The following is a 72089-nucleotide window of genomic DNA, read 5'->3' on the forward strand; positions in this document are numbered from 1 at the left end:
TTTACTTCATAAACCTCTGTTAAGTATTTGCAGTTGGGTAGTATACAAACATGCATAATAAATATGTATGATATAATTACTTGCTGTGTTAATAATTCTCCTATCTGTCATTTCAAAGCAACTAATTGGTGGCCAGATTTTATTTTTTTCTCCACTAGAAGGGCAGATGTCACTGGCCATCCCTGTTTTAGAAGCTAGGTTTACTGCAGGACCAGAAAACCGCCTTCATCAATGATTCAAGCCTGTCTACTATTGCCTGTGTTTTGTATAGGCCCAGCATATGGCAAAAGAATGACTCAGTCAATCATATGTCTTGAACTGCGCAAAATTGAGCACATTAATAGAGTAACAGCACAACAATATGGAGGTCCAACCAGTCAGCAATACTTAGCAAAGTCAGGAATCATTGAATAAAGCTGAATTACTCTTCATTTTACTATTGATTGTTGTATGAGCCTGGCTGAAAGAAAAGGAAGATAAATAACTGCTGAAAAGAAAGCAAACAAACAAGAGTATACTGCAGGACCTGCACTACCTTAGGGAGACACCAGAATGTTGCAGAATGCAAAGAACAAAATAACTGAAATTACAAACAAAAATACAGATGTTAGCTGAAACAAGGCTAGCCCAAAAATAGAACATGCTGGTCATGAACAAAAGAAGGAAAAATAAAACACCATCTTTAGATAGCAATAGCCTTTCAGAAGACTTTCAACACTAATCAAGAAAAAAATAGACTATCATGGAAAGCAAATGTCTCTTTGGATCCATTTTGAGATTACGATGCTTGAAGAATTTGATTTTTGTGAATTACTTACGAAGAGCCTTTCATGTGACTATTTCTTTCCAGACTAATCTGCAGGACATAGTGATTCATAAATATTCACATTTCCTGAATTTTTTACTGGTTTAATATATAATAACAGCATATTATGGCAATCTCTTCACTTCTATTTTTATATTTTCAAATGCTTAATTTGTTGTTCAACCTCAAGCAAATGTACAGTATGTAAGAATTTGGTATTTGTGATACTGAACAACATTTAGGTTACTTCACCTCTTCCAGTACCACTGTTAGAAGGAGAGACCTTCTTTAAGATTCACTCACCCACCCGAATCAACTAAAAAAGAAACTGGCACTGTGAGTCCCAACATTTAAGAATCAGCTCACTGGCTAATGAAATAATCCTGATCCTATGCATGCTGGCAATGAAGCTGTATGATCTACTTCCAGTTAATCTTAAACAGAATTTCAGCCTTAGATGGTTAATGCACTGATGGATTTAATTTAATTTAATGCATGACCTCCATTCTCAGTTCTTTCCTAGGTTGCTACTCTCTTGCCACCTTTGAAATCAGAAGTTGGAATTGATAGTTCCATCTACCTTTCCCCATACTCACTTGGCATGGAGTTTTATAACAATTCAGTTCTAAGGATTTGGAACGCTTTGCTCTTGAAATTCCAATTTGCTATTGCACTTAATTTATTGCTAAATATGCTTCAATTAAACATGGCAGGAGAATATCTGTCCTTGAATGGCTAAAGTTGACAAAGGGACTATGAATACATAGTCTCATTTGAGATAGGAAGAAGTACAGATAATCAAGAAGACATCGAGCTGTATGATAGAAAGAGGTCCAGGAAAACTTCATCTGTTTATGTAAATACTTTCACAGAGAGATTGGCATCTTATCAAAGACCAGAGGATTAATGACATATTGGTATCCTTCATCAGCATGTAAGAGATTCTTATTGCTTCAGAGATCTGGGTGGGGTTCTCGCATAATTTAAAAGATAGAGCAAATAGGCCCAAAAAAGGCTTTCAAAATAAAAGTAGCCAAGCAACTTGCTGTCATGTTCACTGTTTCAATGTACAGTATACATCGTAACATTTCACATGCCATGGTGCTGACACGCATTTCTGTTTGGGAGGGAGCTGCTGTGAAACCTTGTACCAAGCTCTGTATCTGAATTCATTACAATGGAATGTGTTTGGGTTATGTTCTCTGTTCAAGGACTTTTCCCGCAGACCATCAGAAGCCATTAGGAGCACCTGGGATTGTGAACTTGGGAAGTTTCTATGGGGGGAGGGATTTCATTTGCACCGAGAGTTTTTAGTTTGCATTTGGTGTGCTTTTATCATTCTCAGCTTTCTCTGTGATCCTGCATACTATTCTTTAATAAATCAGATATCTTTGAATTCCTGCTCATGAGTCTGATAGTGTTTTAGAATAGGCAACCATTACACTTGCACTCTTTATTCCTCTACATGATTTAAAGGAAGAGTTTTATTTCCTTCTTTCAAACTGAATTGCCAGAAACTTCTCCTAAAATACAATCTGATGTGAGTCATAAGGTTCCTGTTCAGGTGAGCAATCACTCAAAGTTTCAAAGGAAAATAAAAGTGAACAATATTAAATAAAGTTTTCATTCACCAGCTCTCAGTGTCAAAAAATCCAGTCCTGGTTGCTCATTGCTGGAGCAAGGTTGTGCTTATTGGAGAGAAGGGAATAGATAGAGGTCATTTTCTGGGATGCACATGGCATGGCTATATTGACCAAAGTGGAGTCCTTGGTGCTCTTGAGCATGGTTGATGGTTTGCAGATGTTTCATTACCTCACTAGTAACATCATCAGTGAGGGTGGAGTATGCTCCCTGTTTATATACAACAGCTTGCCCTGCCAGTGTTGGTGGGGGTGTGGTTTTCTCCTGGCAGTTCCTTGATTACGGCATTGTTTTCTGCTTGATTGTTTGTCTGCTGTTAATCCCTGTTTATCTGGGGGCTGGTTGATGGAGAGGATGGGTTCTGGTCTTTTTGTTTCCTTCTTAGCTTTTTTTATTGTCTCTTTTGAATGGTGTGTAAATATAGCTTACCTCTATATGTCTATTGATGGCTGATTTGTCTGAATGCCAAGCTTCCAGGAATTCCCTAGCACTTTTCAGCTTTGGCTTGATCTAAAATGTTAACAGTTTCCCAGCTGAAACTGTGGGTGAGTCTGTCCATGTGGTGTGGGATGAAGGAGTTTCCATCGTGTCTTCTGACTGCTAGTTGGTGTCTGTGGATGTGCTCTGCTACTCTTCTGCCTGTCTGCCCTACATAGTGACTGTTGCAGTCATTACACTATATGTTGTGGATGACTCCTGTTTTTTTCTTCTTGGGCTACTGGGTCTTTTGGTTTGCTTAAGATGTTTTGGAGGACTTTGGTTGATTTGTGTGGTTGTAATAGTCTGTTGGTAATTTCTGAGATGTTTCTGATGTATAGCAGCGTTACCCTTTTCATAGCTTGTGTTGGCTGGGCTGTAGTGGGTTGAGTGGTCAGGAATTTTTTAGTAAGGTTGCATGGATATCCATTGTGTTGGAAGATGTTGTACAGATGGTCTGTTTCCTTTTTCTGGTATTCTGGGTTGCTGCAGTCCATTTTTACTCATCTGTATTTGTCTATCCATGTTAAAGGAATGTCAAAATATTGGCTTAGGAATGCACAATCCCATCAATTTAATTTTCCCCTGGCCTTACTAGCTATAAGTTCAGTATTGGCCCAGACATTTATGAATTCGGTAGGAAAAAAAAAATGTCTGTGTTAGTGTGCGTGGCATATTTTTATGGGTGCTTTTCTTAATTGTCGGATTTAGTTGCTCCAAATTTTTGTACACATCCACAGGACTTTTTCTATAGGAAAATATATCTTTCTGCAGGTTATTTTTTCATGTGCAGTTTTGGGACCTTGCTTAACACGACATTTGAAGTGATATTTGGGGGGGGGGGTTCAATCCATGTGCCTCAATATGAAAAGTGCCAATTCCAGTATGAATATGTGTCCCAACTTCCTCTATTCTTAAAATGTAGTATGGCCAAGATTGTCTAGGGATGTGGTAATTTGTCCTTTTTTTTTTTTTTGACTGATTGAAATTTTTAGCTATCTCTATTAAAGTGGGGCCATTTAAATAGTCCAATCACAAGAGTCAAGGAAAGTATATAGGATGACAGACTCAGTGGTAAGCATCCAGAGGTAGATTTAAGTGAAAGTGATTCTACACTACTCTTGTTCTTTGGCAGACAAGTTGGGGGTAGAAAATGAGCTACTGACACATCATTTTATGTGGGAAGGGGCTCCCTGATAAAAGATGAAATGGCACTTCCTGTCTATTAATTGAAAAAGTTTTATACTATTTTATATTGCAAGGTATTGCAACAACTAAAGCCTCCTTCAAGTTGATCTTCTGGTGCCTTTTGGATTTATCCATGGAGTTTTCTTGGCAATAATATGGGTGTGGTTTGCCATTGCTATCTTTTTAACATCCCAATTTTTCCTACAGCTTTGGTATTCCTACCCTAGGTATATCCCATCCAAGCAATAGCAAGGTTCTTGCCCTACTTAGCTTTTATCAGTTCAACCAGAGATCATGTACATGTTGCGCTCTAGAATAATAGGTATTTCAATATTTTGTCTGGCACTTGATTGGACTGTTTAAATATTGCATTATTTTAATTAGAAGATTGTAATTTTACGGCTTTGTATAATACTGTCGTGAAAGGCAGCTAAGACATAATAAACACTTTAAAAAAAGATATAATATAATACATTAAAAAAAAAAAGAACTAAATCCTGTTTATCAAAGTTGAACTTACCTCTGAACAGTTACAATGCTAGCAGTTCAGTCTGGAAATCTATAGGCAGAATATGTACTAAGCAGACCTACTTTTAATCTTGTACATACGTAAAATGTGAATTAGAATGCAATTATAATATTTAATTGGAATATAATTTATGGTTATGAAATTCTCCCCCCTCCCCTTACTGTACATGGAATGTCACACTCAGTTTATTGGGGCTTAAGGTAAAGGTAAAGGTTTCCCTTGACGTAAAGTCCAGTCGAATCCGACTCTAGGGGGCGGTGCTCATCTCCGTTTCTAAGCCTTAGAGCCGGCGTTGTCATAGACACTTCCGGGTCATGTGGCCAGCATGACGACTCGGAACGCCGTTACCTTCCCGCCGAAGCGGTACCTATTGATCTACTCACATTTGCATGTTTTCGAACTGCTAGGTGAGCAGGAGCTGGGATTAACAACGGGAGCTCACCCCACCGCGTGGTTTCGAACCGCCGACCTTCCGATCGACAGCTCAGCGGTTTAACCCGTAGCGCCACCACGTCCCTTATTTATTGGGGCTTACAAACTGAATAATAAGAGACACGTTACTATAATGCTTACTAAGCACCAGGAAAATATATTATATATTAATCAGATTTGTACTTGCTACCCTATTACAACAAAATTAACCATTACTAAGTCTGTATAAAATAATACTATTCTAATAGTTTCCAATCTTTGATAAAATGTTCATTTTTAAGAACTCCCTTCCCAAATGGATGTTGGAATTATCAGGGATCAACTCAGCATTGTCTCATAAGTATAAGGGGGTTGCTCTAGTAAACACATCTCTATTGTGCTTGTGGAATGTCACATGGGTCACCTGATTTCCACTTCCTCCTTCTTCTTGGGCTTGGGGATTAACAATCTCCATTATCCTTCTGGCAGACCTGCAAGCAGGAGGTGCTGCAGGAATGCTCCCCTCCCCCTACCATCTTGCCTGCACACAGACTTTCTGTTCCACATAGAAAGTGTCTACAAAGAACCAGTGATGATGAAGTGCTTTCTACTATGAACCTACCTGTATCCAGATCTACTGAATATAAGTAAGCTATCTCTATTTTCTTCATCTAACTACAATGTGAAGACTGAATTTATTTCCGAATGTAATTAAGCTTAATGTGCAAGTTCTCTTTTAGTTCACACTTCTACTGCTGTTAGCTGCTTGGAGTTATTTTACTAACCTTTAAAAACTCCATCAATGGAAACAAATTACCTTTAAAGGGGCCCCTGCCTCTTTGGAGCATGTTCTTTTCAGAAGGCATCAATGGGGCCATTTCCCTAGCCTCATGCATGGAGATACTCCAATTCTGATCATGTTCAAATATGGCTTAATATTTAAATGGAGCAGATGAATCAATGTTTCTCATTCAATAAAAGTAAAAGTAATAATCTCAGGAGTTATAACACCAGTATTTTGGGATTCTTCACACTGCCTTATTTTTTTAAACTAAGCCACTGACTTTAATACACAAACAGGAGTTCCTCTCATTTTTCACTAGGAGAACAAGGGTTTTGTTCTCATGATTCAGAACATGGTCATTTGAAACAAGCCAAGTGTTCTTCTCTCTTGCCCCATTGATGGCTAGAAGAAGATAGGATGACATATTGGAAAGTTATTCTTGGTATGGAAGATTATAACTGTCAAATTCATTTCATCCAGAAATCTTTGGAATAGCATTCCTCTGGACATCTGCATGGGCCTTCTCTTTGGCTCTTTGAAATTCTATAAAATCTAAAAAGTTTTTTTTTTTCTTCTGACAGGCCCTAGGGATTGGAATAATACAACTGGTCCCTCTAGCAATGGAAAATATTTTCATTTTGATTGGGTTGATTGTTGGATATCTCCATTCCTATATAAGTGATTTTTAGGATTTATCTGGATTTTGTACTGTATGGATCTGGGAATTGTATGACACTGAAGAATTGGTTCTGACTGAAATGGCTTAAAACAAATAAATGACACATTGTTATATATTGAGATTTCAGTATTGCTTCAATCCCCCGCTCTCACACAAACACATAATGTAGAAAGAAATATAACGTTGACTACTGTAAAAAAACAAAGCTAGTGCATGTGACTACCCAGTGTAACTCTGCCATCACTAAGAAAATCATTATATTATCACAGGAAAACAGAAGACCTCTGTTTTCTAAGGTCAGACCAGCCATCTGGTTATACACATTGCTGAAGTAACAGAGGAAGGTACCATACAATGAGAACAAATGCAATGCTTAGCAACAAAGTGAACGGCAATATGTAAAGATAATTTTCCATGATAATCACTGAAAATGACTCTCTGCAGCAGCTCCCACCCTTTGGAACATCCTTCCCCCGGAAGTGATGTTGGCCTCCTCTTCTTCTGGACTTCAGGAAATGGCTGAAGACCTGGTTTTGTCACCAAGCCTGCAGTGGGGAGAGGAAGAGCCACTCTTGGGGCTGGTTGGTTTCCTAGTCCTGCCGGGACTGGTTCTGGTCCCCTTTGGGTGGAAATAGATCTGCCATCACTTGGATTTTATTATATTTTATATGCATATTTATTGATTCAGTGAACTGAAATGGACTGGAATGGGCCACTTCACATCAAATGACCACCAGATCTACTACTGTGGATAAGAGGACCACAGAACAAATGGAGTAGCCTTCATAATTAATAGTAAAGTGGCTAAAGCAGTGCTTGGATACAATCCAAAAAACAATAGAATGATCTCAATTTGAATTCAGGGCAAGCCATCTAACATCACAGTGATCCAAATATACGCCCCAACCACAGATGCTGAAGAAGCTGAAGTAGAGCAGTTCTATGAGGATCTGCAGCACCTACTGGACAACACACCTAAAATAGATGTTATTTTCATCACAGGAGACTGGAATGCTAAGGTGGGCAGTCAAATGACACCTGGAATGACAGGTAAGCATGGCCTGGGTGAACAAAACGAAGCAGGACATAGGCTGATAGAATTTTGCCAGGACAACTCACTCTGCATAACAAACACTCTCTTCCAACAACCTAAGAGACAGCTTTATACATGGACGTCACCAGATGGACAACACCAAAATCAGATTGACTACATCATTTGCACCCAAAGGTGGCGGACATCTATACAGTCAGTAAAAACAAGACCTGGAGCTGACTGTAGTTCAGATCACAAACTTCTTATTGAACAATTTAGGATCAGACTGAAGAGATTAGGGAAGACCCACATATCAGCTAGATATGAGCTCACTAATATTCCTAAGGAATATGCAGTGGAGGTGAAGAATTGATTTAAGGGACTGGGCTTAGTAGATAGGGTCCCGGAAGAACTCTGGACAGAAGTTTGCAACATTGTTCAGGAGGCGGCAACAAAATACATCCCAAAGAAAGAGAAAACCAAGAAGGCAAAATGGCTGTCTGCTGAGACATTAGAAGTAGCCCAAGAAAGAAGGAAAGCAAAGGGCAACAGTGATAGGGGGAGATATGCCCAATTAAATGCAAAATTCCAGAGGTTAGCCAGAAGAGACAAGGAATTATTTTTAAACAAGCAATGTGCAGAAGTGGAAGAAGACAATAGAATAGGAAAGACAAGAGTCCTCTTCCAGAAAATTAGAAACATCGGAGGTAAATTCCAGGCAAAAATGGGTATGATCAAAAACAAAGATGGCAAGGACCTAATAGAAGAAGAAGAGATCAAGAAAAGGTGGCAAGAATATACGGAAGACCTGTATAGGAAGGATAACAATATCGGGGATAGCTTTCATGGTGCGGTCAGTGAGCTAGAGCCAGACATCCTGAAGAGTGAGGTTGAATGGGCCTTAAGAAGCATTGCAAACAACAAGGCAGGAGGAGACGATGGTATCCCAGCTGAACTGTTCAAAATCTTGCAAGACGATGCTGTCAAGGTAATGCATGCTATATGCCAGCAAATTTGGAAAACACAAGAATGGTCATCAGACTGGAAAAAACCAACTTATATCCCCATACCAAAAAAGGGAAACACTCAAGAATGTTCAAACTATTGAACAGTGGCACTCATTTCACATGCCAGTAAGGTAATGCTCAAGATCCTGCAAGGTAGACTTCAGCAATTCATGGAGCGAGAATTGCCAGATGTACAAGCTGGGTTTAGAAAAGGCAGAGGAACTAAGGACCAAATTGCCAATATCCGCTGGATAATGGAAAAAGCCAGGGAGTTTCAGAAAAACATCTATTTCTGTTTTATTGACTATTCTAAAGCCTTTGACTATGTGGACGTTAACAAAGTGTGGCAAGTTCTTAGCGGTATGGGGATACCAACTCATCTTGTCTGCCTGCTGAGGAATCTGTATAACGACCAAGTAGCAACAGTAAGAATAGACCACGGAACAATGGACTGGTTTAAGATTGGGAAAGGAGTACAGCAGGGCCATATACTCTCTCCCTACCTATTCAACTTGTATGCAGAACACATCATGCAACATGCTGGGCTTGAGGAATCCAAGGCTGGGGTTAAAATCACTGGAAGAAACATTAACAATCTCAGATACGGAGATGATACCACGGATGGCTGAAAGCAAAGAGGAACTGAGGAGCCTTATGATAAAGGTGAAAGAAGAAAGTGCAAAAGCTGGCTTGCAGCTAAACCTCAAAAAAAGCCAAGATCATGGCAACCAGCTTGATTGATAACTGGCAAATAGAGGGAGAAAACGTAGAGGCAGTGAAAGACTTTGTATTTCTAGGTGCAAAGATTACTGCAGATGCTGACTGCAGTCATGAAATCAGAAGATATTTGATCCTTGGAAGAAGAGCAATGACAAATCTTAATCAAATAGTTAAGAGCAGAGACATCACACTGACAACAAAGGTCCGCATAGTTAAAGCATGGTATTCCCTGTAGTAAGATATGGCTGCAAGAGCTGGACCGTAAGGAAGGCTGAGAGAAGGAAGATCGATGCTTTTGAATTGTGGTGTTGGAGGAAAATTCTGAGAGTGCCTTGGACTGCAAGAAGAGCAAACCAGTCCATCCTCCAGAAATAAAGCCAGACTGCTCACTTGAGGGAATGATATTAAAGGCAAAACCGAAATACTTTGGCCACATAATGAGAAGACAGGACACCCTGGAGAAGATGCTGATGCTCGGGAGAGTGGAAGGCAAATTGAAGAGGGGCCGACCAAGGGCAAGATGGATGGATGATATTCTAGAGGTGACGGACTCGTCCCTGGGGGAGCTGGGGGTGTTGACGACCGACAGGAAGCTCTGGCGTGGGCTGGTCCATGAAGTCACGAAGAGTGGGAAGTGACTGGACAAATAAACAACAACAAAATATTTATTGATATTATTCTGATTTTATTGTATTTTATACTGTTTTATTGTGAACCACCAGGGTCCCCCGAGTGGGGGAGATGGGCGGTAATAAAAATATGACAAATAAATAAATAAATAAAATCATTGAGGGGATCTGTTCCATTTTACTGGCATCACATAGCAATTAAGGCCAAAAGTCAGGATTACATAATATTTATATTTGAATTTATTTTTCATTAAACAGCATAGCTATGCTGAACTCACTGAATTTATATATTTGCTCTGCAGAAGAGTGAGTTAAGGAATGACAATAACAACAAATCAAACAATTGAGTTTGAGGAAGCAGATCTTGGAGCAATGTTGTGAGGTTTATGCATTCTTCCTCATCTGCTCCAAAAGTAGTAACATGATGATTTGATCTAAGTCAATCGATCTGATTTTTCTCTCCTGAGGCAATTTCTTGTGCATGAGAGATTTTCAGAAATAACTTGGGGCTGGTGGGCTGGAGATCTGATACACCATATTGAAATGGGCCTTATTTCCTATCTATCTCACTGCCAGGGTCATTTGTGGGGTGGGTCAAACAGGTCAAGATGGTGGCTGTGATGGCATGATCAAAGCCCCATTTATGACCATCACATATGTGACGTACTGTATATAAAAAAAGAGGATGGCTTTCAATCATGTAGATCACAGTCATCATCTTGACTTCTTGACCTCCCACCTCTTCAATTTTCTAAATATACTTTTGCTTTTTTTTTGTGGCAACATTTTCAGCAATATCTGAATATTTAAAAGTTTCACCAAAGAAATTCTATTACTTCAGTCATTGTTCAACCACCTCTGCCACGTCTTGTTATTCAAGCCTCCACTTACGTAAAGTGACAGATTCTTAAATATTAATATGAATCTCCATTTTGTAAATAAAACGATATGTTTTGTGTTACATGAAGAAGGGGAAAAAAAGACTGTTCAGCTTTAAACTCCTCTCCAAGCTACCATGATGTTCACAAAGCACAATAAGGAAGTTGTTATTATCCAACAAAATAAGGCAGGGAAGGAAATGTCTGCTTTTCTGTGTCAGTGAAAATCATCCATGCAGTATTGGCCTTCTGCATGATCAAATTAAACCTTGTAAAACATCCACTTTGTCCTAAAAGCATATGGCAGTATTTACTTTTCAGCCTTTCTTCTTTTTTCATGAGAAATATTGGCAAAATAGATTTTTAGCTTAGAGCTTTTTTGTTTGTTCGTTTGTTTTTAAGTAAACTATACTGGTGCTACATGGATTTTGAAGACATTAAAGATACGGCAGGTTCTTGAAGCTCATTAAAACCAATTATGAAGAAAAGAAAATCCTAAACATGCTTTATTTAGAGGTAAGCCCCACTGACTTCCATAGGATACATTCTCCTTTAATGGTATATTTAGGTTCATAGCTTTCACAATCTCAATTTCTTAAACCTAACTCTTCCCAGAGACCAAATACATTAGATTTCTACTTCTAAGGCCTTCTACGGTCAGACAGAGAAAGGACCCAGTTCTTTGAGAGAGAACTACAATATGAGTTTCCTGTTTCTAGCCCCTCTGTAAACATTCACAGCTGTTTCTTTCTTTCTTGATATGAGTGGAAATATCATTGGAAAATGTGGAAGAATTCAGGTCTTGAAATGCCTGGGAAACAGAAAAAGGAAGAGATCCAAGCCACCTACCATGCACCAGTCTGGTGGGCAATTTAGACCATTCCAGAAACTGCTTAAATCCAGCTTGCTCCCATTGCTTGCAGTAGAAAGTGATTTGTTTAAAGAAATCAAAACCCACCTTAGAAGGGACAGAGATACAGATACAGATCCGTTACTTCTGTCCTGGTCCTCTATTTTTGGCGAGGAACTGAGTTCCATAAAGCCCCCCATGTTAGCGTACTGCAAGGATGAGTAGAATCATGTAGAGGGGAAAACAGCTTTTTCATAACAGTTTTCGTTCAATTTGATGAAAACATCTGTTGGGGATTATTTCCAAGTAGTAGAAGAATTTTGGAGAAATGGACATCAATAGAGGTCAGTATTCTTGCAGATTTTGTTACAATGCTGTTGATGAATCTTCTGCCTTTCGTTACATAAGTCTCCCTCCAATCCGTCTGAGACTTCAAGACTTCCCACACTTCAGTACAGTGTCAAGGAAAGCCATCAAGAAAGATGCCCCTGCTGGGCATTTTCCATAGTGGTACAACTCTCACCACTAAGGATAAGTTCTGTCCTTCAAAAATCTTTCGAAAACTTTTCCTTCTCCTGGAAAATCAGCAAAAACAAACTTGCTGCCCCAAAATTGGTGGAGAAATTTAGAACATCTTTTGTGCCCAATTTCTGTCTGGATTTACTTCTGCCTCAGTTGTGTAATTGAAATCACAGTAAATATGGTTTTGTTCTGTTTTTTTTTTTTTTTTAATGCTGTAGCTCTATTCAGCTTATCTTTTTTCCCCTCCAATTATAAGAAGGAATTCTTGTCTTGCCACACCTCCCAGCTTCTGAGTTTTGGAGCCTTTGAGCTTAAAGGTGGGTCTTTTAAGGAGAAAGGTGTCTTGATGGCTTTACAACTTCCCTTCATGGAAACCACTCAGCTAAGAATGTGGGACTGCAGAGTGCAATGATTTATTTCCTTTTAGCAGCATTGAAGGCTCAAGGGATGGAATTTGAAAGCTCAGTAAGTAGAAATAGTTTCAGTATGGAACTGTCCCCCATGGCACTGGCAGGGGAGAGCAGACAAAAAAAGCCAAACTCTTGAGTGTTATCTCATCAAGAAATGACTCCCTGCTCCACTCCCCACCATGTCTCAAATAGCCAGCCTAATAAAGCTAGTTCTGTGCTTGCTGTTTAAGATGTGGATGCTGGAGAGCATATGTACTATAGCAGCAAAGAAGTGCCTTTGATTTTTCATCCTAATTGGTGACCCCACAAGAATTGTGGTCTCCTTCTTCAGAGAAAAAAGCAGAAGACCAGTACAATAAATATATTAAAACTAGCAAATGTGAATGCACCTTTTAATGATTCTCAACTTATCTTTCAGTTCAGGCAATTGAAAAGGTATCTTGGCATAACTAATAAGCCCCTCTCCTCAGGGCAAAATTCTCTTTTTTGTAGTTCTTTGTTGCTCTTCTGAATATTTTATTAAGCAAACTGGAATAGAGTGTCTTTTGTGCCTGCAGTTTGTGTGTGTGTGTGCGCATGTGTGTGTGAGAGAGAGAGAGGAGAAGAAAGATCACGTCCCAGCAATAGTATATGAGAGTACACTAGACTAAGGAAGCTGATTGCTTCAGTGGTATCCACAGCAGCAGGAGATACAACAGTGGCTGCATCAATGGCACAAAGCCGATTTTTCAATTTATAAGTGAAAGTGAGCATATGGCGAACTAATTAGGCTTATCCTCATTTGACCAGAATAGGCCCATCTACCTAACACCAACAGATGCATTGTACAGTGGAAGGAACAGTAAGGTCTCAGAAAGACATCATAAAAATAAACTAGAAAATACATTTCCTCTAAATCATGGACACATGATGTACACCCAACTGAGTTAAACAAAGGAAAGAAGACCAATCTACTAAAAGCTTGGTGATGTGAACTTCTCCCCGCTAAAGACTCCAAATCTGACCAATTGCCAAATAATCCTGCAAGGCCAAAATACATGATTTGCTGCTGATGTTCAGTGTGTTGGAAACGAAGGCATGCCTGCTTCTAGGGGTGTTGATTGGGGAGGGTAAAAAAAAAACCAGGATGGCAGCAGCAACTGCCATCTTTAAAAAGGGCTTTGATCATGTGGTTGGAATGAAAAAGGGATACTGTAGTGCAAGTTCTTCCTATACACGGTTACTTATTTGTGGAGTCCCTGGTGCTCTCTGAGCCTTGTTGTTTTCTTGCAGACATTTCATTGCCAGACTAGGCAACATCCTCAGTGCGAAGAGGGAGAGGGCCTTGCTCTCTGTTTATATGCTGTGGTTTGTCCAGCTTGTGCTGGTGGAGGTGTTGTTCTCTTCTTCGGAGTTCCTTGGTTGGGCTGTTGTTTGATGCTTGGTTGACTGCCTGAGTTAATAGTTCCTTGATTAGGGTGTATTGTGCTGTTTGATTGTTCATCTGGTGTTAATCCTAGTGTTGATCTTTGTGTATTTGGGTGTTGACTGCTGGCAAGGAGGAGTTCTGGTCTTTTGGCTTTTCCACTGTCTCTTTTGAATGGTATGTAAATGTTGTTTACTTCTATGTGTCTGTTGATGGCTGCTTTGTCTGAGTGCCAGGCTTCCAGGAATTCTCTGGCATTTTTGGATTTGGCTTGGTTTAGGATGCTCAGAGTTTCCCAGCTGAAAGCATGGTTGAGTCTGTCCATGCATTGTGAGATTAAGGAGTCTTCATCCTGTCTTCTGACTGCCAGTTGGTGTTCATGGATACACTCTGCTAGTCTTCTGCCTGCCTGTCCTACATAGCAGCTGATACAGTCTTTGCACTGTATGTTGTAAATAACTTCTGTTTTTAATTCTTGGGCTATTGGGTCTTTTGGGTTACTTAATATGTTTTGAAGAGTTTTAGTTGGTTCATGTGCTACGGTGATGCCATGTGGTTGTGACAGTCTGTTGGTGGATCTGAGGTGTTTCTGATGTATGGCAGTGTTATCCTTTTCATAGCTTCTATTGGTTGGGTTGTAGTGGGTTGTGTGGTGAGGTTACTTATTTTTCTCCGTATATATGCAGTTTGCGAAAGGAGACTGATATTCCCTGATTCTCATTCTGTGCCATCATCTTTCTTCATAAGCAATTGCTTCCTGCATCAATTTAAGATACAAAAATGTGCTGATGAATTTCATCTGCATATTTCTAAGCTCACAGAAGTAAGAACATGCAGTTCTGTCATTTTAGTTTCTCCCAAACTTTTCATTTTACTTTATTTTACATGGGTGGCTTTTAAAAAAATGGTTTGTACCCCTCTTCTTCATGTATCTCCCCAAGTGGGTATTCAGATGTGCTTTTCCCAGCTTGTGAAATTTCTATACAGACATTTTTATTAGTGAGTTGAATATCTGTGCCCCCCCTTTTTTCCCCTAGAATGTGTACTTTGAGTTACAAATAGGGCCACAGCATTCTGAAAAGCTAACGTTTGGAGTGTATGTCATGTAAGAATTATTCTGTGATAAATTTCTCATACATTCCTATTTCCAACCGAATGGGTATAAGGTTGCAATCATTCTTGAACGAATTCTTCCTCCTAATAACTAAAATAAGTTTACCCCACACATTAGAATTTTGCCAAAACATTCTCTTTCAGAAAACAGAAGAAGGCTAAATTTCTCTTCTTTCTAATTGAAGGTTAATATTTTTTGGAGGAAAAAATGTGGAAGAAATGCTCAGCACTGCTCTGATTTTACCTTTTTCAATCATCCCTCATGTCTGTTTCCTAAATCTGTGACAGCTTTCTGTTTATATACTGTATGTGATTTTCTGTAGTTCAAATGCTCACATGTACTTCCTTATTCTGAATTAAGCTTGTAAGAAGGCAAAAAGTTACATCTATTTGATAATTGCAAAAAAAGTATCTGAAACGAAGGTGTGGGGTTTTTTTTTCTATAACACTGAAGAAAATGACATAGGACTATCATGTTGTTAAATCAGCTTTGCATCAATTTCTCTTCAGTCTATCTTGTCACTTTTTATCCTGACAGCTTGCTGTTTCAGATCCCTTCTGGAACAGACTGAAATATGTTGTGATAAAAGGGAAAGTTTGAAAAGGATGTATAACTTGTATTAAGTTCTGCTTTGTGCTTTAATTGGGAATTCCACTAAAGCTTGGAATTTGAAAGGCCATTTATTATTCCACATTTGCATATGTTTATTTTGTATATAATGTTTCTAGTTCTTTATTGTGGCTTATTATTTATTATTATTATTTCATTTGAAGAAATATATAGCTGACCTTTAGAATAGGAAAGAAGTGAGCGGGCCATTAAGGGGAGACTTGCAGAAAGATCACACAGTCTCAAGAAAGAAGAAAATGTGAAAAAGAAACTCAAAATAACTCCACCTAGACTTTGTTCAGTATAAGATGGAACAAACTTTGACAGAGTTCCATGATTCTGTAAAGAGCATTCCTGTTTCATGATCTGGCCTTTCTCTCCTAGAAGACACTCAGAACTTTCCCCTGTTTAGTTTCTTTCATTCTTTCTTCTGTCTGTGCAAAGTGTTATCATGCCCACTGCCTTGTCTGTTCTACACTCTAGCTTATTTTACAGCACTATTTACATCAGAGAAAGATCCTGGAATCAGCTTCATGTTATTCAGTGGAGAACTTAGTTTAACAGAGACAGAATGTGTGTGTGTGTGTGTGTGCATGCATGCTCACACACACTCCTTCAGTCCATTTTGACTCCTGGCGACTGCCTGGATTGATTCCTGCAGTTTTCTTGGCAAGATTTCGGAAGTGGTTTGGAATTGCCTTCTTCCGAGGGCTGAGACGGAGTGACTGGCCCAAGGTCACCCAGCTGGCTTCGTGCCCAAGGCAGGACTAGATCTCACAGTCTCCTGGTTTATAGCCTGGTGCCTTAACCACTACACCAAACTGGCTGTCCAAAGACAAAATGTAGTTTCAGTAAAATGACTGATTTTGGTTACCAATCACAATAGGAATTCCATCTAACAAATCTATGCATTTTAATTTCTCATTCTTGCAAATCTAAATTTGGCTGATGCAATTGCCACTTCATTTTTCTCTTCTTTTTCTTTTTTCTTTGTTCTTTACACCTTCATCTGTAATAAAAATACTTTGGGAAAACAATTTTGCCTGGAATACACACTCTGCAGCAATGTTTCTAATACAATGCTTTGTTTACGGATTATTTTCATTATTTATACATATTTTTGAATTGAAAAACTTCAGAGTTTGAAAGATGAACCCCAATTTGGTTTCTGTTTTAGCTTACATTTCCAAAATTGGGGAAATATGTATTAAAATGGTAACTGAATAAATGATGCAGGACTTCATGAAGGTTACTTTTACATTATGATAATTTTTGTTTGTTTTGCATTGCCTTAATAGTTCCTGATAAGGAGATGCTTGTAAAATCTAGGCAGGAATACTGACATCAGACACATGCTTGTTGATTCGAGTTACCCTTCCTGGCTGCCTACCTCAAATAGCTTTGATTTCACTCAGTGATGTCATCACATAGTGATGTTTGATTGGCTATGCCATGTCATAACATTCACCCATTTATCAAAAAAACCAAACTGATTAGCTAGAAATGGCCATGATACAGGAAGCATTGTTCTTCCAAAACTTGTAGCCCTCACTAAAATCAGCTATTTGCATCTCACTGGCCAGTCTTTTCAATTGCAGTAGGATAGAAATGTTTTTAATCAATCGATCAATCAGTCAATCATTCAATAAGGCAATGATGTCACCAATGTCACAGTAGGATCCCTAGTTGCTTTGGATCACCCTGGTAACAAATCAAGAAAGTAGGAAAAAAAAACTATTTGCTTAAATAATGCCAAACCACCAACACAGAGGAAAAGCAAGGGTGAAAACTGGATTTTTAAAATATAAAATATTTTCATAACTATGGGTGAGGTTTTTTGGGGGAGGGTTGAGTGGGTAGAAAGTAGTTACGGGTACTATATTTTGAAAGCATGATTCTTACATCCACAAATTGGAATGGAAAAATTCCTGGTGCATACTTATAGTTGATGTGACTAATGTATGTCACATATACATTATAAGACTCTGCATGCTTTGAAAATGATTTTGAACATATGCTTCAGTTCTCACATGAGTACAGGATGTCTCAGCTACTTATTAAAGTAGCCTGTTGTTTTTTCAGGCTTGGACAGAAACCTGAAACAACAGGTTTGTAGATTAATACATTATTTTATCAATCCATGCACTTCTGATTGTTCTGATTACAGGGCTCAGAAACAGTTCCTTCCTTTTGACTACCTAGTGAGATCTCATCAGCCATATGATTTGAATCAAGATTACTCAGCCTGTGATAACACTGTCTTCTGTTTATTTAGTAATCCAGCTGGTTGATAATGTGATGGACCATCATTTGAAGAACAAATTACATTTAGTGCATGCAACAATAGTATTTTCCAGATTAAATTTCAACCTCCGGTGCTATCTATATCAACCTGTCCTAAATGTCTGTTTCTGAGCCTTCTTTTAAAGGTCAGTTCGGAAAATCTTCTTAAACTTACTCGCTATGCATCAAATTCTGCATCATGCAGGAATGGAAGGATAAATTGGTGGCTCTCCTCCTTAATGAAATTATTTTCCATTATAGGCTCACCATACCCAGATCTAAGGCCTTGTTATCTGTCTGTTTGTGGTTTCTTAGATTTAAATTTATTTTCAGAATTCTTTTTTTTAAATAATATATTTATTGATATGTAATGCTTTCAGAATACTTGGAAGGGGAGAATAATGTGAGTCATCCATTCTTTTTCTTCCTATATCTTTATCATGTTCAATAGAACAGCCTGAAATTAGCATAATTTAGAGTCACTGTGCCAGATATCAGGGATGCCTATAAAGGTTTTTTGTTTGTTTGTTTTTAAGGCCATTGTCATAGTTTCTTATTCTTAGAAATAAGAAATTGTGTAATCCATTATGGGTGGTTTCTTAGGAACTTTGTAGTGGGATAGCATCTGAGGTTATACATTTTCTAATAAGCTTTGTTCTTCAAAAATTTGTAAAAGAGATAGTGTGGCAGTGTGGTGGTGTGATGATGTGGAAAGTAAGGGAGATGATCTTGATGGACACATGCAAGGTCTGTTACCAAAGCAATGAAGGGTGATATGCATCTTAAATCCACAACAGACTGAAAAATATGCAAAAGAGGTTCAGACAGGTACTGTCCTAACAACCAGGAAACACACTGAGACGAGGAACTGGTCTCTAATATTTATTGCTAGTACTTAACAGGAATCCTAACAAACTGAAGAAGCGTGGGAAAAACCCAGACATATAACCCCCAAGGGTTAAGGCGGTCCCGATCGGTGTCTCTTTGAATGGCTGAACAGTTCCTCAGTGCTACGCATGCTCTTGACAGTCTGGATGGGAGCCCCCTGCTCGCCATCCTTACTCATGACAGATACCATCCTAATTCACAGGAGTATAAGAAGGGGAGGAGGTAAAGCACAATCAGACTTGCAAATTTCTGTTATACCTCAATGATCGTAGTTTTATCCTTCCTGTGGAGTTGATTTCTTAGTCTCGTCTATTTAATGGGGTTGACAGGTGATGGTGTTGGACTAGGAGTGGGAGATGCAAGTTCTAGACCTCACTCAGCCACAGAAGTTCTCTGGGGACTTTGGGCCAACCCCTCAGTCTCAGCCCTAGAGCAAGTGTGGAGTAATGGTGAAAGAGTTGGACTAGGGGCAAGAAACACTGGGTATGCTGCCTTATGATTCTGAATGAAGGTAGGGTATAAATGGAAGAAAGAAAATATGGTGAGGATTTTGGCAGGGAGGAACCAGCTTTCCAATTCTAACAATGGAAAACAACCCTGTCCTGTTCGCTGTATGCTTGAATTTTGAAATCAAACTATTGCACAGTTTGTAGACATTACCAAATTTAATGAAGTTTCAAGGTTCTCCAGTTTGAAAATCATCACTGTTACTATCACAGGAATATTTTGTCCCCAAACACAGTCTAAGTCACATATTGTTATCTCTACAACTCAAATCCATCCAACAAGAAAGCTGCCCATTTTATCATCCCAGCAAGATAGTTTTACATGCAAAGCCACAATAACCAAAGGATGCTAATGTTAAAAATGAAGAAATTGCACTGAAATGCAAAGCCTGGGTCAATAACTCTTCGTTGGATTTATATCCCAGCTTTCCTCTACAAGCTCAAGGCAGCCTCCATAATACAACATCCAGAGATGCTCATCAGCCTGAAGTCACCTTGTGGATTTTCATGGTTGAGTATGGACTTGAATATGATCTCTCCAATTCTCATCCACCACTTTAGCCACTACACCATACTGTCTCACTTAACTCTTGTACCACACTGGCTCAGACACTCTTTGAACTTGGGGCCTTGGATATAAAAGATGTGACATAGGGTCAACTATTAGTCTCTAGATCATCCCTGCTGCCCCCCTCCAAAATATACAGCATATTTTTTTTTATATATTCCACTATGGAGGAATGGTTGATGAAGTTGGCAGATTTTGCTGAAATGTATAAATTGACTTCTTTGATCAGAGAAAAGACACTACCTACATTTATGGGTGACTGGAAGCCTCTTATGGACTTTTTGCATAAAAATGAAAAAAAAAGAGCTTGTAATTTATGGTTTTGATGATCAGACATGACAGATTATAGAAAGAAGAGTAATATGATGTACCATTGGAGAGAGGAGTTAAAATATATTGTACTTATAACTGCTGTGAAGAATATCGGAAGCCACTTCCTTATATATTTCTTTTTTTATTTTCTATTTTTCTTTAATTTTCTTTTCTTTTCTTGCACTTTCTGCTTTTTCTTTGATTTCTTTCTTTTCCCCTTTTCTTTCTTACTTTCTTACTTTATATAAGTTTGTGTTAGTTTTTAACCTTCTTGTTTAAAAACTTTAATAAAAAAAATATTTTAAAAAATGAAATTGGGGCTCTATCATAGCCACATAAGATGAATATCAAGGTACCAGATACAGACTACCTTCTTGTATACTGTGATTATAGAGTGGAGATGATTGGAGATAGAACATCAACCTTGTGTGTGTGTGTGTGTGTGTGTGTGTGTACACATACACATTTATACATACACACACATACATCTAAAAGTGATACACATAAATATGACAGGAACCGGAGGCCAGCCATCTTCGGGGAAGATGCCCCTGATGTTTGTTACAGTTGGCATGTTCTGGCCCTCCATGTTCAAACCCAGGCCCTGGACAGCAGATCCTTGAGGGCCCCAGCCTCCGGCTGCTGCTGCTTAATGCCAGGTCAGTCAACAACAAGGCCCCCTCATATGTGATTTGATCACAGAGGAGCGGGCAGACCTGGCGTGTATTATCAAGACCTGGCTGGGGCCAGAAGGGGGGATAGCCCTCTTGGAAATGTGCCCGGATGGGTTTCAGGTGTGGCATCAGCCGAGACACTGGGGTAAGGGAGGAGGGGTAGTGGTAGTCATCTGAGAGTCTCTAGTGGCCTTCAGGGGTGCTGCTCCACAGGTGGCCAGTTGTGAGACCCTGTTCTTTAAATAGGTGCCTGAGGACAGTTGGAAGTGTTGCTGCTGTACCAGCCTCCCTGCTGCATGGCAACCTCCCTGCCTGAGCTGCTGGAGGCCATCTCAGGTTTGGCAGTGGAGTTCCCCAGGCTTATGGTTCTGGGGGACTTCAATCTGCCATCCCTGGGGCATGCCTCAGAGGAGGCTCAGAAGTTCATGGCCACCATGGTGGCCATGGGCCTGCCCCAGTTTATTTGGGACCCAACTCAAGACAGTGGCCTCACTCCGAACTTGGTTTTCTTGTCGGAGCAGTGGCAATGTGATCTGAGGGAAGAGTTAGATTGGTCCCCATTGTCATGGTCAGACCACACCTGGTGGCCTTGAGATTCTCTGGTGCTGCCCCACTCTGCAGGGAGTCAGGACCCATTTGATTGGTCCACCCCCAGCAACTGATGGACCCTATGGAGTTTCAGAAGGAGCTCAGGGTTATACCCAAGGATCTACTGCATGGTTCAGAAGAGGTCCTAGCCACAGCCTGGAATAGGGAAGCAGCTGGGGCCTTGGACAGGCTTGCACCTGTGAGACCTCTCTTGCCCCAACTGACCTGGCATTCCCCATGGTTTACGGAGGAGTTGTGGGTTCTGAAGAGGATCAAGAGATGTCTAGAGTGCCACTGGAGGAAGACAAAGACAGAATCCAACCAAACACAAGCTAGAGCTGCTACTAAGGCCTACCTTATGGTGGTAAGAGTGTCAAAATGTCAATATTTCTCCACTCTAATTGCATCCACAGAATGCCACCTGATGGCCCTGTTTAAGATTACCCAATCCCTCTTGGGTAAGGGGGATTAAGTGATCCATTTACAGGGCCGTGCAGAGGAGATTTCTGAGCATTTGCAGGATAAAATCGCTCAGATCCTTTCTAAGTTGGATTCTAAGTGTGAGGCAGTCTGGGAAGATGCTGAGGGAATGTACTTACTGTTATCTGGGAACAGTTTGATCCTGTTGGATCTAAGGAAGTGGACAGGATCCTCTGGACTATAAATGTCACCACATGTCATCTAGACCCATGCCCTTCCTGGCTGGTGAAGGCAGCCTGGGAAGTGATATGTGGTTGGGTCCAGGTGATGGTTAATACATCCTTGAGAGAGGGGGTATTTCCAGTTGCCTTTAAGGAGGCACTGGTGTACCCTCTCCTCAAGAAACAATCGCTGGACCCTACTGTACTGGACAATTTCCATCCCGTCTCCCCCCTTCCCTTTTTGGGGACAGTGGTTGAGAAAGTGGTGGTGTTACAACAGATTATGTAGACCCCTTCCACTCAGTTTTCAGCCCAGTATATGGACAGAGTCTGCATTGGTCACACTTATGGATGATCTCTGGTGGGAGTGGAATGGAGGGAGTGCATTCATCCTGGCTCTTCTTGATCTCTCAGCAGCTTTCAATACTATCGACCATGGTATCCTTTTGGGTCAGCTCAGGGAGTTGGGGGTGGGTGGCATACTTTTATGCTGGTTTACCTCCTTCCTCCAGGGCCAGTCCCAATCAGTGGTGATAGGAGAGGAGAGATCTGACCCTTGACCCCTCTTGTGCTAGGCCCTACAGGGTTTGGGTCTCTCCCCTCTCCTATTTAACATCTACATGAAACCACTGGGTGAGATCATCCATCACCATGGGATGAGGTATCATCAATATGCTGATGATACTTGGTTATATATCTCCATCCTGGGTGAGGTAAGTGATGCAGTGGCTGCCCTTTCCCAGTGCCTGGGGGCTGTGGGGGTCTGGATGGGGAACAACAGACTTCAGCTGAACCCTGGTAAATGGAGTGGCTGTGGGTTGATGGTTCTGCTGTATCTGGGAAGTTGTCATCTTTAGTTTTGGAGGGTGTTGCACTGCCCCATTCAGACCCGGTGCAGAACCTGGGAGTCCTCCTGGACTCATGACTCCTGCTTGAAGAGCATGCTGCAGTCGTAGCCAGAAGGGCCTTTGCACAACTTCATGTTGTGTGCCAGCTATGCCCTTTCCTGGAGCAAGAGGCCCTCTGAACAGTCACTCATGCTCTGTCATCTCCCATATAGACTATTGTAATGCGCTCTACATGGGGCTACCCTTGAAGAGTATCCAGAAGCTTCAGCTGGTCCAGAATGCAGTTGCGTGGGCAGTTATTGGTTGGCACGTGTGACACCACTGCTGTGCGAGCTGCACTGGGTGCCAGTTTGCTTCAGGTCCAATTCAAGGTGTTGATTATGACCTTTAAAGCCCTACATGGCATGGAGCCAGGCTATCTGAGGGACCATCTCACCCCCTTAACATCGACCCGTCCCACCCAGTCATGCAGAGAGGGCATGCTGCGAACCCCGCCGGTAAGGGAATTCCACCTGGTGGGGTCCAGAAGGCAGGCCTTCTCTGCAGTGGCACCCGCCCTCTGGAACATTCTGCCCCCAGAGGTGAGGCAGGCCCCTTTGCTCCCGGCCTTCCAGAAGAACTTGAAAACCTGGTTCTGATGCCTCACCTGGGTGGGAGGGGCAACAGTTCTTCTTGGGGGTGGCTAGCACTGTAGATCTCTCCCCAATGAATAAGACCTGTGCCCCTTGGATTTTGTATCTATTTTATTGTTATTTATTGGTTTGTTATGTTGTAATTTATATTTTTATGGTTTTAATTCTTGATTTTATTGTAAACCGCCCAGAGTCCCCCTTTTTGGGGGAGATGGGCAGTAATAGAAATTTGAAAAATAAATAAATATATATATTTAATGGTGGATGATGTCCTTTTCGTACAGTTTTAGGTGAGAAGGAAATGAACAAAATAGAATAACATCACTTGTATTACTGTTATACAGTAATCAGTGTCCGTGTATGTGTGTGCATGCACCTTCCAACCAGGACTTTGTTTTGTTTTGTTTTGTTTTGTTTTACTTCTGGCAACTGCCTGGACAAGTCCCTGCAGTGTTCTTGGCAAGGTTTCTCAGAAGTGATTTGCCCTTGCCTGCTTCCCAGGGCTGAGAGAAAGTGACTGGCCCAAGGTCCCCCAGCTGGCTTCACGCCTAAGGCAGGACTAGAACTCTCAGTCTCCCAGTTTCTAGCCTGAATCACTACACCAAACTGGCTCTCACAGTAATCAGGATAAGAGATAAATGAGACGAAGTATTCTGGAGGCACAGTGAAAGCTTCCATGTCATTTTAAATGTGCTTTTAGGATTCTGGGTGGATGGATAGATGGATGGTTAGATAGGAGATCGATAGATAAATATACTGACAGACAGAAAGACAATAGATAGAGATATATCTGTGTTGGGCTAAATGTTATCTCATAATTTATAACATCTAATTAAAAAAAAAACCAAATACTGAAAAAGTGTATATAGTTTTTAAAGAAGGATTTGAATATTGTCCTTCCACTTTGTTTTGATCTTCTGAAAAGAAAAGAAAAGAAAAGAAAAAGTGATATTTGATTTTTCCCATTGCATCCAGTTTGTGGTCTGATATGTGAATGACAGGGAGAGAAGCAAAATAAACAAAGTCTAGATAAAGGCTCATTCTCAGAAGTTTAGATTTCTTTTGAGATCTCTGAAAATGCAATGGTCCATGAACCGAAGCAATTTTCCTTCAAGGGTGACCACATAGCAAAGATTTAAATACAGCCCAGGGTTTAAATCCCCTTTTATCTACTTTTCTGCAAGTCAAAAGCCAGCAGTGATGAGAGAGGCCTGTCTTAGAATCTTTCTCCCTGCAATCTTATTGCTCTGATTACATACCAATTGTTTTGGAGCCTTCAAAGAATAATAAACTCTTAAACTGCTAAGTCTTTGTGCATTGTGATAGGTGTTTGTTCTGAACTCTTATTGATTGCTTCTATTTATAACTGGTCTTGTTGCAGTTTGTGGCATTTGTGTGTACTTTTTATTCTTTTTAGGTTACTGCTTTTATGCAGTGTACCATTGGAGGGTCATCTTGGCCAGGAAATACAGCTGCTAGTTTGTGACATGGCTTTTGTTACCACAAATTTAACAGGAATTTGATTCAGCCATCAATTGGCAAGGGATTTTTTTTCTCCTGGGTATGAAAAGCTTGTCTTAATGATTCCTACTTCTAAAGTTGCTATTTCAGGATCAACCCTACCTGTAGACAGCATACGGTAGTTATTCTCATCAGATCATGAGAGGTGGATGTAAGGTGTTCAAGGAGAGAGTTGTGCTCTTCATAGCTTAGAATCATAGATTTTTAGTATTGGAAGGGATCAGGAGGAGGAGGAGATGATGGAGGAGAAAAAATTTTATCCCACTATTTATATTTGGTCAACTCAAGGTGGCAAATGTACCTAATACTCCTGCCTCCTCTTTTCTCACAACAAAAACCCTGTGATGTGACTTGGGCTGAGGGAGGGTGACTGGACCAAAGTCACCAGATGGCTTTCAGGCCTAAGGGAAGCCTAAAACTCACAGTCTCTTGGTTTCTAGGCCAGCACCTTCACCACTACACCAAACTGGCTCTCTTATCTTGCCTAAACCTTTGCAATGTGCAAGAAAACCAGTTAAGCCATCCAGGATAGGTGGTTGCCCACCCTCTTCTAAAAACCTCCAGAGATACAGAACCAACAACCTCTACAGGTAGAGTATTCCACTCTTATACAGACCTTATTGTCAGGAAGTTTTTCTTTACATTTAAATGAAACCTAAATAGTTGTATCTTAATACCCATTATTTACAGTATAATCCAAGTTTCTGTGGCAATGGAAAATAGTCTTGGCCATCTTCTGTCATGGCATCTCAAGTTCTTTCAGCCTGAGCAATGAAGATGATACACAGACTATAGGACATGCTCAATTGATTCTCTAACATTCCAATATCCTTCTTGAAATGTAGTGCCTGGAATCATACATAGTAGTCTAGCAACTGTCTCACACGATTGACTCATGCCCAGCTTGTTGTAATGACTCCATCCAAGTTCTTCTTAGATCTAATGTTTCCAAGTCATGAACTCCCATCTTATATATGTGTCCTATATTTTATTCCCTAAATGTAGTAACTTAAATGTATCTCTTGTTTTTCGCAGTCCAGTCTTCCAACTTGTCAAGATTAGACTGCAATCTAGTTCTGTCATCTTCTGTTGTTCCTTTTGATTTTAAGTACAGGAGATAATGTTGGTTTATTGTTAGCTCAGAAGTAACAATGTCCTTTTCTTTTTTTAATGTGGTGTTGAAAGGTCTTGTTTTTACCTCAACAAAACATCTTGATTTGTTCCTAAGAACAGTAAGGGACAATAAGACAGAACAAAGCCGCCTATTATTTTGATATCTGAAAGTGGTAGGTTCCCCATGTGAAATTCAAATATATAACTAAATCATCTTAGCATGGCACAATATATTTTGAAGAAGTTGAACATTATTTGGAGAAGAATAAGTCCATTGTTCAATCCTCTGTGAGAAATAATAATTCTCTTCTTGTATTGAAGTGTGTCATGCACTTTAAGAATGGTCTTCAAGAACAGCCTAGGTGCGAATGTTATAAGGCCATCTGACACCCTTCTAATTATATTCAGAATGAGGATGAAGATGTCATTATAAAACTGACTTGTAGCCTTACAAAGCCAATTTTGCCTCTGAGCTAAAAGGAAAAGCTCTGTTTCTTTCATCTAGCAGAGTTCCTGGAACATCTGACCCAATCCATGCCCTCAGCACTATCAAGAGCCTGTCAACATGTCCAAGATAAACCACTTGTGCCAGGGAATATCTGGAGGAATTATATTATGTAACTAATTATTTCATGAAGGATTGTTTACATCATCCTCAGGTTTACCAGGCAATAATTCTATGCTGAAATCTCTTGAAAACATCTGACCCTTTCCTATTTTAGAGAAAAGGAATCATATATACAAGCCCTTTATATCAGAAAAGAATGACAGGGCAAACATCTCACCAGAATTAGTCAGAGAACATGCTTCCCTCTGAGATGGTAGATGTTTAATCTTTCTTTCCCTGTTCTGGGCAGCTTCACACTGACTCTTGAGACACCACCTGCTTCTGCATTGTCAGTACAGAACTCTGTATTTAAAAGGAGATACTTTGCATTACAGTTTTACAAAGAAGAAATGCCACTAGCTGTGATGACAACCCTAATTAAATGTTGAAATACTAATGCAAGGATTTGTCATGAATGATTACTCATTTCTTTAATACTTCCTCCCAACAGAGTGGTGTTCAGTGTATTTAGGAAACGGCTGACGTCCTTACTGTCCCTTGGGGCTTATACCATCATTCTAAGGGACAACTATTCAATTTCTGGTTAGAACAGAGTTGCCAACACTATATTATGGTCCTGGTGAGGCAAGGTAGTTGTACAGAGAGATGAACCAAAGGGGAGTAGACATCAAGTGCTACTTCCAACTTTTGAGGAGAAGAAGGAAGATGCTCTTCAAATATCCCCTGAGTAAATTCTGAAGCAGATCTGGTGGGGTTTATTTTCTGTATAATATCTGAGGACATTCTGAGGACCATAATGTAGTGTTGGCAACTCTGTTCTAACCAGAAATTGAATAGCTGTCCCTTAGAATGATGGTTTCAGCCCCAAGGGACAGTAAGGATGTCAGCCATTTCCTAAATAGACAGAACACCACTCTGTTGGGAGGAAGTATTAAAGCTTTAAGAGTTGGGGTATATTTCTGAGGAGGAGTTTTGAAACATCAGAAGATGGACACCAGATTTTGCCTGAGCAAAACTCCAAGTTGAATGTGAATAATTCCCTCTCAAGTTAAACTTCAGAGAATGTTTTGCATTTTTCAAATAAAATAATAATGAACAAATGCAAACAATAAACAAAAACTATGCATCTGAGTTATATATATATTGGGAATATATGAAAGTGTATTTTTAGTTATTAACCAATTATATTCAATTTCAAATATCCATTTTCAAGTCATGGAAATAACGGACCAAAAAAAAAAAAACCCACACTATAACTAAGAAAGTCTGTTGTGTTTTTACAATTTCCTCAAAATCTTTTTACCAAAGTGAGTAATTAAATGAGCATTCCTGTTTTGTTGTTATTCGTTTAGTCGCTTCCGACTCTTCGTGACTTCATGGACCAGCCCACGCCAGAGCTTCCTGTCGGTCGTCAACACCCCCAGCTCCCCCAGGGACGAGTCCGTCACCTCTAGAATATCATCCATCCATCTTGCCCTTGGTCGGCCCCTCTTCCTTTTGCCTTCCACTCTCCCTAGCATCAGCATCTTCTCCAGGCTGTCTTGTCTTCTCATTATGTGGCCAAAGTATTTCAGTTTTGCCTTTAATATCATTCCCTCAAGTGAGCAGTCTGGCTTTATTTCCTGGAGGATGGACTGGTTGGATCTTCTTGCAGTCCAAGGCACTCTCAGAATTTTCCTCCAACACCACAGTTCAAAAGCATCGATCTTCCTTCGCTCAGCCTTCCTTATGGTCCAGCTCTCGCAGCCATATGTTACTACGGGGAACACCATTGCTTTAACTATGCGGACCTTTGTTGTCAGTGTGATGTCTCTGCTCTTAACTATTTTATCGAGATTGGTCATTGCTCTTCTCCCAAGGATTAAGCGTCTTCTGATTTCCTGACTGCAGTCAGCATCTGCAGTAATCTTTGCACCTAGGAATACAAAGTCTTTCACTGCTTCTACATTTTCTCCCTCTATTTGCCAGTTATCAATCAAGCTGGTTGCCATAATCTTGGTTTTTTTGAGGTTTAGCTGCAAACCAGCTTTTGCACTTTCTTCTTTCACCTTCATCATAAGGCTCCTCAGTTCCTCTTCACTTTCAGCCATCAAAGTGGTATCATCTGCATATCTGAGATTGTTAATGTTTCTTCCAGAGATTTTAACTCCAGCCTTGGATTCCTCAAGCCCAGCTTGTCGCATGATGTGTTCTGCATACAAGTTGAATAGGTAGGGTGAGAGTATACAGCCCTGCCGTACTCCTTTCCCAATCTTAAACCAGTCCGTTGTTCCGTGGTCCGTTCTTACTGTTGCTACTTGGTCGTTATACAGATTCTTCAGGAGGCATACAAGATGACTTGGTATCCCCATACCACTAAGAACTTGCCACAATTTGTTATGGTCCACACAGTCAAAGGCTTTAGAATAGTCAATAAAACAGAAATAGATGTTTTTCTGAAACTCCCTGGCTTTTTCCATTATCCAGCGGATATTGGCAATTTGGTCTCTAGTTCCTCTGCCTTTTCTAAACCCAGCTTGTACATCTGGCAATTCTCGCTCCATGAACTGCTGAAGTCTACCTTGCAGGATCTTGAGCATTACCTTACTGGCATGTGAAATGAGTGCCACTGTTCGATAGTTTGAACATTCTTTAGTGTTTCCCTTTTTTGGTATGGGGATATAAGTTGATTTTTTCCAATCTGATGGCCATTCTTGTGTTTTCCAAATTTGCTGGCATATAGCATGCATTACCTTGACAGCATCATCTTGCAAGATTTTGAACAGTTCAGCTGGGATGCCGTCATCTCCTGCTGCCTTGTTATTAGCAATGCTTCTTAAGGCCCACTCAACCTCACTCTTCAGGATGTCTGGCTCTAGCTCACTGACCACACCGTCAAAGCTATCCCCGATATTGTTATCCTTCCTATACAGGTCTTCTGTATATTCTTGCCACCTTTTCTTGATCTCTTCTGCTTCTGTTAGGTCCTTGCCATCTTTGTTTTTGATCATACCCATTTTGGCCTGGAATTTACCTCCAATGTTTCTAATTTTCTGGAAGAGGTCTCTTGTCCTTCCTATTCTATTGTCTTCTTCCACTTCCGTGCATTGCTTGTTTAAAAATAATTCCTTGTCTCTTCTGGCTAACCTCTGGAATTTTGCATTTAATTGGGCATATCTCCCCCTGTCACTGTTGCCTTTTGCTTGCCTTCTTTCTTGGGCTACTTCTAGTGTCTCAGCAGACAGCCATTTTGCCTTCTTGGTTTTCTCTTTCTTTGGGATGTATTTTGTTGCTGCCTCCTGAACAATGCTGCCAACTTCTGTCCAGAGTTCTTCCGGGACCCTATCTACTAAGTCCAGTCCCTTAAATCTATTCTTCACCTCCACTGCATATTCCTTAGGAATATTAGTGAGCTCATATCTAGCTGATCTGTGGGTCTTCCCTAATCTCTTTAGTCTGATCCTAAATTGTGCAAGAAGAAGTTCGTGATCTGAACTACAGTCAGCTCCAGGCCTTGTTTTTACTGACTGTACAGATGTCCGCCACCTTTGGCTGCAAAGGATGTAATCAATCTGATTTCGGTGTTGTCCATCTGGTGAAGTCCATGTATAAAGCCGTCTCTTAGGTTGTTGGAAGAGAGTGTTTGTTATGCAGAGTGAGTTGTCTTGGCAAAATTCTATCATCCTATGTCCTGCTTCATTTTGTTCTCCCAGGCCATACTTACCTGTAATTCGAGGTGTCATTTGACTGCCCACCTTAGCATTCCAGTCTCCTGTGATGAAAATAACATCTCTTTTAGGCGTGTTGTCCAGTAGGTGCTGCAGATCCTCATAGAACTGCTCTACTTCAGCTTCTTCAGCATTTGTGGTTGGGGCGTATATTTGGATCACTGTGATGTTAGATGGCTTGCCCTGAATTCGAATTGAGATCATTCTGTCGTTTTTTGGGTTGTATCCAAGCACTGCTTTAGCCACTTTACTATTAATTATGAAGGCTACTCCATTTCTTCTGTGGTCCTCTTGTCCACAGTAGTAGATCTGGTGGTCATTTGATGTGAAGTGGCCCATTCCAGTCCATTTCAGTTCACTGACACCCAAAATGTCTATCTTTAATCTTGACATCTCACCAATAACCACATCCAATTTGCCCTGGCTCATAGATCTTACATTCCAGGTTCCAATGGTGTGTTGATCCTTAGAACATCGGATTCGCCGTTCACCACCAGCACCGTCGGCCGCTAGCCGTCCTTTCGGCTTTGAGCTAGCTGCGTCATCACGTCTGGGGCTAGTTGAGCTCATCCTCTGTTCCTCCCCAGTAGCGTTTTGACCATCTTCCGACCTGGGGGTCTCATCTTCCGATGGTATACCGACATATCTCTGGTTGTACTGATCCATTTAGTTTTCACGGCAAGAATACTGGGGTGGGTTGCCATTACCTTCCCCAGGGATCGCATTTAGTCTGACCTCTCTGTCATGACCTTCCCGTCTTGGGTGGCCCTTCACGGTTTAGCTCATGGCATCATTGAGGTGCTCAAGCTCCAGCACCACGACAAGGTAACAATCCTTTGCTGAAGGAGCATTCCTACTGGAGTTAATAATATGTAACAATCTGATTATAATGCCTCCTACACACTCCGTAAAGATTAATTAATTTAATGCAGTTTTGAAAAGGAATAGTGCCACATATGAGTTCTTTCTTTATAATATTTTCTTGATGACTTGTCAAAATTGATTCGACACGAATTTTTTTCCCTCAAGATACAAGCTGATTCATCAAGGCCTCTTCCCATACTTTAACAAGGAAAAAAAAAACTTTCTAGAAAGCTAGTTTTGTTAAATGAGTTTCAGTGAAAGAAATATAGCAATGTTTTCCAGAATATTAATTCATCCTTGAGAGCTAAGGGAGTTTGTGTGTGTGTATTCAGGAAAGTTTCTCTCTCTTTAAGTATGCATGTGTAGAAAAATAAGAAAAAAGGGCAGATTAAATTGTCTAAATCTAATTCATTTCCAAGAAAGCAAGTCCTTGCACATTGTTTACACAATTATTACAGATGACATTGATCAATCAAAATATCATGCCATCATCAAAATCAATATTTTGCACCCTTATGACCATCTGCTGTTACGGCTCAGGCCAAGGGTTGTCATATTCAATTGGTTGAACTTTCCAATAAAGTAATTGAAAGTATAGACTGTCCACCAACAAGTATCCACTCATTAGAGTAAGTTAAATAAACTTGGGGGTACTTACTTCTGAGCTTGTACTTTATCTTTTATTCATTAGATCGATAAACTATTTTTCTCCAGAAGCTCAAGACCGTATGTTGTTGTTTATCCATTTAGTCTCTTCCGACTCTTTGTGACTTCATGGACCAGCCCACGTCAGAGCTTCCTGTCGGTCGTCAACACCCCCAGGTCCCCCAGGGACGGGTCCGTCACCTCTAGAATATCATCCATCCACCTTGCCCTTGGTTGGCCCCTCTTCCTTTTGCCTTCCACTTTCCCCAGCATCAGCATCCTCTCCAGGGTGTCTTGTCTTCTCATTATGTGGCCAAAGTATTTCAGTTTTGCCTTTAATATCATTCCCTCAAGTGAGCAGTCTGGCTTTATTTCTTGGAGGATGGACTGGTTTGATCTTCTTGCAGTCCAAGGCACTCTCAGAATTTTCCTCCAACACCACAGTTCAAAAGCATCGATCTTCCTTCTCTCAGCCTTCCTTACGGTCCAGCTCTTGCAGTCATATGTTACTACAGGGAACACCATTGCTTTAACTATGCGGACCTTTGTTGTCAGTGTGATGTCTCTGCTCTTAACTATTTTATCGAGATTTGTCATTGCTCTTCTCCCAAGGATTAAGCGTCTTCTGATTTCCTGACTGCAGTCAGCATCTGCAGTAATCTTCGCACCTAGAAATACAAAGTCTTTCACTGCTTCTACATTTTCTCCCTCTATTTGCCAGTTCTCAATCAAGCTGGTTGCCATAATCTTGGTTTTTTTGAGGTTTAGCTGCAAGCCAGCTTTTGCACTTTCTTCTTTCACCTTCACCATAAGGCTCCTCAGTTCCTCTTCACTATTTATTCCTTCATCTTTTTTTCCTCTGCTATTTCAGATCAGTGAGATAGGTAGGCCTTGGAAAAACTGGCGACCCCAAAGTCACCCATTGAGCTTACATGGAGAAGCTTACATGAACTTCAAGACAGGAGCTGCTGGTCCTAAAGCGACATCTTAACCAATATGACAGACTGCTGCATGGAGTTATACTAAGCCTTTTGGGTGGTGGTTGGTCTCAGAGTGTTTAAAGCAGATACAAGGAAAATTTCGGTGGTACTTTACCATTTGGAAAAGGTGAAAATTGTGGGTAGAGCCATGATGAGCTATGGTTGAGACCAAGTCTCTTTTTGTAAGCCACCCAGAGTCACCCTCTTGGGGAGAGATGGGCGATGAATAAATTTATAAATAAATAAATAAACAAACAAACAAACAAACAAATATGGAGGTGGGGCTAGGGTATTTTTCCTAGGTTCAGCAGTGATCAAAGAAAGTTTGAGGGATGGACTGGAGAGAGTCAAATGTCAATTATAGAAACCTACCCCTATTCTGAAGTGAATGGATGTCAGTACTTGGGGTAAGGCCAACTTAAGAAACAAACTCCACAAGCTTAATTGGAATGAAACTTTATCGATATACAGCATGGTAACAGAATCTTGAATGCCTGGCTAAGTGTCATGAGCACTGATGGTGAGCAGGAGGGGGGCCCTATCCAGGGGGGAAAACTCATGCATAGTAGTGAGAAGTTGAGCAGCCATTCAAAGAGACACAGAACAGACCCACCTTGACTTTTGGGGTAGCAGTAATAAAACACTAGAGACTTATTCCTCATCTCAGTGTGGTTCCTGTCATGAGTAATGATGGCGAGCAGGAAGGGGCTCCCATCCAGGGTGGAAAATGCATGCGTAGTACTGAGGAATTAAGCAGCCATTCAAAGAGACACAGATCAGGCCTGCCTTAGCTTTTGGGGTTTATATGTCTGGGTTTTTCCCACACTTCTTCAGTTTGTTAGGATTCTGTTTATGTAGCAATAATAAACACTAGAGAACTACTTCTCGTCTCAGTGTGAAACTCACTGTTAGGACAGTTCCTGTCATGAGTGAGGATGGCGAGCAGGGGGCTCCCATCCAGGCTGTAAAGCGCATGCATAGTACTGAGGAATTAGGTGGCCATTCAAAGAGACACAGATCGGGCCCGCCTTAGCCTTTGGGGTTTATATGGCTGGGTTTTTCCCACGCTTCTTCAGTTTGTTAGGATTCTCTGTTATGTAGCAGTAATAAAACACTAGAGACCTATTCCTTGTCTCAGCATGGTTCCTGGCTGTTAGGACAGTTCCTGGCTGTTAGGACACTAAGTCTTTCCATCTCTCCCTCTTATACTCTAGGGAAGTGAGTCTATTTCTGAGGCTTTCTCTGTTTTCCAGATTTGTCACATGTTTTTCTAACTATAATCTCTCTGTAGCTTCAATCAATGCCAAACACTATGAGGACATGTAAGAAAGCTGTGATATACAGTAGAGTAATAAACCATGAAGACCTGGTTATATGTCCGGGTCTGGGGCCCCGAACGTGTGAATGTTCCCATTTCTTGGTTATATTAACATCTATGCACTGATTACTTGGTGGCCATGTGTATTTATTCTGTAATTTAATTGTTTTAATTGAAATTGTTTTAATTGTTTTATAGTTTTTATTGTTGTAAGCCATTGAGTCACTTGCTGAGAAGGGCAGCTATAGAAATCAAATGAATAAATAAAATAATTTTACATGATCATTTCTGTTCAGCTGCCCCTATTTTCTATGTGTGGAATTTAAGCACACAATAATTTGCAAATGTTATACTGGAAATAGAACTCCAATATTATATTTCTGCTGTTCAGTAGTATAACTGAATGTGATTAAAAAGGACAACATCAAAGGACACAGGTCTACATTAGTTAATTATTATGAAGAAGTGTCCAAAAGGACAATAGAGAAATTCTAGAGGACAGGTTTATCAATGGCTACTAGCTTTGATGACTGGGTGCTACCTCCAGACATGGCACAGTCCATCTCTAGGTATAAGGCATAATGAAGCAACAATAAGAAAGAAGGACAGCCTAGATCTCCTCCTTGTGGACTTCATAGATGCATCTGGTGGGCCCTCACCCAGCAGGGCTGTTCTCATGTTCTAATTTCAATCAGTTTTGAATATGTTGTCTTATTCCATTACATAAAATCATAGCATTTAAATAGTTTTTTGCTCAGTGTAGGAATCCATATTAAAGCACTCCAATTTCTGCATGAACACATCCAGCAAAGAGGCACCCATCTCTGCTTTGCGTAACTGGTCTTATTGTCAAACCTCTTATTCCTAGGAAGTTATTTCTGACATTCAATCAGAATCTGTCTTCCAGTAACCTTATTCCCTGTCCTGCACTCTGAAATGAAAGAAAACAGGTCCTGACTTTCTTCTGTTTGGACATCCTTTCAGGTATTTGAAGAGTGCACCTCTCAGCCATCTTTGCTCATAGCTAAATATGTTTGATAAGCCTTTCCTCCCCCTCTTAATCCAAAGCATTAAATAAAATATTGAAGAGTGGAGGACCCAAGACTAATTCTTGTGACAACCTTCTAATACTTCTGTTCAATGTGAGGATGAATGAGCCAGCTATGAATCTACTTAATTGTCATGCCACCTAGCCCACAATTAATTAGCTCGCTAATATGCCCTTCAGATGCACGTGCGTGCACACACATACAGAGTCCAGAAGGGATTCTCCTACTGTGAAATGCTTAGTATCTTCCAAGAAAAGCATTAATTTTCACACAATAACATTCTCTATCAGCCTGGTACATTGGTTTTAGTTAGTCTTGTTGGTAACTTTCTCCACCTCTCTGTTCTCTAATTCCGTGAAAGGAGGCCATGAAAGAAATAACACCAGATCTAATTTGGTTAGTTCAATTCTTTATTCTAATACATTATCCAGTATTCCAGTGCATTATCCCAATGAAGGATAAGCACATTGGAAATTGATTGCTGTAGCCCTGGATATTGGCTGGGGCTGTGCTGGGGTTTAGAAATGATCTCCAGAAGGTGCTTCAGAATTCAGTCACTTGAATGGAGCACTTGTCTGCCACACCTTAGAGCAGCTGTGCCTTTTCTTGATGTTATAAGCACAGGGGTGTCTACACAGAGGGTAAAAAAACTCCAGATAGTACCCAAATATACATCTGAAGCCCTGTCCCTTTTTAATATGTAACACATGAAAAATGATTGCTTGGTTGTGGCCCCCAAGATCTTGACTTTTTTGACTCTTCCTGTGGACACCCCTGATGTGGCAGATGTGAAAGTTACAATCTTCAAAAAACACAAATGGTTTTAAGGTGTGATAGACAGGTGCTACATTTTTACTTTCACTCACCTGAAAGCACCTTTTGGAGAAGGAATTAAAAAAAAAAACTGCATAGCCTTTGTATTGTAAACAGTGATCAAAAACCACATTGTCCTTTTGCCAACAATTGTATTTTAATTTCAACCCAGTTTGAGGGCCATGGATGACTGACATCAATTAGGATGCAAATGGGTCTTTGGAATTAATTGATCATGAGGCCATTAGAAAAATAAGACCTTCCCTTGCTTTGTAAATAACATAGAATTGTGAAGATTTGCTTTTGACACTTTATATAGTCAACCTGAATCAATTCACTGAAGGATGAAGATTTGTTCATTGAAGGTTACATAACCTACAATGGTGGTACCAGTGGATTGGGAGACTTTTCCCAGTCTATGGCTGAAAGAGGGTGACTGGCCAAAAGTCACTTAGGTGGTTTTGTGCCTAAGGGAGGGCTAGAAACATGGGTTTCTCCGCTCCTACTCCAGCACCTTAACCAGTACCTCACATTGATTCTCATATATAAATTGGAGATAGCTATCTGTCAGTTTGTGTGGCTAAATTTAAATTAGCTTTAGCTGAACATGCATGCTGGACTGAAATTTGTTCTAATTTAAAGCAAGAATAGTTGGAGCTTATAAAAAGAATCTAATCTGTTCCTAGCACTCTTTGATACACAGCGTACATTAGTATGATTGTGCATTGAGCAGCTTGCTAAAAACAGAACAGCACCTGAAGGGTTGAACTAGGGGTGAAATTTACTATAAATTAAAAAAAAAAAAAAACAGCCCTTCAGATGGCAACAAAATGTGGAAAAATGATTACTGACCCAAACCATTAATAGCCCTTGAGGGAAAATTTCTTCCATATCGGTTTGTTTACATATAGCAAAGGACAAATATATCTAAAGCAGTCTAGGTCAAGTGTTTACTCAAAAATCCTGTTGTTGTTGTTGTTTTACTTTAAACTGCATTCAAAAAGAACATCAACATGGAAGTGTTTTAAATGCACTTTGTTACATCTTAAAACTGAAAACTGAATTGCAATGAGTGTAGAAATCATCAATGTCGTCGTCATCGTCATCATCATCATCCTCTCCTAACAATTGCCTTGTGAGATAGTTCATTATATGGTTATGAGTATCCCTTATCTCATGAGGTTCCATAGCTAAGTGTACACATGGGGTATTGTCAGCCCGCCCAGATAAACCAGACAGGAAACACAACTAGATGAACTAATTCTACTTTATTGTAAGGCTACATTAACAGAATCTTTCAAGCCTGAAAGTACAAATTGCCCTCCCTACCTATTTGTTGCTTGAGTGGTCAGGGAGGGTCTTTCCTAAGTTTCTTCTTTAGATTGTTACCTTCTCTTGGTCTCCCTTTCTTTTTGTCTGATCATTCCCTAGGCAGCATCTCTTCCCTCCATCCTCCAAGGTCACCCCCTCATTCCATCACAGATATGAGATCCAAGTATACCCATGCCATTGTTCAGTTCATTTCAGTTCCTAAAGTCCTACATGACTTGTGGCCAGGTTTACCTCCAATTACTCCAAATAGAAATTGCCCAACGAAGGCAAACCTGTACTTGCTGAGAGACCCTACTCCTCATGAACTGCAACAGGGGGAGACCTTCCTGTGTAACCCTCTTCCACCAGGTATAAGAGCTGCACCCTCAGTTCTAATCCATATCTGGAAGTTTTTAAGAACAAGAGGTTTTTCAATGTGTGTTTGGGACTGTTGTGAGAGTGGGTGGAGGTATCTGAGTGTGTGATATACTGTATTTCTATTGTTTGATGCAGTACCATGGTTTTCTGACTATAATTCTTGGTTGCTTTTTTTGTTTGCTATATTTATAATTGTTTTATCACTATATTAGTCATTTGTTTGCTGTTGCTTCTACCCTTAGAGTCAAATTGTAGCATAAAAGGGAAGGACGGAATTTATAGAGAATTAATTTTTACCTGATCCCAATTATACATTCAATACCACATCAGAATATTTTTGTTGTTTATTCATTTAGTCGCTTCCGACTCTTTGTGACTTCATGGACCAGCCCACGCCAGAGCTTCCTGTCAGTCGTCAACACCCCAGCTCCCCCAGGGATGAGTCCGTCACCTCTAGAATATCATCCATCCACCTTGCCCTTGGTTGGCCCCTCTTCCTTTTGCCCTCCACTCTCCCTAGCATCAGCTTCTTCTCCAGGGTGTCCTGTCTTCTCATTATGTGGCCAAAGTATTTCAGTTTTGCCTTTAATATCATTCCCTCAAGTGAGCAGTCTGGCTTTATTTCCTGGAGGATGGACTGGTTTGATCTTCTTGCAATCCAAGGCACTCTCAGAATTTTCCTCCAACACCACAGTTCCAAAGCATCGATCTTCCTTCTCTCAGCCTTCCTTATGGTCCAGCTCTCGCAGCCATATGTTACTACAGGGAACACCATTGCTTTAACTATGCGGACCTTTGTTGTCAGTGTGATGTCTCTGCTCTTAACTATTTTATCGAGATTTGTCATTGCTCTTCTCCCAAGGATTAAGCGTCTTCTGATTTCCTGACTGCAGTCAGCATCTGCAGTAATCTTCACACCTAGAAATACAAGTCTTTCACTGCTTCTACATTTTCTCCCTCTATTTGCCAGTTATCAGTCAAGCTGGTTGCCATAATCTTGGTTTTTTTGAGGTTTAGCTGCAAGCCAGCTTTTGCACTTTCTTCTTTCACCTTCATCATAAGGCTCCTCAGTTCCTCTTCGCTTTCAGCCATCAAAGTGGTATCATCTGCATATCTGAGATTGTTAATGTTTCTTCCAGCAATTTTAACTCCAGCCTTGGATTCCTCAAGCCCAGCTTGTCGCATGATGTGTTCTGCGTACAAGTTGAATAGGTAGGGTGAGAGTATACAGCCCTGCCATACTCCTTTCCCAATCTTAAACCAGTCTGTTGTTCTGTGGTCTGTTCTTACTGTTGCTACTTAGTTGTTATACAGATTCTTCAGGAGGCATACAAGATGACTTGGTATCCCCATACCACTAAGAACTTGCCACAATTTGTTATGGCCCACACAGTCAAAGGCTTTAGAATAGTCAATAAAACAGAAATAGATGTTTTTCTGAAACTCCCTGGCTTTTTCCATTATCCAGCGGATATTGGCAATTTGGTCCTTAGTTCCTCTGCCTTTTCTAAACCCAGCTTGTACATCTGGCAATTCTCGCTCCATGAATTGCTGAAGTCTACCTTGCAGGATCTTGAGCATTACCTTACTGGCATGTGAAATGAGTGCCACTGTTCGATAGTTTGAACATTCTTTAGTGTTCCCCTTTTTTGGTATGGGGATATAAGTTGGTTTTTTCCAATCTGATGGCCATTCTTGTGTTTTCCAAATTTGCTGGCCTATAGCATGCATTACCTTGACAGCACCATCTTGCAAGATTTTGAACAGTTCAGCTGGGATGCCGTCATCTCCTGCTGCCTTGTTATTAGCAATGCTTCTTAAGGCCCATTCAATCTCACTCTTCAGGATGTCTCGCTCTAGCTCACTGACCACACCATCAAAGCTATCCCCGATATTGTTATCCTTCCTATACAGGTCTTCTGTATATTCTTGCCACCTTTTCTTGATCTCTTATTTTTCTGTTAGGTCCTTGCCATATTTGTTTTTGATCATGCCCATTTTTACCTGGAATGTACCTCCTATATTTCTAATTTTCTGGAAGAGGTCTCTTGTCCTTCCTATTCTATTGTCTTCTTCCACTTCCACGCATTGCTTGTTTAAAAATAATTCCTTATGTCTTCTGGCTAACCTCTGGAATTTTGCATTTAATTGGGCATATCTGTCATGAGTAAGGATGGCGAGCAGGGGGCTCCCTTCCAGACTGTTAAGCTCATGCGTAGCACTGAGGAATTGGTGAGCCATTCCAAGAGGCACAGATTGGGACCGCCTTAACCTGCGGGGTTTATATGGCTGGGTTTTCCCACGTTTGTTCAGTTTGTTAGGATTACTGTTATGTATTAGCAATAAAACATTAGAGACCAGTTCCCTGTCTCAGAGTGTTTCCTGGGAGTCAGGACAATATCTCCCCCTATCACTGTTGCCTTTTGCTTTCCTTCTTTCTTGGGCTACTTCTAATGTCTCAGCAGACAGCCATTTTGCCTTCTTGGTTTTCTCTTTCTTTGGGATGTATTTTGTTGCCACCTCCTGAACAATGTTGCAAACTTCTGTCCAGAGTTCTTCCGGGACCCTATCTACTAAGTCCAGTCCCTTAAATCGATTCTTCACCTCCACTGCATATTCCTTAGGAATGTTAGTGAGCTCATATCTAGCTGATCTGTGGGTCTTCCCTAATCTCTTTAGTCTGATCCTAAATTATGCAATAAGAAGTTCGTGATCTGAACGACAGTCAGCTCCAGGTCTTGTTTTTACTGACTGTATAGATGTCCGCCACCTTTGGCTGCAAAGGATGTAGTCAATCTGATTTTGGTGTTGTCCATCTGGTGAAGTCCATGTATAAAGCTGTCTCTTAGGCTTTTGGAAGAGAGTGTTTGTTTTGCAGAGTGAGTTGTTTTGGCAAAATTCTATCAGCCTATGTCCTGCTTCATTTTGTTCTCCCAGGCCATGCTTACCTGTAATTCCAGGTGTCATTTGACTGCCCACCTTAGCATTCCAGTCTCCTGTGATGAAAATAACATCTCTTTTAGACGTGTTGTCCAGTAGGTGCTGCAGATCCTCATAGAACTGCTCTACTTCAGCTTCTTCAGCATCTGTGGTTGGGGCGTATATTTGGATCACTGTGATGTTAGATGGCTTGCCCTGAATTCGAATTGAGATCATGCTATTGTTTTTTTGGATTGTATCCAAGCACTGCTTTAGCCATTTTACTATTAATTATGAAGGCTACTCCATTTCCTCTGTGGTCCTCTTGTCCACAGTAATAGATCTGGTGGTCATCTGATGTGAAGTGGCCCATTCCAGTCCATTTCAGTTCACTGACGCCCAAAATGTCTATCTTTAATCTTGACATCTCACCAATAACCACATCCAATTTGCCCTGGCTCATAGATCTTACATTCCAGGTTCCAATGGTGTGTTGATCCTTAGAACATCGGATTCGCCGTTCACCACCAGCACCGTCGGCCGCTAGCCGTCCTTTTGGCTTTGAGCTAGCTGCGTCATCATGTCTGGGGCTAGTTGAACTCAACCTCTGTTCCTCCCCAGTAGCATTTTGACCATCTTCCGACCTGGGGGTCTCATCTTCCGATGGTATACCTACATATCTCTGGTTGTACTGATCCATTTAGTTTTCACGGCAAGAATACTGGGGTGGGTTGCCATTACCTTCCCCAGGGATCACATTTAATCTGGCCTCTCTGTCATGACCTTCCCGTCTTGGGTGGCCCTTCACGGTTTAGCTCATGGAATCATTGAGGTGCTCAAGCTCCAGCACCACGACAAGGCAACCATCCTTTGCTGAAGATCAGAATATTTACCACCTTTAAAAAAGGGATGCTTCTTTCCTTCATTCAGTTTTAGACACTACTATTATTAACCTTAAAAAGTATCCTTTCTTTCTGTACTGTCAGCTACAGGAGGTAGACCAGATCATGAAACCGACTGTACACTAAGGCTAGAACTATACTTTATTAAGCCAGGCTATAATAACAGATCCTGCAAGTCTGTCTGTGTCTTCCCTTCCCTCCTTGATGCCATTAGTGGACAACTAGGACCACTGAATGATGCAGAGCTTAACAAAGTGAAAGATGCACACAGAAAAAGAATATTTTTTAGATGGCAGCCGTGAGTGAATGCAGTGAGTGAACCCTCTATGGTGCAGGCTCCAATTTTTAGATTTTTTTGCCCTAGCCTGCCTGCCTGCTGAGGTTGGGGGGCTTACAATCCCCCTTACCTGATGGGCTGGTGTAGGACTGGAGGGAGCCCCTGGATGGAACAACAGTGGAGGTTAGTGGGTCCTGGTGGGGCGCGGTGCCAGAGCGTCCCAGGACTGGGGCTGCAGCTGGAGTTGGAGGCTTTTGGAGCTGTGGTGGTTGGAGCCACTACCAGGACTGTTTTGGTTCCCCCCAAGGGAATTGGGGAGATTGCAATGAGTCTCGACGTTGCCGGGATGTGGACGCCGGCAGCACAGGAGATTCAGCAGCAATGGGACCCAGGGGATATCAGTGGCGCAGTGGGCCCCAAGCGGCTGCTAGAGCTGCAGCTGGAGCTGCAGTTGGAGTAGCCCAGCACAGTGGACCTTGAGTGGCCAGGGCCGTGGCCAGAGTTGCAGCTGGGAGGTGTGCTGGAGCCCCCCGGACAAGCTGGGGGGTGGGGGCCCATCCTGGTGATCGTGGGGAGCGGCAGAGGCCAGTGAATGCTGGCAGTGCTGTGGACCCAGGTGACAGGTTGTCTCCTGCTGTGGGAAGTCAGGGGAGTTGACGGAGCCACGCAGCCACAAACTGGCCTTGAGGATACATCGGGTGAGGATGACAGATTGGTCACAGCTATGCCAACAGCGCAGGAAGTCTAAGGTCCAGTTTGACAAACATGGACACCAATGGCGCAGCAGGCCTAGGGAGGTGCAATGTGACCAGTGCAGCCCCTGGATAATTGGACTGAGCTGGTATCCAGCACTCTGTAGTAGAACTGGTCTGCAGGCACGAATTCCAACTTTAAGAGCTGAATCCTTGGGTTTTAACTTTGGCCACCCCCCCAAACCTTTTTAGTTATCATCAGTCATCTTTAGCCTTGTGAAGATCCCTCCAGGTATATGGGGTAGTCTCTCCAGGCATGAGAGGCAGGAGAGGGAGTACGGGTTATTGGTTGAGAAGGACTGTACGGACACACTCGCCCCCTGAGTGAGAGGCAGGGGGCGAGGAGTAGTGGCTGGTGTGCCCCCTCTGGACTAGTGATAGAAGCTGAGGGGGAACAATGAATGAGTGGATAGGAGATGGTGAGGCCCTGACAATACCGAAAGCGGGAGCTGGTGCGCTCGAAGGGCCCACCATCACATTGTGATTGAGTGAGTGTGAGGGTGTGAGTGAATGTGTGCTTGGATGGAGGAATCTCTATTTTTAACCAGGGGTCTTCAGAGTCCAGGATTGGGGTCTAATGGATGGTGAGACTCAGGGGACTGTAGGGCGGGATAGAGGATTGAGGTGGTGATGGGTCAGGGATGTTATGTTGGGAGCCAGAGGGCAGGCCATCTATAGGGAAGATGCCCCCAGTGTTTATTACTGGTGGCATGTTCCAGCCCTCTGTGCTCAAACCCAGACCCTGGTCAGCAGACCCATGGAAGCCCTGGGCTTCAGCTGCTGCTCTGCAACGCCAGGTCCATTAACAATAAGGCCCCCCTCATTGGCAACTTGATCACGGAGGAGGGGGCCAACCTGGCGTGCATTACTGAAACCTGGCTGGGCATGGAAGGAGGTGTTCCTCTTTCAAAGATGTGCCCGGCCGGGTTTCGAGTATGGCACCAGCTGAGACCTCAGGGCAGGGGAGGAAGGGTGGTCATCCAGGAATCTTTTCTGGCTTTCAGGGGCCATGCTCCACATGTGACTGGGTGTGAGACCCTGTTTTTCAAGTTGAGTTCTCGGGAACAGTTGGGGGTGTTGCTAGTGTACCAGACTCCCTGCTGTGTAGCAATCTCCCTGCCTGGGCTTCTGGAGGCCATCTCGGGGATGGCGGTGGAGTTCCCCAGACTTATGGTTCTGGGGGACTTCAACCTGCCTTCCCTTGGGCGGGCCTCAGAGGCAGCTTGGGAGTTCATGACCGCCATGGCAGCCATGGACCTGATTCAGATTATCCGAGACTCAACTCAGGACAGTGGCCTCACCTCGGACTTAGTTTTCTTGTCAGAGCAATGACAATGTGATCTGAGGGGAGAAGTACATCTTTCCCCTTTGTCATGGTCAGATCACACCCTGGTGAGCCTGAGATTCTCTTATGCCACTCACCTCCGCAGGGAGGCAGGACCTATTTGAATGGTCTGCCCCTGGCAACTAATGGATCCATTAGGGTTTCAGGGGGAGCTGGGGGTTATACCCAAGGATCTGCTGCATGGTCCAGCAGAGGCCCTGGCGGTGGCCTGGAATAGGGAAGCAGCTAGGGCCTTGGACAAGATCACGCCTGTGCGGCCTCTCTCATCCCATCAAACCTGATACTCCCCGTGGTTTACAGAGGAGCTGAGGGTTCTGAAGAGGATTAAGAGATGCCTAGAACGCTGCTGTAGGAAGACAAAGACCAAACCTGACCAAACACAAGCTAGAGCCGCTATTAAGGCCTACCTTGTGGCGGTAAGAGCAGCGAAACATCAGTATTTCTCCGCTCTTATTGCATCCGCAGAATGCTGCCAAGCAGCCCTATTTAAGATTACCCATTCCCTTCTGGGGAAAGGGGATCCAGAGATCCATCTACAGGGCTGAGCTGAGGAGTTTTCCAGGCATCTGCAGGATAAACTCACTCAGATCCATTCCAAGTTGGATGCTGAGCATGAGGCAGTGTCTGGGGAGATGCCCAGGGAACATTCTTACTCTGTTATCTGGGAACGGTTTGAGCCTGTTGAGCCTGAGGAAGTGGACAGGATCCTCTGGACTGTAAATGTCAACTAGACCCATGCCCCTCCTGGCTGGTAAAGGCAGCTCGGGAGGGGACATGTGGTTGGGTCCAAGCGATGGTAAATACTTCCTTGAGAGAGGGGGTATTCCTGGCAGCCTTCAAAGAGGTGCTGGTGTGCCCCCTCCTCAAGAAACCATCGCTGGAACCTAGAGTAGTGGACAACTTTTGCCCAGCTTCCCACCACCCCTTTTTGGGGAAAGTGATTGAGAAAGTGGTGGTGCTGCAGCTCCAGAGGATCCTGGATGAAATGGATTATCTAGACCCCTTTCAGTCAGGTTTCAGGCCCAGTTATGGGATGGAAATGGCATTGGTCGCACTTATGTATGATCTCTGGGAGGAGCTGGATGGAGGAAGTGCATCCAACCTGGCTCTTCTTGACCTCCCAGTGGCTTTCAATACCATAGACCGTGGTATCCTTTTGGGTCAGCTCAGGGATTTGCGGTGGGCAGTGTAGTTTTGCACTGGTTCACCTCCTTCCTCCAGGACTGGTCCCAATTGGTGTTGATAAGGGAGGAGAGATTCGCCCCAACTTAAAACTTAGCCAGTCCTAATCCAAATCTTTCACTAATAAACCACACTGGATCTCAATGTTCAATTGCAGTCATAGTTCTGAGAATATAGTTTCCTAAAGTTACCCCATGACATGTGATTTTGAAAGTTACTTAATTGGAGGGGGGGGGGATGCTGCTTCCATTTTCTGTTTTGCCCTGTGTAATCAGTATGGTGCCTGCTTTTGATGTCCAAGCTGTAGTACTTAAAAAAAAAAGTAATACAACATGATGGTTGGACATTGGATGCTGTGAAGATGTAATTCATTAGCTAAGGATACAAACCTTTTCTCTATGCATAAGGAATTTCAAATGGATCAAACTCTTTTAGATGTGAATCCAAGTTTGAAAACTACATGATGTAAAGTTTGTGACACTGTTGGAAGACCTGAAAGACCAGGTTAGGAACAGATTGTCATGGGAAAAAAAATCTATCTATGTGGTTGCTAAGAGTCAACATTGACTTGATGGTACATAAACAATCAATCAATGTTTGTGAAGTTTTTTTGTTGAAGAACAATCAGGCATGTCAGGGAGGCAGCTTACAGCCCAGTTCTTCCCCAGTATGCCTGTTTTCTACTATTTACTCTCTTTTTACAATCAGGGACTTTCAAAATATGGCAATCTGCAGTAGGAACTAACACAATCCATTGAACCTCATTGGGCTTTAGTTAAAATCTAGGGAGGTCTGAGTAGGGTCTGACAAGCCTCCAAAAGGCTCTGCAGCAAAATGGAATCAGGACCAAATGCCTCAAATGGTGGAATAATGTAATCTGCAGTAACCCTCCTATATTATTCCCCTGTGATTGCCCAAGTACCAGGATCTTAACTTGAGAAATTCTCCAGACAGTCCATTAGGAAGCTTAAAGAATTTATTTATTAAAATCCAATTACACAGGACAGTTGCAAAACTCTGAGTAATGTTTTGGCACCAAAGCATTCAAATTAAATCATTCCCTCTGACATAGTCTCTCTTCCCTGTTTCATCTCACAAACAACCTGGTTCTCATTCCTGATCTTCCCCCTCCCTTCTCCTTAGACTTAATTAGAGTCCAGGTGTCTTATCAGCTCATCCTTGGCTTCAATGTCTTGTGAAGGAATGTGATTGATGATCTTCTCTGTCTGCAAAACTGTGAGAGCTGACATGGGTTTGCTCTCATTCTGGCATAGCATCTAGCAGCTGATATATGTAGCAGTGACTTCATGGCAGGCATGCAAAGTGAGTCTGACATCCCCAACCAAATCACCATTATCAAAACACACCTCCCTGGAAAGAAAGAGACAAAACCTGGACTAATATTTGTCATTTGGCTATTTTTGCAGATGTGCAGAAAAGTCTCCAGAAACATCAAGCTTTTTTTTTTTTTTTTCCCTTTCAATAGCTGCTGAAAATAAACAGAGTACATACAGGCACATAGAAAAATCTATAGATTTTGGAATGTCACGTTACTTAGTAAGGAACCTTAGAACAGTGAAACTAATGACTGCCTCTGCAAAAGTATAATAATCTAATGTGCAATTGGCAGTTATTTCCCACAACATGTATTTTGGAAGCATGTTGTTTATTTTCCAAGTAGCTTGGAAATAAGACTCAAAGTGATTAGAATTTAGTATAAAATGTTTTAAAATCAAGTTTGGAAGGACAGCTAAATCCTCACTGGATAAAGTAGATGCTTTTATGAGAACAGAACAACTTCAACTTTGGTTTTAAGCTTATTACCAACTTTTTAAAAAACAAACAAAGTAAAAAAATACAAACTAAGAAGGAAAAGGAGAAAAAAATGTATCTTTTATTTTGTGCTTACCACTAGTCACTGTTTTACCAATGACTTCCCTTCTGTTACCACCTTTTTCTTTGGTACAATCTATTAGAAGCAAACTGTGCCATAGGGAGGGATAGTTAGCTATACCACCAAGAATTGACTAATGAAAAATATTAATTCATGATGAAAATGGCCCATCCATTGCTTATATAATAAGGACAATAATTATTTAGACATTTTGGGTGTTTTCCCCTTCTAGATAGAATAGAATGCTTTGACAGAAGTATTTATATATTAGATATCTATCATTTTATTCAAGGTCTCAAGTTGGCATACAAAGCACTCCCTCCTCCAATTTTTCTACAATAATTGGCAAGGTAGGTTAGGTTGAGAAAGAATGGCTGAGCCAAAGTCAGCCAATGAAATTCAATGGCTGAGGGGATACTAGAAGCTGGTCTTCCTGCTGTTAGTCCAACATGCCCTTAGTAACAGTCTCTAAATAATTTGAAGATGTCTACCTTCTTTGTCTTGCTCTTTCATGGGGCCACCTTTCATAGTCAAACATTACCATTGGCAAGATAATTGCTTTAATTATTCTGATCTTTCTTATTCCTGAAAAGTCCTTAAAATTGCATGACTTTATGTAAAGCATGTTTGTGTTGCCTTCCATCCTGTGATTAATCTCCTTTTTACTTCTCTAGTACCCTGTCCATCTCTATTCATTTTTGAGCTCAGGAAACAATCTATCTACTTCCTCCTCCTCCTCCTCCTCCTCCTCCTCATCATCATCATATCTGACAATTTGGTAGGAAACCATTTTTTAACTAAAGTTTATTTCCTTTTAATCAGCTTCTTAAATTTAATTAACACCATGATTTTTTCAGCCAGAGCTAGTAGAGCTGTGATATGAAGTGCTTTTGGCCAGATTTTGAGTGCTGGCAATTTTGAAGATGCATGATGCTACCTTTAAAATATTGTGATTAAAATTGTAACTGTAAACTGAAAAACAGTTGGAGCATCATACTATTTGCATTTATGTGACATTTGTGTGTGTGTGTTTAAAGAAAATCTGGTTTCAGTAGGGTATCTACATAGTATCACATCTAAGAACCTGAGAGAAGTATTAATTCTGGCTCAGTCTGACACCATACCATCTGTGCTATTGGAAAGGAAGTCCAGAAAACATGTCAATGCCAAATAGATAATGTGGAGACAAGGTAATATGTGCCTTACTTCCACTAGTAGACCAAGGAAGCACAAATTAAGTTTTTACTACCTGACCAATATCCTCTAATTATCCCCTAATTATCACTGTTTTGCAAAGAAGCTCTATCAGTGAGATGAGTGAGGTTAATTGGTTTTAATCACCACAGGAAATTTAAGCAGGGTTCTAATGGGTTGGGCTGCAATGTTGAATTGCTGTTGATATACTTGTTGATCCTTGACAATAAAACTTTTTTTTTTAATCCAATCATTAAATGTAGAGTCCTTGATGCTCTCTGAGCTTGGTTGCTTGCTTGCAGATGTTTCATTACCCGACTAGGTAACATCATCAGATGCACTGATGGGTAATGAAACATCTGCAAGCAAGCAACCATGCTCAGAGAGCACCAAGGACTCCAGAGTTCAACCCTGAGCTACAGATATTCTCTTCTATTGAAATTGTTACAATAAATACTGAACTGGCAATCTAAAAATAGCATACAGGGAAGTATCCATACCAAAAAGAAAAGTTTAAGGATATTAACAATAATATAAACTGTAAAATAACTAAACTAAGCCAATCCAGCTAAAATTATATAAAAATATATGGCTTATTAAAGACCAAGGAGGAGTCAAGATGTGTATTTCAAAGTAGGAATGATGGAAAACATGAGAAGATCTCAAACCATTCCATCAAAGTGATCTTGATGCTAAAGTTACAAGAAGGACCTGTGAGGTCAAATAATTAAATGAAAGTTATATTAACTTGACTAGTAGATGAGAAGGAAGCAGGATGAGACATGCATTTATGCCACATTCCCTAAAAGAATTCAGGGCAACATCCATAGATTTTTCCTTTTTATCGTCACAAAAATCAACTGAAGTACATTATGCCGAGAGTAGGTTAGGTAGGCTGAAGCCACTGAGAGAATTTCATACCTCAGCAGACAATTGAAAGGTCTTTCTTGTTCTATTCTAATAGTGTAGTTTCTATAAATGGGACACAGTGGTGCTGCGTGTTAAACTGCTGAGCTGCTGAGCTTGCCAATTGGAAGGTCGGCAGTTCGAATCTGCATGACAGGGTGAGCTCCCATTGCTAGTCCCAGCTCCAGCCAACCTAGCAGTTCAAAAACATGCAAATGTGAGTAGATTAATAGGTACCACTTCAGTGGGCAGGTAACAGTGTTCCATTTAGTCATGCCAGCCATATGACCACGGAAGTGTCTACGGACAAACGCCGGCTCTTCGGCTTTGAAATGGAGATGAGCACCGCCCCCTAGAGTCGGACACAACTGGACTTAATGTCAAGGGAAATCTTTACCTTTACTAGTTTCTATATAATATTGATTTTTTATAAGTAGATTTTTACTTATTGTGTGCAATTGACCACAATGAACTTTCTTCACCTTTATGTAGTGAATGAAGAAAAAAACTAATCAGCTGTAGAAGTTGCCCAGCTTTGCCACTAGAAAAACACCCTTTCCTCCATTTTGCAGAACAGAGATTGGTTTGAGTAGCATTTGAGTGAGAAACATCAGGGAACTGCAAGACTGTAAACTAGACTGAGAAGATGAACAAATATCCTGGAAGAAAATAATGGTAAAAAAACTTCCATATATGTAGCTCTCTCAAAAACCACATTGACATATCCATTAAATCACTTAACTTCAAGCTTGACATGTATAAAACTTTACCTTTAGTATATGCTGTCTAGTGTAGCCATAACAATAACTGAGATTATATTTTGCACTAAGGTAGAATGTGGCTTGTTTGGTTTTAGTTTTGTGCCCCATCATTTATAAACCATAGTATAATTTTTAGTATGATATGTAGCTTGTGAACTATGGCTTATGCAACAATACATGATAAAAGCATGTTAAAGCTAAACATGGTATCTGAATCTAGCCAATGTATAGCTTGTATAAGCTGAGATCTTGTTAGCCAGATCAGAAATATGTATGGCTCAGTATAGGACAGCATCCATAAGTGTACCCCATATCACCTTCTTCGCAGATGTACTGTATATTAGTAAGCTTTATTTTTAGACAGTTGCACTGAGATCAGGGCTGGTTCAAAGTTGTACATTTTTCATGACTTCATGACATTTGAGCACTGAATGCAAGAACCACCCAATGCCAGTGAAAAGCAGCTATAGATTTAAGATGATATGACCCAATAGTATAGTTCTATGAAACATAATCTGAGTATAATGTCAAATGATGTGTAGGATTATTTTCAATATACAACAAGCCAGTTAAAGATGCAAACTGTGCTCAGTGATCTCACTCCACCCCAGATCTCCCCATATTGTACACAGGCTCTAAAGGGACAGGAGCAAAAATGGAATAATTCTGTGACAACAATGGGTGGAAATGTTGGTCCCTCTTTCTCCCACTTATGACAGTTGGACAATTGGTTCTTGAAGTTTTAGCTCATATGCTTTCTTTCAGGTCCATTAAAAATGAAACAATGGGTGTTTCATGTTAATTTTCAGAAATGCAATCTTGGGCTCTGGAACATAGGGCCATTGCCATAGATGTCCCAACCCTGATTTTGAAAAGGAAAAAACATATTTGACTATATGTGGTTGCAGTCAGCTGGGCGATAAAGCCCCATCTGACCCAGTCTCTCCACTTCAATTTGATGTTCTCCATGCCTGCATTTTAGTCCTTGCCTCTTTTCAGGACTATTACACAACTAAAAAGCCATTCATTGATTTCATTTTAGCCTTGACACAGAGAACCTGTTTGTGTGAGAAATATTCAAACCTCTGGAGCTAGGTATGTCACTGTTGGAGGTCTTTTGCTTTTTTTATTTTCTTTTCCCCTCATCCTGCCAATCATGTTGGCTCAGCTGGACTGTTGTACTTGACATATGGTCATTTTGGCTGGAAAAATTAAGAAGTTGAAAAGCTTCAATCAGATGGTAATTTTGGAGGTAGTCCAGGAGCTAAAGTGCCTTTCTCATAAGGCAAAATCACTTTGGTTGTCCAAGTCTAAATTTGCCCTGTCTATCCAAATTTTAATAAACATTTGGCAGAATATTCCAACATAAAAAAGAAGGCTAGTTAATGGAATGCTTGATTTTACTCCCTGAGGGAATCATTTGAAATGGTGCAAAATGAATAGTTTGGTAGGAAAGGAGTATATAGCCCTTATTATATTTGAAGGCCAAAAAATTATTAATTGAGGAAATACATAAAGCTTCTGCAGCTGCCTGTGGCTCTGAAAGGTGTTTGACATGGTAGGGCTATTTTAATTTCAGGCAGATTTAAGAAAAAAAAGGAAGGAAGGAAGGAAGGAAGGAAGGAAGGAAGGAAGGATCACAGCTTCATCTGTGGACTAGTCAAGACATCACACAGCAGAGAAAAAAACAGATGGGGGAAAAAAGGCTGAGAAATAATGAAGAAAAATGAACAAAATAGAAGTGTAACAAGTAAAACAGTTTAAGAGGAGGGGGAGAACCTTCAGAGAATTAAGTTGTAACAGGAGAAAAGCCCCTCAAACTAGAATACCACACTTTAAAAGAAAAAGACAAAGAAACATTTATATTTTTTAAAGTATACTAATTCTGGGGAAGGTATTTTGCCATACAGTATATGAGGTATGTAAAATAAGAAATGAGGCCCAAAGAGTGAACACTGTGCACTGCATCCGAAAGAGGTCACAAACTGCAAGTATATGTGATTGTCTCATCTAAATCCTCTATGTCAGTGGCTGACCTGACAGACCAGCAGCCTGAAGATCCAGCAGGCAATTAAATGCCTACAGCCACTCCAAAAGACACAAATCTAAGCAGGTGAGACCCAATTTGGATAATAAGGGGCCAGACAGTGGCAAGGTGGCTAGTTTGAGAATACACTGACAGCTGCACTGTAATGAACAAAGACAATCTGTGTGTCTCCTTGAGAGGAGAGGACAGCAACATCCTAAATCAAGCCATGCCATCACCTGCAACAATGTAAGAGCAGCCTCCAGGTCCTTGGTTGGAAACAATTATTTAGTTCCAGGTCTCTGTTCCTGCCTTTTTTGTTCCTTGGCCTGTATGACATTTGGACCGGTCATTGGAATCTTTGGTTCTCCAACCCTGGACAAGTTCTTGTGGCTCTGAATTTGCCTCTCTGCTGCTTGCAGTTGTTCACAGCTCAAATTACAAGGTAAGTTATGGCTTTTGTGAACTTTTCATGTCTAAAAATGTTATCTGGCCAATTATCCCCCCAATCCCTAGCTGTTATCAGGAAGCTTACAGTACAGCCATAAAGCTTTTCAGAGTTGTCATTGCCTGGCTTTCGTCCTGTGTAGAATGGCATGAAATAGTATTTCAACAAGTTCACCCAGGTGGTTTGATGTCCTGCTGCCTTCCCCCTGACACACACAGTTAGGATATAATTGATTTTTCTTTGGGTTCTTGATGTTCTTTGAGCTTGGTCATTTTCAACCAGAAGTTTTATTACCAGGCTAGATAACATTATCAATGCACAGGAGAATGGAGTTTTCAAAAGCTGCTCCTTTCAGTCTTAGTTGGGATATGGGTTTTCCTTGATTAAGATATTGTTTCTATATAATTGTTTATCCAGTGCCGTTTCCTCCCTATCTGTGTGTTGGTTGCTATCTCTGTGCTTTGGGCTGTTTGTTTCTTTTCTTGACCTTTGGTTATCTTTTAAAAGGTATGTAGATGGGTGTGTGTGTGTCTATGTTTTGTTGGTGGATGATTTGTTAGAATGCCAAGCTTCCAGAAATCCTTTAGCATTTTTAATTTGGCTTGGTCCAAAATTTCAACAGCGTCCTAGTTGAAATTGTGGCTGAATTTATCTATATGTTGAAACATTAAGGGAATTTCTTCATGTCTTCTAACTGCCAATTGATGTTCATGGTTGTGTTCTGCCAATATTATACCTGTCTGTCTTGTACAGTGGATTTTGTAGTCTTTACACTGCATATTGTAGATATTTATTTGGGTTTGCTTAAGAGGTGTTGGAGGGATATTATTGGTTTGTGTGCTACAGTGATGCCAAGAGATTGTAGTAGCCTTCAGATGTTTTTGATGTATGGGACAGATATCCTTTTCATAGATTGTGATGGTTGTGTTATAACACGTTGTGCAGCAAGGTACTTTTTAATGAAGTTAAAGTTAACTGTTGCATTGCAGCCTGTTGCACTGGCAGTCCTTTCCCTCTTTTGTAGTTCTGGGTTACTACGGTATGAAATGCCTGTAGGAAGATAGTCTCTGAGTTTGGCTATCAAGAACCCAAGAATTAAACCCTGAGCATGTATGCTCACTACTAGTGCTTTTTGTTTATTTATAGAAAGCAGAAGTTGTCCAGCTTCCAGTTCAGCAGACCATTTTATGGAAGATACAAAACTGAATTAAATGTTACCTTACGATTTTTTTAATAAAACGAATGTTTTTTCATGATAAAGCTTATGATTATATTGTAGATGACTCCTGTTTTTTTTTCTTCTTGGGCTACTGGGTCTTTTGGTTTATTAAGATGTTTTGGAGGGGTTTATTTGTGTGCAATGGGATGCCATGTGGCTGAAATAGTTATTTCTGAGATGTTTCTGATGTCTGGCAGTGTTATCCTTTTCATAGCTTATGTTGGTTGTGCTGTAGTGGGTTGAGTGGTCAGGCACTTTTTGATAAAGCTGTGTGGGTGTCCATTTTTCTTTTGGAAGATGTTGTATGGGCACTGTTTCCTTTTTCTGGTGTTCTGGGTTGCTGCAGTGTGTTTGTGCTAATCTCTGCTATTGGAATGCCCAAGTGTTGCCCAAAATGCTGGATTGGTTTAATTCTGAAACAAGATACTTTATCCTAAACCAGATTATTTGTAACTTCCAGTTTTCTTACGATTATCTCTGAAAAATAGATGTTGATGTGACAACATTTTGAGTTGGCGACATCATATAATTTCTAGCCAACACTGTCCTTGACAAAAGGAAGAGCTTGGTCTTTCCAAAGGTGGAAAGCCTTCCACCCAAGGGACTATGTTCAGGGAAAAGTGGTCAGAGTAGGTTGAGGTAGCCATTCATGACTTTTAAAGCAATGACACATTTGCTTGAAAAGGCACCAGGCTTCTTTAATCAATGCAAGAGAAGTGTTGTGCAAATCCAGGGCCCAAAACACTACTTCTATATCATCTTCAAACTGGGCACCACTTTAATATATATGCCATTTGTCCCATTTGCACATTCACATATAGAAAGAAGTAAATTGTTTATAGAGGGAAAGTGTAATCACATTGTTGGGAACAGTGATAACTATTTCATTGCTGCCTTCTTTGCTGAAAGGAATAGAGCAGTTTTAGGGGTAACTATGGATTGAAAGGTTCAACATATCTTGTTCAGGTAATTGGCAATTACAGCTTGGTCAGAAGGAAAAAAAAAATCAGGGCCCGTAATGTGAAGATGCCTATTTTGAGTGTTTGTGTTCAATGAGGCCCATAGACTTCAAAGAAGGTTTCCTTGTTTTCCTAGCTTTCATCAATTGTATAAGCCAATTCCGGTGATGATTCAACTTGGATTTCTGCAGTGAACAGGAGGTTGGATTCAGTACCCAAATGCATCTTCCAAGTCCATGATTTTATTTCTCTGCATAATTTTGCTTATACAGAGTTGGGAATGGTTGGAAATTTCTCTGTGATCAGTCATCAAACCATACTGGGAAGAATTCCCCAAAGATCACTGATGGAATTTAAGTTAGTTTTTTTAAAAAAATATATATATATATATATATATGTTTTTGTTTCATCTGGGTAGATATCAAACCTGTCAAAGGCAAGTGCAAAATATTTAAATCCAACACAGGTAGGTAGGGAGAGAGAAATAGAAAATAAATTCTGTTTTTGAATGTCTGAAAACTGTTTATGGAGATATACAATTACAGGGCTTTTAACATTCAAGCTTTCTCTGTGACTTTGCTTTTGTTTGGATTCCCCACCCCACCCCCCATTACACCAGTTTATGTTCCTGATATTTCTTATACTTTCATCTTTCTTATATTGCCAGATTGTATTGGTTGTCAAAACCACACCTTGCCTTTCAGTGGCATGATGTGTGTGATAACACATCTGTTGTACATGAAAGATATTTGGTTGTCATGAAAGGAGAAGGTTGTCAACATTGTGCAGTTCAGTCCTTCCATTCTGTTCTTATGTCCTGGGAACCATGTTACTGAAATTGTTTTCTGTCTTTCATAGATATAATCAGTAGTTGAACTGAACACTGACCATGCTTTATTTTCTATTTGAAGCCTTTTTCTGACATCTTGCATGCCTGTCAAGGTACAGTATTCAGGTTTTATCATTTGTCACAGCCGCTTTCATCCATGAAGTGAAGACAGATACATCTAAAGAGGACTAGGAGCTTCTTAAGAAGGCTATTTAGAAATACTTAATAGGGATTCCATAAACTTTTTGTCCTCTTTACCTGTTTCATCTAAATAAATAACTATAGTATCTCGTAGCCAAGTATTGATAGCTGATGTGTTTCTCTGTGTACCTGCTGGCTGTGTTTGAGTGGGAGGCAATGCTGGAGCTGGGAAATCCAAGTTCAAATCCACCTCAGTCATGAAATCTCCTAGATAACTTTGAGTTTGTCACTTCCATCCAGTCTATCCTACTTCGTAGCCTTGTTGTTGTGTGGAAAAATAGAAAAGTCTTATATGCACTGCCTAGTATTCCTGGAGGAAAGGTGGGAAATGTATCCAAACTAATTATTATTGATTGGTCATAAGGTGAACAGGCCTGTCCTGTACATTTTAAATTGGAATATCTTTCCAGAATTTGCTAAGAGGAGTGTGGGAGATCCACAATGTGTTAAAGTATTTATATTAAGTTACAAATATGATATATAATCCATAAAAGCACATATAGAAGTGTCTATTTTTGTTTCTATTCTGTGGTAACCAGAAATCTGTTATTAATCAAGGAAATGCCCTATGATGGTTTTCAAAGGGCTTTTGTCTTATTTACATAGGTATTATTAGTGGAACCATAGGTATCTTAATAGAACCAGCAATATGGTGAAAAATATCGCAAGTCTTGAAATATAATATCACTTCTCACCACAAAGAGATGGGTCCATAGATTATTCTAGTTTTTCAGCAGTCCAGGACTTGGCCTGATGTGTCATAATAAAGCTCCCAACAATCTATCATCTTCCAGGTGGCCACATTTTCAGGGGCTGATGAGACTTGGAGTCCAGTACATCAGGAAATGCAACATTAATACAGACTACCATAAGTGAACATGAATGACCTTGGACAGCCTTGAATTATAATATATGGGACAAATAGATTGATTAAAAAAAACAACCTAATGTTTGTTCCCTTGGGAAGTTGCATCCCCTCCCTCATACTCTACTCACTGCACCTATTGTATCTTTCTGTCAGTATATAATCTTCTGTTAACAGTCTGAGGTCCACTAAAAATATATACTGAGTCATAGATTCATCTATTATTAGATAAATGCTCTGTCAAGTCGCACTTAACTCCTATGACTTCATGGACAAGCCCATGTAGCTTTCTTGACTAAAACAAAATAACAACAAAACCCTGAAATGATTTGCCATTGTCATTGTCTTAAGACCTTGGGGTTTCCAGGTCCAAACCCTGCTTAGATTTTTCAAGATCTGTACTTCTAACTAGATGCTACCTCCTGCTGTGACTCTAGATGAAAGTGCCAGTGTGGTTTTCTTGGCAGCAATACAGAAGGGATTTTCCTAGGGGCTCCTTCCCAGCCTCCTACAGTCTTGAGGGAAGCACAGCCTCATTTAGCTTTTCAGGATTAGCCAGTCAGCCATCCCCTATTTGTGCCTTTTCATCCTTGTTTCCATTCAGATTACCTAGAGCCTTTCAGGAAATTGGATGGGTGAACATTATTAACTTTTAATGAAAGATAATGAAAGTGAATACATTATGTCTTAAGGAAACAGAATAGACAGTCATCCAGCAAGATCTATCCTGTTTTTGTATCCTGTTTTTCAGTTTATGGGCTACAATAACCATAGAGCAGGTTCTTGGTACACTATAAAAGCTTGATTTTAGCTGACAGTTTTGAATAAGAACCTTTCCTTCCTCGCTTGCAGAAATTGCATGCATCAAAGACAAGCCAATTAACTGAGGGACATACATGATTTTTTTTAACAGAAGAAAAGTTGTAGAGGAATAGCATGTATTTCTCCCATGGGGTAAATATTTGTCTTTTATTGTACAATCCTTTCTCCATCAGGCTTCTAAAGTGTACATTTAACTCCAGAGGACAACATCCAGACGTAATTCCACATGTGGGTCTTTTTTCAGATTAAGAATGTGTTGTTGGGTCAGATCAAGGTTCATCATAGTCCAACCTTTTGCTTTTCCCAGTGGCCCCCAGTGCCCCCCACCAAGCAAGAGATGGAGGCCTACTCTTCTCCCACCATTGTTCCCTTTTAACTGGTATTTGGAGGCATGCTGATTGATTGATAGATTGTTTGGGTAGTCTGTGGGCAACCAGGGAGGTTTCTGAGTGATGGAAAGCTGTGTAACAAAAAAACAGCTCTAGGGAGCATCAATGCAACCAGCTCAAAAACTCTATCTAAAAATGTTCTAAAGAAAGTCTCAGGCACCCTGAGAATAAGGTAGAAAAACAGAAGAAGACTTTTGAGAAATTGCAAGGGAGACTTTGACATGGTGTTGAGTTTTTGTTTTGGATTGGAAAGTTATCTTCCTGAAGAATAAACAGATTACATAAAATGCTGGCAGAGCATTGCTTTGCAACCTTAGCATATCCCCTGTGGCAGCTATTATCATGATCATTTCCAGGGGATTATTCTAGCACGGTGGCATCAGGTTGAGATGGAGCTGAATTTTAAGCAAAGGTTTATTTGCTTTTGTTTTAAGACACCTCAGAATCCTCCAAAATTCAAACCTGTTTGTTCATCTTGCAGCCTTAATAATACTCTGCCAATCAAATGTGAGTACAAATATTGCATTGTCAGTTTGGCTTTTGCTTAACTGAATAATGCATCCTCATCTATATTGCACTTGTATTAGTGAAGCTACTGAGACTGATTGGATGAAAGCTAAATTGTAACCATCTCAACTAAATCACAAATTACTAGAATTAGAATACAGATTTCTACAGATAATACCCAGTTATTCACAAAGCAACTCCTCCTACCCACCCCATGCTGGTTTGGTTTAGATTTCAATCCAACCTGTTCTTTCAAACTAGCCATCATAGGACTCTTCTCAACTGCAAGAAATTCTGAAATATCTAAGCCTGTTCAGACAGGCCCAATAACATAAGAACTGTGAAAAGAAGTTTGGGATGTTGGTCTGCTGCCCTTCCACCAACCATTCTATATTGATGGGAAAGATAACAGCATGAAATGTTATATTTCAAATAGAAGTTGGTCAGGTGAAGATTGTAATGGAACTCAGAAGTTGGTCATGTCCCCAACCCATAATACCTCAAATAAGTCCTACCTGAAGTTCCTTCAGTTAAGAAAGCAAAGCCATATTCACATGGGTCTGTGTTTTACTGTCTACCATACCTTCACTTCCCAGCTTTTATTCCTGGTTGATGGATAAGTAGCATGATCTGTCAAGTATTGCTAAAGCCATATGTTGGTTTTCTGGGTAGCTCAGGTTGTTTCACTGGGCTGCTTTTGTCAAGCATTTGTGAAAGCCAGAAGATCTGAAATGAGGAAATTCAGGAACAATGGATGGTGAGGATGAAGTAGAAGAAAACAAAAGAGGGAAAGTAGAAGTAGGAAAGTAAGGAAGAACAGAAACAATTGAGGTATGGTGTGATGGAAACAGTGTGCCAGGTAGTCAAAGGGTCAACAGATTGAAAATTTCGGCTGTCTGAAGCTCTTTTGAGGAAATGCCCTAGTTGTGTACGTTTGCCTTGACTGAGATGCTGATCAATCTTCTAGGGCCCTAAATGTGTTCTTCAGCTGGCTTAACAGTTTAATTCTGGGCAGAAAAGTCCTTGTTTGATTAAGGAAAAAAGAATAGGTAGGTGGCAGAAACACTGAAAGGAATCTGAACAACTGCTGGAATTTTCACTAATGCTAAAGGTAATTCTGTTTTAATTTGATCTCTCTCCCTCCCTCCCCCTGCCCATTTAATTCTTTTGCCGAATGTGGCAATAGTGAAAGGTCAGTGGATTTATCTATAATGGAACCTTAAGGGGATTTGGAATCCTTTTTTATCTTAGCAATTCCCCTTCCCAAAGAAATGACAGGTGGTAATTTTCAAATATATGTATGACATTTCAGTGACCTGTAGCAAACAAGGTCAGTAGGAAAGCTTGAATCACAAGAGGTGGGGTAGGAAGGAAGGCTGATAAGTGACAACAGTTCAGGATTCTGTTCAAGGTATTTTTGTTTTTTTGTTTTTTGTTTTAGTAAATAACTGGATGTAAAGCTTTTAAAAAATCAATGGAGCTTTTGGAAAGGTTTCCATAATATTTAGCAGGAAATGGCTTCATGCCAGATTTGTTCTGTTGATTAGGTAAGTGCAATTCAGCTAAACTTAATATTTGTGGATAATATGAAAATACAATTTAGACCCAGACATTTCAGTGCAATAATTATGAATTTGCTTACATTTCCCTTCCTTTTTCCCTCTCCCTTATATCCTTATTAATATCAATAATTTGATCATCACTGTGTTCTCAAAAAAACAATAATATGAATTTTGGTCAGTCTTGGGATTTGTTGTTTATTCATTCAGTCACTTCTGACTCTTTGTGACTTCATGGACCAGCCCATGCCAGAGCTTCCTGTCGGTCGTCAACACCCCCAGCTCCCCCAGGGACGAGTCCATCACCTCTAGAATATCATCCATCCACCTTGCCCTTGGTCAGTCCCTCTTCCTTTTGCCCTCCACTCTCCCTAGCATCAGCATCTTCTCCAGGGTGTCCTGTCTTCTCATTATGTGGCCAAAGTATTTCAGTTTGGCCTTTGATATCATTCCCTCAAGTGAGCAGTCTTGGAATTAGGATGAGCATTTCTTTATGGATTGTTACAATTCAAAACCCACTGACCCATCCCAACATCTTTGAGAAAAGCTTTGAGGGAAGTTATAGAACATCTGACTTTATGTGGCTGTGTTGGTAAGACTTGCATTTTCTATGCTTAATTATACGGTAGGCAGAAGATCTCACACCATTAATCAAAAGCAGTGTGTTCAGGAAAATACAGGGGCCAACTAAAATTATGATGGTTGGAATATAGTGCTTTTGGAACAAGTTCCTCATTATGAAAACCTTTTACCAGAGAAGATTGGCAGGCCAAGTTATATTCATTTATAGAGCACTGGGGTTTTTTTTGTGTGTATCTAGTATACACATTCTGTAAATTGTTTTGAATTGAAAAGGGGCTGCATTACATTTAAAGAAAAAAAAATTGAAGGTATTTTATTAGCGTCCATGCTGTTTCAATGCAGCTAGTCTGCAAAAGCTCAGACTTGAAAAGTTCAGCTTTTAAGTGGGAGACTACTAAGAAATAATGGGCTGAAGGCTAGACTGTGAAGTTTTTATCTATCTACCTACCTACCTACTTATCTACCTATCTATCCCCAAAGTAGTCTATGACAACACATTCCATATTGTTGCCATAAATCTCTACTTAGAAATGTCAGTTAAATTACTGGAAGAGAACTTCAACACATAGAAGACTTTATGCTGTTTAAAGGAAACCAATCCTGTGAATGGCTACAGAGAAGTCAGTTGGCATCTTACAACCATTTATCACTACACCACCGACTATCAATACAGCAGCTTGTGACATGTCTGAAATCTCACTAAGGGTGAGCTGTAATGGGTAACTGTTTAATTGTACATACAACTGATAGTAACTTAATTCCTATCCCTTTGAGGGAGAACGGAGGTGGGCCATTTAATTAAATTCTTGAGCAAACACCATTCTTCCCCCTTGAGGTTAAATAGTTGGGGTGGAGTTTCCTCGATGCTTTTGTTCTTGAGTGTTCCTGGTAGCAGCATGGCTGTGGAGAAAAAGATAAGGCTTCCGGGAGTTTAGAAAGGAAAATCCATTCATCTTGGTCTTTATAAGCTGTAAGTATTTTGTATCTTACCTTATTTTGAATGTGCTCAAAGATTTCATAGTTATTTTACTTAAGGCTGCCTCTCCATTTTGGATGAGCCTAGCTGTTGTCCCTTTGTTATACTCTTTAAACCACTTTCTCTAAGCCCAGCACATACATATATGCATACATATATTCTAATAATATAAAATGCATTATAGTAAAATCAATACTAATTTTAAAAGTACATTTCTGTTAGCTATTTTTATTTTGTAATCTGATAACATGCCTCAAATGGTCTAGGTCCCTGCAGATTGGCTGACCACTGCTGGGCTGCTATTATTATTATTAGTAGTAGTATTAGTATTTCCCTTTATTAGCTAGCAAAAAGAAGGATTTTCTTTCTTTTAGCTTTTTTCCTGTCTCCCTGGTTGTATTTGTGTTGGGGAGAGAGGGAGGAGAGAAGGTAGATAAGCTGGTTCCAGTACCAATGAAAACAATTACTGATATTTCATTCCAGACTGTCTGGGTTGGATATGGTAAGTCCACTGGTGGTGGAAAAACCTTATATTACCCTAAATCTATAGTAGCATCATCATCCTGCAAAACTGTTCCATTTAAACCACTGGTTTTCATACTGCAAACATAAAATCTTGATAGTAGTCATGCAATGCTCATATATACAAAAGGACCCACCAGTTAGGGATCTAAGCTGCATATCCACAGGTAATAGACAACATGTGAGTGAATCCGGGAGTGAATTGTACAATTTGTTTGTCATAAAGTGTACCATGAACCCAAATCAATGTTTATCACATGCCACACAGGAAATCAGTAGAAAAAAAATGTTTCTGGTGGGACTTGGAATCCTGAGTGGCTTCCCTTCTCTGGCTGTCATCACTGCCCATTCACTGAAGGTGGAGCAGAAATCAGCTGCTTCATCTGTTCATGTTCTTTAGCCCATGCACAATTAGAAAAGGCTGGAAAAACAGTGACCATCAGAGACTGCTTTCATGGACATAATTGGACCGGAGCTTCAAATAACAAGTATTAGGGCAATATGCCAGCCCCAATTTATTCCGTCAAAGCCCCTCAGCCCTTTCACTGTAGGACATTGCTGTGTGCAGATTTCCTGCCTGTACCATCTCTTGCCCTCAGGAGAAATAGAGTACCATCCTGTCACTGTGCTGAAGTAAGCTCCGACTTCCAAAGTAGTCAACTACTATTTGGGGAAGAAAGCCATCTTCTCAGGCACCAAAACAAGGAATGAGGGCAGAAGACACAGAGAGGAGGGATCAGATCAAGGTGGCTCTGCAACTTTGTGGTTTTCATCTTTGTGGTGACCCTGTTTTGACACGGGCAATCATATTCTTAGCTTTTGACTTACTGCAAGATCAGCATACAGCTATTTATATGTAGGCGTTACCAATTTTCTGGTTACAAAACAAAAACATAACCCACCTCCCATAAATGTTAATGGTGATGCCACATTGTGTGCGTGTGTTTACAAGATGTCAATTTTAGATTAACATTTCTTGAATTTAATTTCTGGCAATGGATTGAGAAGCTTGGTACCTAACAGGTATGCTATTGACTTAGTATTTTGCATTGGAGAGGCTGAATAATAAGTGACAGCAGAGAGAATGATAAGGGAAAAACATAGCAAATGTCATGCCACATATGCACACTATGCTGAGAAAATGAACATGGCATCCCAAGGTTTCTTTCCTTCAGATGCAGCAGGATCTTTCTTCTAGCTAGGAAAACATTTGTGCAGTTGTCTTTGAAATTGACTCACTCCAGGGAAATAAAAACCTATAAATTAAATTATTGGGAAGAAGAGATGGATAGACTCAGTTCAATTTGGTGATACTTTAGTTGCATGCCAGCCTAAACAAGCACAAAATATAAGAAAAGGGCAATGCTTCTCAGATTCAATCACTAAGAGGTATAACTCACCAGGCTGAGATCGAACACTGTGATTTCGGAAGATGCCCTTGGGATTACTCAGACTGCTACTTTGCAGAACCAAAATACAGTTTAAAAACCCCACAGAACTTCACTCCAGCCTCATAAAGCTCCTCCATCCCCTCTCAAACTATTGTTATTTAAAGGCAGTTCTAAAGTTGTACATAATTTGATCTCATTTAAACTCCCAATGATACAGTTTTTTTAGAAAAATGTGTCATTGGGAATGGATATATGTGTGTGTGGTTTTCAAATCTACAGAAGAAAGTTGTCCTGTATCCAGGAAGGAAGATCAGAAAGGGATGAGTTTTCCAAAATTGTCCCTTGAATCATGTGAATGTAATTTAAAGCTGAGCTCTGACAACCGAGGTCTTAGTTATTTTTCTGAGATGATCTGATGATCTCAGTAGGGCTACCTGCAAGGTATCTCCTTACTATAGTATCACCTTTCATATTAAAAAAAGACCTTGCATTAGGGAAGTGTCTTTTTTTAGCCTTCTTAAGAAGGGAGTCCTAGCTGTAGGACCTGAGTTTCAAGATTCCACTTTAAACTCAAATTTGGACTTCTCTCCTTGTATACATCCTTCCCACCCCATCTTTTTATTTTATTTTACTTACTGAAAACATTTCACTATCACTTCCCATTAAAACACTTTTTTGTTGCAAGGCTCTCCCATGTGTGGCCCAATGATGCCTACATCAGTTTTTGACCACGTATGTCCCAAATTTTAGAGCCTTGAACAATTATGGATCATCCCTTTTATCTCTCTTTTGAACCTGGTGCTTGATCTGGTACTTTTCCTTACAGCTCTAATTTTGGGAGAGCAGGATGACCTTGGGCTGACCCTTAGACTAAATAAGAAAGAACAGAGAAAAGCAAAGTACCAGGTAGCTTGGAAAACTGCCAATAGCTGCTGAATGTAATGGAATTTTTAGCAATTAAAAAAATAATGGTTCATTTTGTTGGGACAAACCAGAAATGTGTCAACATGATGTAACAGTTTGAATAGTTTTTACAAACTCGCTATTTGAATTTAAATTATGTATTGACTTAGAGGAGAGGACGAGGGATAATTTAAGTTTCAAATAATGTTAGGAAAAAAACGGTGAAAGACAGCAGTTCAATAGCAGAAGGGTGAAGTAGTGGGTTCTTCTTAACTGGATCTGTTCACGTAGGCTTCTCTCTAGGCATAACATTTTGGGAAAGTAATATACACCATGATGTCATTGCACAATGGTATCACAATGCATTAAATATCTCTATTGTGCATCTTTGAATAGAAAAGCAAAATGACATTCCATATATCTAGCCTAGACTATCTTTTCTTTTTTCAATTTCCAGTGACAAAGCACTTCCGTACTTTTGCCAAGAAAACAAAATGGCACTCTATTGTGTCTCTCAATCATTTTTTAAATAAATAAATTAATAAATATCATAGGTATGGCACTGTATATTCCAGAGTAAATAGCATTTATTTATTTATTTATTTCTCAACAGGGCTGTAATAATTCTCTGGTAGGCATCCTTATAAACTATTATTTAAAAGATGTTGCCAGACTATTAAATGAATGTTGCGTTATGCTCTACATTCATTCAGCAAAATTCCATGGAAGAGCTTAAGAGTATGAGTTCTGCACAATATCTCAAGCCAGTTGTGTTCTGAGCACAAGGTAAGAACCCACAAGCAAAAGTTTTTGCTCAGGATCAATTCCTTATCAATGTTTACCAGCTGCAGCTTTTGCTGAATTCCACAAACATTGTTATTTACTCAGAAAGTTGTTTACTCAGCTGTTCTCTTTTCAAACTATTTAGCTTAGGAATTGTCTGGTTTAACCATGAAGTAGGAGTCTAAGGTGTCATCCACCATATTTTCTGTAACGTCTTCTTTTTCCTGGACTCTGTAATAATCTTTACTGGGAAAGTGTTCTTGTTAGATATTCAACTGGTTCAATTAATAGGTTAATTAACTGCAACTTTGGTTGATGGAGGCTGTTTTGGTTTTGCTGTTCTAATACAGTAAGGAATGAATGAAAAAAAAATAACAATATCACTGAATAGTCACCTTTATTCATTAACCTATTAGTTATTTTTTTCCCTTCAGCATTGTAAAAAGTCATTGTGCTAGAACAGTGATGTTCGAATATTTCTGACTCTTCCTGACTTGATGGACATCACTTCACCAGGAGTGGCTGTGTGTCACTGTTTCTTTTAGTTCATGTAAACTTACCCTTGTGCCATCAATTATAGTACCTGGCTACTTTGTATTTTGTTGGCCCCTTTTTGAGTTGCCTTTGATTTTTCCAAGCATCAAGGTCTTGATTCTTACTTATGCATTAGTGTTTAAAATGTTGAATCTTTAACTTCATTATTAGTGCTTCCAAAGAACAATTTAGTTTTATTTCATCTAGCATCAAAACAACAAATTAAACAATTTACTCAACAAGTAAACAATTTACTTCATTGAGCATTTCAATAACAAAATCTCAACTATTTTGTCTAGCACTCCAATTCAAAGGCATCTTTTTTTTCCCTTCATGTAGTCTTTCTGGTGATCTAGTTTTCATAACTGTGGGTTACAACAGAGAGAATGATGGCCTTGACATAGTTGTCAACGTATCATCCCTGTCAATGAAGTACCTCAGCACTTCAATCTTTTGTCTAGATCTGTCATAGCTTTTCCCGTAAACAGCAAACAACTCTTTATTTCATGGCTACAGTCACAGAACTGTATTTTGTTTTAGCCAAGGAAGATAAAGTCTGTTACCCTTTCAACTTCATTTCTGCCTATGGGTTACTTTTTTATTCTGTTTATTTGTTAAATCAATTTTTGTGGCCACCCATCTTGCAAATGCAACTTTGATATACATGAAGACTAAAAAACCCCAGTGGTCATGGAGGGTAAATTCAAACAGAACAGTCAACAAAAGCCTCTCAGTGGCCATTGAACCTCCCAACCCCAGGTCCTGGAGCACATCTACTTCCTCAGTGCTCCATGAAAGGCTAGCACATTCAGGGCCAATCTAATCTCCAGGGTGGTAGTGGTATGGTGTTCCAGGTGCCAGACACTGTGACAAAAAGGCATGCTTCCTAAATCCCATTAGATGACATTCTTTAACTGCCTGTAGACATAATCATTTTATACACATTGGACAAACATTTATATAAATTTAATTTATTAGAAAGGAAATGATTAATCAACTGATTACAAAACAGTATTACTCAACATCCTTTGACTGGCAGGAAGCCCCAGTTATTTGTAATGTTCCCACTTGCTGATATTCTGGAATGACTTGTGCTGTGCTTGCACTATTTTTTTTCAGGCTTCTCTTGACAACACTAAAACTGGAAGCAGATGAAAAAAGGCATTCAAGGATGCAAATCTCTATTAAGTAAGTTATTGTAAAGAAAACCTACTGAAAACATCACAAAAGCATTCATGCAGCTGCTGTGTTTCAAATGCAAGCCCTATTTATAGTGAAATGAAGGCTTAAATTCTTGTTCCTCTTTCTCCCACCTGTGAGGTGCAAGAGGCTGGAAACTACACAACAGGTAAACAAGGATTGTTTTCTATTTGAGAGAACCTCTGTAAGATCATTATATCCAGAGTCAAAAACTTGCTTATTGCACAATTGCAAAAAATGCAGTCAAAGGGTGGAGTCCTATTCCAATATATATACACTTTCATTGCAGTAGCAGATACTACAAATCCATTAATTGAGCTAATTTTCCCAGGACTATTTTTCACATCTGCAGCCAGCCAAAGACTTGAGAAGACTGACCTTTGTTACCTGTCTGCCTTCCCACTTTTGACCTTAACATGGCTGCAGTTCTCTTCAGAATCATACAGTGAGAACAGGAACTTGTTTATAATCTCACTTCAGTGCTTTCTGCTTAATTCAGGAGGGACAGGATGAAGGAGGATGTAGTTTTGCACATCTTCATGTTCTGACCTGGCATAGTTTAGTTTTCCCACACTGCCTGATGCTTTGGAAGAAAATGACCCTCCCCACTTCATTTAGCCATCTTTAATGCCACTGTAACTAAACCTGTTAAGGAGTTTTAAAATAACGCTCAAATATTTGTTTCCCACCTGTAAAGCTGTAGCTTTTCCCCTTGTCCTAATATACTGAGCTAAAGGGAATAGTTTGATTTGTGTAGTAACTTGTAGATTTTATATATTCAAAGATAAACCTTCTTTCATGGACATTCATCTTGGAAGCCCACAAGCCATTTTCAGAGTGCCAAGTGATTCATCACTCTAGTGCAATCATTAAGGTTTATGGACAACTAATGATGAATTTATTATTGGACAGTGTTCCATTTTTTTTGTGCAGGTTATTATTAGAAATAGGTAATTAACTGTAGGTTTATAAGATCTCTTTAGATCACAGAGGGATTTCAACATGGCTGAACACAATCCAGGCCATTCATGTCAATGGACTATCATTATGTAAATTATTATGTCTATTAGGTCAAGTGACTTAAATTAATGGGTATTCTTTTCTTTAATCATTAGTTATAAGAATCTGTTAATCACATAATAATGTACCATTGCTACTGATATGACTATATTTTTTATAGAATGGCATATCATACTACTGTATAGTATAGTATTTTTTGTTTTCTTTCATGAAAAGGAATGTGCGGCTCCTTTCTAGGGTCTCGTAATATTATAGTACCATTACTACCGATATTGCTATACTATAGAATGGAATGTATACAATATGATTCTAATCCTCTTTCTTCAGAAGCAAGGCTCATGAAACTGAAGGAAGTGTAGTTCCATTTTGAAAAAGGTCAAAACGTTTGAGTAGGACAATGTCTAGAGCAACCGAGGGGAGTGAAAGCAAAATAATGGGTGCAGCTACATGATTGAAGCCGCCTCTTCTCTTATTGTTCCACTCAAGTACAAAGGGGCAGGACTTCAATTGTGTGCATTTGCAACTGATATTTCGACTTTTTAAAGCTCCCCTGCCCCCCCCCCCAAAGTAGGGCAAAACCTTCAGAATCACTAGATAAGGAACATAATATGATATGCTTGTTTTACAGTTGCCTATCTTACTCAATAAAGGGACGCGGTGGCGCTGCGGGTTAAACCGCTGAGCTGTCGATCGGAAGGTCGGCGGTTCGAAACCGCGCGGCGGGGTGAGCTCCCGTTGCTCGTCCCAGCTCCTGCACACCAAGCAGTTCGAAAACATGCAAATGTGAGTAGATTAATTGGTACCGCTTCGGCGGGAAGGTAACGGCGTTCCGAGTCATCATGCTGGCCACATGACCCGGAAGTGTCCTATGGACAACGCCGGCTCCAAGGCTTTGAAACGGAGATGAGCACCGGCCCCTAGAGTCGGACACGACTGGACTTTACGTCAAGGGAAACCTTTACCTTTATCTTTATCTTACTCAATAACTCTGACAAAGCTAATGAAGCATAAAACAGAAGCACACATACAAAAACACTAAGACATCAAGTAAAAATAATCTACTCAAACAGTGCAAAGCGAAACACAATGACTGGGCTGTATTAGCAGTCTAGCCATAAAAGTTGATTTTTAACACCTTCTGAAAGACCAGAAGTGTTGGGACCATCCAAGCCATAGAGGGGTGGGGGTGCTATATTTCAGGAGAGGTGCCATGACAGAGAAGGCATACCTCCTTGGTCCCATGAGATGATAGGGTTTTACAGAAGGGTCTTGGAGCATGGCCACCCTGAAAAATCTGGTGGAATGGGTAGAAACCACCAGAGACAAGTATCCTAGCCCTGTGCCATGTACTGTAGGTCTTTAAATGTGATAACCAGCACTTTGAATTGCACCCAGAAGTTTACAGGAAGCCCCTGATTCTCACAAGCAGTGGTGTTACATGTGTGTACCATGGTGTACCCAAAGCTGCCTGCACTACCACATTCTGGATCACCCACAGCTTCCAAATGCTTTTTAAGGGTAGCCCCATGTAAATTGAGAAAGTTTTCAGGCTCTTTAGGAGCTTTCACCAAGATGAAGATCAATATATATATTTTTTTTAAAAATTTGGGGGGAAGCTCCCTTTTTAAAAGTTTTCATTGCAAACTGCCAAGGGGTTTTGGTAGTCAGTGGTATAAAAAGTTAAATAATTAAATGGCAAATAAATAAATAACCTGGGCTGAGGAGGAAAAAACATCTGGAATTATTGAAGATGTTGGTCTATTCTGGAAGGGAAAGGGAATAAAATATTGGGTCTGCATTTCTTCAACTCAGTTTGAAGATTATCAGAACAGTTAGAAAAAGCATCTGAAAGACACTAGTCTGGGGAAGATGCCTGAGTACCTTCAAAGACATTCTTACATCAGTCTTGGAAGAACGGCAGTGAATAACTGAGGCTGAGAAACTATAAGCTGAACACCCAAGCCCACTTACTTGGAATCACGGGATTCCAAAGCAGTATTTCAGCTAGGGCATTCTATTCCATGGCTCAGTGTCTTTCCCATTGCAATTGACCACCAATCTCATAAGGAAAGGGAATACACTTCCAAAAAACTGGATAGAATTTTGTGGTAGTAGTACTAACAGTTTACTTGGCCTCTCTCCCTCTCTCTCTCTGTGTGTATATATATATACACACATACATACACACACACACACATACACACATAGAAAGAGAGAGAATGAATTTATATAGCTGCCCATCTCACTGGCATGTGACTCTGGGCAGTGCACACAATCGAAACAAAAACTAAACCATCAACATAATTCACCCATTAAAACCAATTAAAACAGTTGACAGGGAAGAATGCAGTCTAAACATATACCAGCCATTTAACAGGCTCTATGCTTCCATGGGATCCCCAGGCCCAGTGGAAAAAACAAGCTTTGAGGGCATTCTGGAAGACCAACAGTGTTGGGGTCAATCTCACTTTGGGGGGAATGATGTTCCAAAGGGTGGGTGCCAGGGCAGAAAATATTTTCTTCCTGGGTCCCATCAAACAAAACTCATTGGCCAATGGGACCTGCAACGCGCCCCTCCTGCCGGACCTAATGGGATGGGTAGACGTAACTAGGGAGAGGCAGTCCCACAAATAACCTGGCCCTGTGCCATGTGAGGCTTTACGCTATATTATTACACTATATGGAATTCTTAAAGTTATACTAAACTCTTCAAGCCTAAAATTAGGCAACTCACTCTGGTTAATGGCCAGGTTGTTCTGAATTGTTTGTATGGAATATTCCCTCTGGCTTCAAACTCTTCCCAGATAAAATTCTACTATTTGGAGTGTTTACATAACAGGTCCAGAGATACGCATTTACATTTGCCATCTAAATCCCAGATTAAAAATATGGCAAGTAATAAAATATGATATTCCAGTTTCTCTATTAAATTGCATTGACTTGAACTATAATAGCATTAGAAAAAAAACAACAACCACCACAGTAATTTACCTATTGCTTTCCTGCGAGTTAATGAGTATTCTGGATATGAAATTCACCCACAACATTTTAGAACAGCTTGAAAGAGCATATTTTATGCAATAAGCCAAATGTAAGTTAGAAAACTCAGCGATTTTAATTTAAAATTCTCCACCTCATTTCCATAAATGTTAATTTTTCACCCATAAATCTTCTTTAACTTTCATGAAGCTAGTGGTGAATATTGTCCATAAATAACTGTGCATTTGGTATGTGAGAATAATTTTCTTTAATTGAGGGAGTTCCCTTCCTTGATATGTGTGTTAGAGCAGGGAAAGGAGAACGTCTCATGCTGCAGATAGTATTTAACTTTTTGGGGAGGTTAAGAAACATAACAGAAGACCAGCCATGTCATACAAGGGGAAAAAATAAGGGTTGGATATGATTTTTGTGGGGGGGGGGGGGTAAATGCCTTTTTTTAGGGCTTACATTGCAGTTTTCTTGTTTTTTGCTTTGGAATGGCAGGAAAATGATTAGAGAGGTCACAAGGTTCATAAAAAGTCCTTGATCTAGAGACACATAACTGTTACGGAAAGAAGTGATGGTAAACCACTATGCTGATTATGTGCTGTCTAATCAGCGTCCACTCCTAGTGACCACATAGATGTTGTCTTTTTTATATATAACTTTTATTGAAAAAATTTAGATAGATAAAAAATACTGTAAATAGGAAACTATATAAAGAAGAAAATAGAGAAGGAAGAAATAAAGAAAAAGCGAAGAAAGAAATACAGTTAAAGAAGGAAAAGGAAAAGGACAATTAAAGAAGCAGTTTCCAATCTTTGCAGCAGTTGCAAATAAAGTTATTATCCCTCCTCCCTTATTCAAATTACATTACAGAGCTCCCTTCTGTCCCACATTTAGCTCCTTTCTCAATCAGCAAGTCCACAAATCATAATTTCACTTTTTCTGTTTTCAGCAAAAAGTCCATAAAAGGATTTTGGTCTTTTATTATTGTTTTATCCCTGACCGAACAGGTCAGTTTTGCCATTTCTGCTAATTCATAGATAGATTTTCTCCATGTTGGTCTTTCCCTAACCTGGTCTTTCAGGTCCTCCAATGATGCAACCATGGCTACTGTAATTAAGTCCATCCATCTTGCTGCTAGTTGTCTCTTCTTTTTCCTTCCACCTGCCTAGCGTGACAGACTTCTCCAGAGAGCTAGGTCTTTGCATAATGTGTCCAAAGTATGATAATTTGAGCCTGATCATTTGTGCCTCAAGTGAGAACTAGGTTGATTTGTTTGATGATCCATTGGTTTCTTTTCTTGGATGTCCATGATATTCTCAGGAGTCTTCTCTAACAC

Source organism: Candoia aspera, chromosome 8, assembly GCF_035149785.1.
Source record: "Candoia aspera isolate rCanAsp1 chromosome 8, rCanAsp1.hap2, whole genome shotgun sequence".
In the NCBI taxonomy this organism is placed as follows: domain Eukaryota; kingdom Metazoa; phylum Chordata; class Lepidosauria; order Squamata; family Boidae; genus Candoia; species Candoia aspera.